This window comes from Mus musculus, chromosome 18 (assembly GCF_000001635.26).
Source record: "Mus musculus strain C57BL/6J chromosome 18, GRCm38.p6 C57BL/6J".
In the NCBI taxonomy this organism is placed as follows: Eukaryota; Metazoa; Chordata; class Mammalia; order Rodentia; family Muridae; genus Mus; species Mus musculus.
The window spans coordinates 32565001-32623606 of record NC_000084.6 but is presented as its reverse complement, the minus strand read 5'-3'; the positions used below and the strand labels follow the sequence as shown (position 1 = coordinate 32623606).

General features: G+C 41.9%; 1 long non-coding RNA gene and 1 other non-coding gene across 2 annotated transcripts; one reads left to right on the top strand and one right to left on the bottom strand.

The window, feature by feature from the left end:
* The first annotated feature begins 1550 nt into the window (after window positions 1-1550).
* Gm25826 lies at window positions 1551-1687 on the top strand. The gene has a single exon (XR_003952692.1). It is a non-coding gene; the product is annotated as a small nucleolar RNA SNORA17 (small nucleolar RNA).
* A 30217-nt stretch (window positions 1688-31904) lies between these two features.
* Window positions 31905-38250, bottom strand: Gm35480. Its single transcript, XR_877283.1, has 3 exons — window positions 37192-38250; window positions 36975-37044; window positions 31905-33205 (listed from the first exon to the last, which is right to left on the bottom strand). It is a non-coding gene; the product is annotated as a predicted gene, 35480 (long non-coding RNA).
* Window positions 38251-58606: the final 20356 nt, after the last annotated feature.

The following is a 58606-nucleotide window of genomic DNA, read 5'->3' as shown; positions in this document are numbered from 1 at the left end:
GCTGGAATCTACTTCTACAGAAGGCCAGCTGAAGCAACGAGCCATGTGGGACTGAGCAACTACCAGATTCTTGGACTTCCAATTCACAGCTGACCATTGTTGAGGAGTTATACTATGGACTGTAAGTCATCATAATAAATTCCCTCAATATAGAAAGACATTCTATACATTTTGTGACTCTAGAGAACCCCGACTAATACAGCCCTAGACTCTTGTTTTCTTGAAGTTTTCTCAAAAGCACTCAGAATTCTCCTCACATGACTCCATTCTTGGACCATGTTCCAACAACACCCAAATATCCACTTCTGGCTGCCATACACATGTGCACACACATGCACATGAAAGTGCACCCATACACGCATGAATATATATACATCACAAACACATAGAAATATTCCGTCAGAATGGGCCATCTATCTTGACTGCAGATGGTTATATGCAGTCACTTGATGGGGCTACACATTTCATGCCTACCCTTGTTGCTTCTCATTCCTTCTACTTCCTGAATTGCCTTTGACTATGAGGCACACTCAAACAAAACCTTCAGAGAGTACACTCATGTACTCTCATTTAATACTCCATGTACAGTTTATTAAGCTGTCTGCAGCCAATAGAGTTCAAGCATTAAATCATGTAATTAATTTCTCTGATTACCTCTTTTATGTGTGTGGTGTATTTCATGCACACATGTGTGCAGGTGCAACCATCTGTGTGTGGGCTGTGGAGGTCAGAGGTTGACTTCATGTATCTTTCTTTGCCTTATTTTTTTTTGCCTTATTTTAAGCAGGGTCTCTTACTGAACCCAGAATGTCACATTTTGGTTACACTGGCTGGACAGTAAGCCTTGAGGGTTTGTCTGCCTCTGTCTCCTACCTCTGCATCCTATGGTTACATTCTGATGACATGCTGTGCTTTTTACATGGCTTATGAGGCTATAAACATTCTCATACTTACACAGTAAGCGCTGTTATCTCCTGAGCCCTAATTGCCACTTTTCATCACCACCTCCAAGTCTGCTTGCTCTTCAGTGAAATTTTATGAAGAGTCATTTGGGGTTATTGAAAGTTAGCACAAGCCAAAGCATTCTTCTTAGACAGAATGCCTTGTGTTCCCTTCCCATCCTGAGGCAGGCACATTGACTTCAGGAATGCAGATAGGAGGCAATAGTGCTGGCTCCATTATCCTTACTCTCTTCCTTCACTAGAGGCTGAGTATCCTGAACCATTGCTGGAATTAGATCTCTTTCTAGTTCACTCTGCTCCATGCTTTGAAGGGCTATGTCCTTTCATGGCTCAAGACGCTATAAACAACTCCTTGGGTCTCCAATTCTCTATGCAGCGGCCAGGCTTCCTACAGCCTATGCATCTGAGATTTCCACTGTTGAGTATTGCCCAGGTAGTTCCATGAATCATGGCCTCCCTGTCTAGGATCCATCACACGAAGCCCATGCTGTTAGGGCTACTGCATCCCAAGCCTGTTCACCCATGTCATATGTATGCATCAGTTCCATTTGTTTCAAAGGCTGATCCCATATTAGAATACCTTGAGTCCCTACCCCTAGAAGCCTTGCAAGTGTGGCTTATGTGCAGTAAGTGCCACATGTGCAGTAAGTGGCATAGAGGAGAGGGTTATGTCTGTGCTCAGTGTGCTGACCTATGAACATCTGAATGATTAGTAGTCTAACTTTGCCTGGAAAAAGCAAGCCTGAGATGACCATAAGTCATAACAAGACCCCTACACCTTCCAGGACTGGGAACAAAACAAAGATCAGAAGAACCTCACCTGGGGCTGAGGGATCCAGGCAGGAGTAAGCCTGAGACAGAAGACCTTTGCAAGGGGTCACTTGGGCTAGCCTGAGGAGGAGCCAACCCGAGATGACCACCAGACCCATACCATGGGGCCAGAACAGGAGGCTAGCCTGAGATGACTTCAAGCCAAGTACTAAACAGGCTTGGGGGTGCAGACCATACCCAAGATGACCCTTCTTAGCACCATAATGTACAGGCAGGACTTACCACTCCTGAGACAACCAGACACTCAGAGATCCCAAGTGCCAGTGACAGCAACAAGTAAATGTTAGAGAAATAGAAAAGAAAATAAATTAGAAGGATGTGGACACAATGAAGAGAAGTAGAACTGGAGACTAGTGATACCACTTGGCACCATGGTGGGGGCCTGGCCTGTGCTTCCATGCCGGCTGTGTCTGAGTCTGTGGCCAGGCAGCAGCGGAGAACTGTCACCAAAGGGTAGGTGGATATTCCTGGATTGGGCTGCCACCTAGGGTCATGTTGATGTCTGAGAGCTATGCAGAACTGACCCCACCTCTTACCTGGGCATTGTGGGATAGCTGGCCCTGGAGGCATGAGAGCAGGAGAGCTGTCCCTTTCCCTCACCAGCTGAAGTACTTGGGAGAGCAGAACAGTGGGAAGCACAGTAAAGCTGACCCTGGTGGTGGGGCCATAGGTAAGCTGGTCCCAAGAGCATGCGCATGGGAAAGCTGGTCCCACCACTTGTCTGCTGTGTGGTGACAATGGCAAGGGGGAGATGACCCCCTACCTCTTGCCCCTTGCCACCAGTGACAGGTAGGAGAGCTGGTCCTGAGATCATCAGAATGGGAGACTGTGGAAGTCATGTGGCCACCCAGCTTACACTCCTGCTGCATGGCTTCCTACCACGATGAACTGTAACCTCAAACTGGGAGTCGGAATAAGACTTCCCTTTCTTAAATTTTGTTTTTTAATCAGGCATTCAGTCACCGCAATGAGAAAAGTGATTCATATTCTACTCTACTCAAAATCTAGCCGTACTATACCATGCATCTGAGACAGTCCTGTACAACAGATGTTCACTGTCCATGTGTTAAACAAATGAACAGAGAGACCACTTATAGCCAAGACTAATGAAGAAAGTTGCCTGGACTCAGGTGGAAATGATGGGAATGGTGTTGAGACAGGCAGAATAGAGGCTGGTGGTCAGTGTGGTGAGCGAGATGAGTTGAGCATGAGCAATGAGGAGATGTGGACATCCATGACTTTAGGCAGAACCAATGCCTGGCACTGGCTGAATTAGGAAATTTGGCACCAGAATTATCATGTTTGATTTCAAGACATGATTTAAGTTTTTTGGGTTTTCGTTTCGTTTTGTTTTGTTTTTGTTTGTTTGTTTGTTTTTGTTGTCTTGGTTTGTTTTTGGAGACAGGGCTTCTCTGTGTAGCACTGGCTGTCCTGGAACTCACTCTGTAGACCAGGCTGGCCTTGAACTCAGAAATCCACCTGCCTCTGCCTCCCGAGTGCTGGGATTAAAGGTGTGTGCCACCACTGCCAGGCTATGATTTAAGTGTTAAGAATATATCACAACTTAAAGCTAAATATGACCTGTGTACACTAACAGTGCTACTGAGATGTAAGCACTTAGAATGTGTACCATTGTGCAGAGAAAAAAATTCCTACCTATAACAAAACCAGTCTCATGGGGTGTGAAGCCAACTGACTTCTCCACAAGTGTAATGTAATGGTTTCTAAGAGGCACCTCACCCATGCGTCATGGCGTCTAAAGTTAAAAAATCTAGGTTATAGAGTCTAGATCTGTTAACAGCACTTCCTATTCATAATGTCCTCTATCTTCTGCATCACGTTTGCCTTCATTTCCTATTAGATTCTGGGTGTCACACAGAACAGGGTTTTCATTATAGCCTTAGGGGTACTAAGTGTCAGCCCTCCTAAGGAATGTTTCCTTGAGGAGACCTTTCGTGAATAAACAGGCATTGCCTTTCTTCCTGTCTATGACTCATTGGACCAGAATAGGAAATAACCTGAGGCACAAAAGAACAACCTATTAGAAGAGGATGATATGAGACAAACTCAGTTTGTTCCTCAGTTTAGGATGAATAACACAGTTTGGTCCTCCGGCTAGGCAGTGTGGGTAAGGATGGTTCTTAGTAACGCTGGAGTCAATCTCTAAAATTGCTGAGAGGATTTCATCAACACCACTCTAGATATTCATGTGCTGTACTTGAACATGGGTCTAATTTGCTGAAGCTAATGTTAAAATTTACTCCCTGCTGTAAAACATCATGGTGTAGCACCTGTGGAACATTTAAGATGTGGTTAGGCTCTGCCATCGTGAGCCGATTAATTTATGGTTTGATGGATTAATGGGTTAATGGGCTATCTCAGGAGTAGGTCTACTGTCAGCCACACCCAGCTAGACTGTCTTCTCATGTGCTTCATTCTATATCATGGGGTTCTATAAGTCACCTTGGGCCTTCATCAGAAGAAAGTCACCAGACATGGCCTCTTGACAAGAGGCTCAAACAAGGTTTTTGTCTCTGTAACTTACTCAATTTGTAGTTATGTGTAATTAACAATTAATAATTAACTATTAATAGATTAAGATATCAGGCTACTTTAGGATCCCATAGGCTTGGAAACACAGAGGGACAGAACCCATGAGAACTGAAGGATTTTCATTTTGTAGCAATTTCATCCAAGTTGAAACATTCCTTCCTGTGAGATGGATGACATCTTGTGAGACTAAGGAATTAAATTGATATCACAATTTCAGGACGGCTGAAAGTACTAACAAGAGTCTTAATGTCCCCCAACCTACCCCATGGTTATAAAGCAGTATGATATTCCTGGGGATGGGAGACTCATCTCTGGCAAGTTGCCTGGAGGAGACTCTGACCTGATGTGCTCCTTCCAATTTGTGCAGTTAGAGTCTGGTGTCAGGCAGTGTGTCTGCCTCACTGCTGGGGTGTCTGAGATCAGGAAAGATAGAATGCAATCTGAGGGCTTCAATTGCAGTGTGTCTGACTGCAGTGAAAGGTTCCGAGGGGTTCTGGTCTGGCTGGAAAAGCCAAAGTGTTACTACAGCTTTCAGAAGGGAAGCCTGTGCAGGGCAGGTAGCCAGGGTTTCTCCCACTACCATTGCACTGTGAGTGCTAGCCACAGCAGGGGAGCCACTAAGCAAGAGTAGTTACAACTGGAGTAACCACTGGCTAGGAGTAGTTACAACTGACAGCAAATGGCAGCTTGTAGCTGCTAGCAGCTGATAGCCACAGCAGCAGATGGAAAGGGGTGGGGCAGATCCAAGGTCCAGCAATGAATGCTTTGGGAAAGAAAACTCTTCCCCGGAGTGTTACAGTCCAATAAAACTGTCACCTTTAGATGATTCTTGGTGAAATAACTTGTGCACTTTTTATTCTATGTGGATCAGGACCTCATAAACATTTTGGGAGTAGGGTGGAATCCATGGCTTCCCATTGGTTTAGTCTGAGATGCTAGTGATGCTCGATTTGCAATGGAGAAGGTGATGTCCCTATGTGACTGATTGTCATGGCCCTCTCAATGGAGTGCCGTGAGTATGTGTTCCAGGACAGGTATATCATGGCAGGGAGCTGGTTCCATGACTGCTGTTCTCAATTCTGAGATTCTCTGGGGTTTTGAACCTGCTCAATGTTACCAGCTCTTCTGTCTAGAAGCATGGTCCACTTGCCCCACCATCTGGTAAAATTGTAACTTTGGTGTGTCTTCCATTCCCTGCTGGGGATTAGCAAACAAATGTTATGTCACCCCAGGAAAAGCCTCACATGTCACAGATTCTCTTCAAATAGAGCTAACAGATAAGACCTATACCATCTAGTTTACATTTGAATTTCAGAAAATCAACCAATAGTCTACAAGTGTATCTGTGGTCCATTCTGTTGTTAATAAAGTTCAACCCTTTAAACAATTCCAAAATTTTTCTCAACCTTTTCACCATCCCAAAGTAATGTTGCCCATGTGTGGAGAGGAGTAGAGATTCATGGCTGACAAGTACAGAAAAGTCATACGGCTTGGAGTAGCCCTCACATTCAGACTCTCTCACAAAACACACAGTAGGAAATAACAAAGGGACACTAAGGAGAAGGTCTCAGGTGTAGCCCATCTGGCTCATTCATTTCCTGTTGTGTTAAATGCTTAAGTTGGCCTTTTAGGTCTCACACAAAGTTCAGTGGAACAGACGGAAAAAACATTACAAGCTTCCTCTCTGGGCTGGGTGAGACTGTTTGCCTCTGGGCTCATGGAGTCCATGCAGCTTCAATATTCCATGGAGACTTTTCATCCTCCCCAGTGGAGACTATTCATCCTCCCCAGTGGAGACTCTACATCCTCCCCAGTAGAGACTCTTTATCCTCCCCAGTGGAGACTCTACATCCTCCCCAGTGGAGACTCTTCATCCACCCCAGTGGAGACTCTATCCTCTCCAATGGAGCCTCTACATCCTCCTCAATGGAGATTCTTCAACATCCCCAGTGGAGACTCTACATTCTCCCCAGTGGAGACTCTTCATCCTCCCCAGTGGAGACTCTACATCCTCCCCAGTAGAGACTCTTTATCCTCCCCAGTGGAGACTCTACATCCTCCCCAGTGGAGACTCTTCATCCACCCCAGCGGAGACTCTATCCTCCCCAATGGAGCCTCTACATCCTCCTCAATGGAGACTCTTCAACATCCCCAGTGGAGACTCTACATTCTCCCCAGTGGAGACTCTTCATCCTCCCCAGTGGAGACTCTTCATCCTCCCCAGTGGAAACTACATCCTCCACAATGGAGACTTTACATCCTCCCCAAGACTTCTCTCAAGAAAAGCATAACTACTTGCTGTGTGGAGATGCTGAAAGAGGACACAAACTCCTTTTTCTGTGATAACTCCGGCTTGTGTCAAGTTGACACATAAAACCAGTCAGTAGAGTCATCTTCAACTAGAGCTATGTTTCTAATACAACACTGTGTGTTGGCAGTTGGTACCCACGGGGCTCAGGAAGAGCCAATCAGTCTCTCTCTAAAGGTGAGAGGGTTTCCCTTTTGTAATGTTTTGTCTCTCATTTAATAATATGGTAAATAAAGAATTTATCTAAACTTTCTCCCCAGTTTCCAAAACAGAGATTCAAACAAAACAAAAACAACAAAAAAAGAAAAATGAAAAACAAGAAACAAAAATAAAAAAAAAAAACAAAATGTTTGAAATATCCTGAGCCTTTGGAATGTTTGTTTTGTGTCAGATGATGCATAGTCAGTCCTTAGAATAAAGAGAGAGCTGGTCAGTGGAAAACACATCCATGTGAGTGGAGCATTAGGATTTTTAGAATTCCAGTGGAGTGCAGGGACTAGGAAATAGGTTTCATCACATAGCCAGTTCTCAACTTGATCATGCCTGTACAGTTATACCCCTGCTAAAGTCCTGGACACTGAGGCTCAGTGAGACTTTCCAGTTGATGACTGTATTTGTGTGTCAGAAGTGTGTCATACCTAATTCTGTGAGGAGAAGATCTAAATGCCCTCCCCACACTCAACTCCCAGCTCACACTCTTTACTATCCAGATCCAGATCCATTATAATAAAATGCTAATAGGAAGCTGGGGAGCTTCCATGAGTTTTGCAAGCCACCGGAATGAATTTGAAGACTTAGAGGAGTAGAAACCTGGAACTTGTAGATGGCCAATCAGAAGTACAAGGGGGCTTGGAGGTTTGCCAGTTGCAAGGATGCTACTGTTGTGAAAGGCTGTGTCTGGGTGGTTAGTCCAAGACTTGACACAAGCTGGAGTTATCACAGAAAAAGGAGTCTTCTTTGAGAAAATGTCTCCATGAGATTTTCTCAGTTAGTGATCAAGGGGGGAGGGCCCAGCCTATTGTGAGTGGTACTTCCCTGGTATAGTCCTGGGTTCTATAAGCAAGCAAGCTGAGCAAGCAGGAGAAGCAATCCAGTAAGCAGCACCCCTCTATGGTCTCTATATCAGCTCCTGCCTCTAAGTTCCTGCCCTGTGTGAGTTCCTATCCTGACTTCCTTTGGTGATGTGGAATGTGCAATGTGGAAGTGTAAGCTGAATAAACCCTTTCCTCCTCAACTTGCTTTTGGTCATGATGTTTTGTGCAGAAATAGAAACCCTGACTAAGACAAACTGGTACTGGGAGTGGGGTATTCCTATGACAGCCTGACCATGTTTTGGGAGGATTGTGAAAGGACTTTGGAACTTTGAGCTAGAAGATCCATTGGGATGTTCAGAGCTCTGTGGGATGTTCTGTAGGAGCTTGGAAGATAATGTTGAGAACAGTGCAAATGATGGAGGCTGGGCTTGTAAAATTTCAGACGGAAGATTAAAGACTCTTATCAGGGTCATTGCTCTTTTGACTGTGAAGATTCTGTGGTTCTGGTTAGCTGGGCTTGAAGAATCAGCTGTGATTAATAAGATACCAGAACTACGAAAGCAAAACCTTTGAGTTACTGGGACGATTGATGCTGGTTAGCTGGAGCTAAGAGATTAGCAGTGATTAAAAAGAGACCAGCATCACTAGGGTGAAATCTTCTGGGAAATGTTTCCTGAGAGCACAGAGTAGCTGTGTTCCAGAGGCAGCCACAGTTGCACCTCGTATTGGCAGACAGACTTGGTAATGTATAAGAGTCACCCAGGTGGTACTGGTTTTGAAACATGAAGGGGTAGCAGCTGATGCTTGGTACTGAAAGGCCAGGAGAGGCCATTGGTGAAGGTGCATCTTCAGTGGCAGCTGAAGGCCTAGGACTGAAGGAGTCATGCAGAGAAATTGAGGCTTAGCACCAGGAAAAGAGCCTAAGTGAGGCTATTTGTGAAAATGCAGTCCAGTTGCAGAAGAAGACAGCTGTATTTTGGAGATGACTGTACCATGAGATAACCACCAAGAACAGTAGCAGCAGTTAAGTACAGACAGCTGGAGCCTAGAAGACAAGGTGTGAGCTACAAAGGGCAGAGGTGGAGGTGACTGAAGCCATTGGAGGAGCCCAGAAGATCCTAAGTGGATCCCAGACATTGGACAGTTAGTTTGATTTTTATTTTGATTGAAACTGTGCCCTGATATTTTTCCCTCTTGAAATAAGAAAGTATTTTAGTGGAGCCCACAGTTAAGAGACTTTGAATTGTAAAAAGATTTTGAATTTCAAAGGAAATTGGATCTTTTAAAATGATTTAAATTTTAATATGTAAGAATTTGTAAAGAGTGTGGGACTTTTAAAGTTATTTAGATCTTGAGGATGAAAAAGAAAGTAAGGGTTGAGGCTTAATAGTGATGTGTTTGTGTGTCAAGTTGACACAAGCTGGAGTTGTCACAGAGAAAGTAGTAGCCTCCCTTGAGAAAATGCATTTTCTCAATTAGTGATCAAGGGGGAAGGGCCCAGTCCTTTGTGGGTAGTGCCATCCCTGGGCTGCTAGTCCTGGGTTCTATAAGAAAGCAAGCTGAGCAAGCCAGGGGAGGCAAGCCAGTAAGAAGCACCCCACCATGGTCTCTGCATCAGCTCCAATTTTTTGCCCTGTGTGAGTTCCAGTCCTGACCTCCTTTGGTGATGAACAGCAATGTGGAAGTGTAAGCTAAATAAAACCTTTTCTCCCCAACTTGCTTCTTGGTCATGATGTTTTGTGCAGGAATACAAGCCCTGACTAAGACAATGGCCTTGAACTTCTGCTCCTTCCACCTCCAATCCTGAGGTTATGGAGATGTGCCACCACCACACCAGGTTATTCCACAACGGTGGGGAACCCAGGTTTTTGTGAATGCTAGGCAATCACTCTGTCAACTATGTTCCGTCTCTTTTCCCTGAAATGGGTTATAAACTGGTGTATTTAATAAATGCTTTGTAAGCAACTGCAATATGTCAGGCAGCATTTCTAGTACTAAATATACAGAAACAAGCTGAAATCCCTACCCTTTTGAAGGTTTTTTTTATCTAAGATGACCAAAGTATACACATATACAAACACATTTTGAATTTGTAGCAGTCCTCTTGTCTTCAGGTGACAGGTTCCAAGACCTCCCACACTGACCCTCTATGGATGCTTAAAACCATAATCACTGAATTCCACACTTGATGTACTTTCTTGTGTACACACATACTCATACAAATTTAAAGCTTCCCACCCCCCCTTGGCAGGTACTGTATTGCATTAACGTTTGCAGTATAGGATGGAATGGCTAGACTAGTCAAAGCTCAATGTTCCTATTTCTTTCACAAGTTCTTGAGTGGACAATCATCCTAACAGTAAATCTTAGAAACCTCAACATTCCTTTTTTTTTTTTCTGCCTTTCTTAACAAAGTCGATAACCTGTTTCTGAGTAGAAGGCACTTTATATTTTCTCTCTGACACCATACTGTGGCATCATACTGTAACTGACATCACACAATGACAGATAACTTAAACACAAGTATGACACCTCAAACAACCAACTTTGTAATTAAAAGGGTTCTAAATTTTTAAAAATATTTTTATTAGGTATTTTCCTCATTTACATTTCCAATGCTATCCCAAAAGTCCCCCATACCCTTCCCCCCACTCCCCTGCCCACCCACTCCCACTTTTTGGCCCTGGTGTTCCCCTGTACTGAGGCATATAGAGTTTGCATGACCAATGGGGCTCTCTTTGCACTGATGGCCGACTAGGCCATCTTATGATACGTATGCAGCTAGAGACAAGAGCTCTGGGGTACTGGTTAGTTCTTCTTGTTGTTCCACCTATAGGGTTGCAGTTCCCTTTAGCTCCTTGGATAATTTCTCTAGCTCCTCCATTGGGGGCCCTGTGATCCATCCAATAGCTGACTGTGAGCATCCACTTCTGTGTTTGCTAGGCCCTGGCATAGTCTTACAAGAGAAAGCTATATCAGGGTCCTTTCAGCAAAATCTTGCGAGTGTATGCAATGGTGTCAGCGTTTGGAGGCTGATTATGGGATGGATCCCTGGATATGGCAGTCTGTAGATGGTCCATCATTTTGTCTCTGCTCCAAACTTTGTCTCTGTAACTCCTTTCATGGGTGTTTTGTTCCCAATTCTAAGAAGGGGCAAAGTGTCCACACTTTGGTCTTCGTTCTTGAGTTTCATGTGTTTCATAAATTGTATCTTGTATCTTGGGTATTCTAAATTTCTGGGCTAATATCCACTTATCAGTGAGTACATATCATTTTAGTTCTTTTGTGATTGTGTTACCTCACTCAGGATGATGCCCTCCAGGTCCAACCATTTGCCTAGGAATTTACTAAATTCATTATTTTTAATAGCTGAGTAGTATTCCATTGTGTATATGTACCACATTTTTTGTATTGATTCCTCTGTTGATGGGCATCTGGATTCTTTCCAGCTTCTGGCTATTATAAATAAGGCTGCTATGAACATAGTGGAGCATGTGTCTTTCTTACTAGTTGGGACATCTTCTGGATATATGCCCAGGAGAGGTATTACCGGATCCTCCAGTAGTTCTATGTCCAATTTCCTGAGTTGGGTAGAGTACCTTCTACTTCTATTTTGTGGAATAGTTTGTGAAGAACTGGAATTAGATCTTCTTTGAAGGTCTGATAGAACTCTGCACTAAACGCATCTGGTCCTGGGCTTTTTTTGGTTGGGAGACTATTAATGACTGCTTCTATTTCTTTAGGGGATATGGTACTCTTTAGATCGTTAATATGATCCTGATTTAACTTTGGTACCTGGTATCTGTCTAGAAATTTGTCCATTTCATCCAGATTTTACAGTTTTGTTGAGTATAGCCTTTTGTAGAAGGATCTGATGGTGTTTTGGATTTCTTCAGGATCTGTTGTTATGTCTCCCTTTTAATTTCTGATTTTGTTAAATAGGATGCTGTCCCTGTGCCCTCTAGTGAGTCTGGCTAAGGGTTTATCTATCTTGTTGATTTTCTCAAAGAACTAGCTCCTCATTTGGTTGATTCTTTGAATAGTTCTTCTTGTTTCCACTTGGTTGATTTCACCCCTGAGTTTGATTATTTCCTGCCTTCTACTCCTCTTGGGTGAATTTTCTTCCTTTTTTTCTAGAGCTTTTAGGTGTGTTTTCAAGCTGCTAGTGTGTGCTCTCTCTAGTTTCTTTTTGGAGACACTCAGATCTATGAGATTCCCTCTCAGAAATGCTTTCATAGTGTCCCATAAGTTTGGGTATGCTGTGGCTTCATTTTCATTAAACTCTAAAAAGTCTTTAATTTCTTTCTTTATTCCTTCCTTGACCAAGGTATCATTGAGAAGAGTGTTGCTCATTTTCTATGTGAATGTTGGCTTTCCATTATTTATGTTGTTATTGAACATCAGCCTTAGTCCATGGTGGTCTGATAGGATGCATGGGACGATTTCAATATTTTTGTATCTGTTGAGGCCTGTTTTGTGACAAATTATATGCTCAATTTTGGAGACGGTACCATGAGGTGCTGAGAAGAAGGTATATCTTTTTGTTTTAGGATAAAATGTTCTGTAGATATCTGTTAAGTCCACTTGTTTCATAACTTCTGTTAGTTTCACTGTGTCCCTGTTTAGTTTCTCTTTCCACGATCTGTCCATTGATGAAAGTGGTGTGTTAAAGTCTCCCACTATTATTGTGTGAGGTGCAATGTGTGCTTTGAGCTTTACTAAAGTTTCTTTAATGAATGTGGCTTCCCTTGCATTTGGAACATAGATATTCAGAATTGAGAGTTCCTCTTGGAGGATTTTACCTTTGATGATTATGAAGTGTCCCTCCTTGTCTTTTTTGAAAACTTTGGGTTGGAAGTTGATTTTATTTGATATTTTAATGGCTACTCCAGCTTGTTTCTTCAGACCATTTGCTTGGAAAATTGTTTTCCAGCCTTTCACTCTGAGGTAGTGTCTGTCTTTTTCCCTGAGATGGGTTTCATGTAAGCAGCAAAATGTTGTGTCCTGTTTGTGTAGCCAGTCTGTTAGTCTATGTCTTTTTATTGGGGAATTGAGTCCATTGATATTAAGAGATATTAAGGAAAAGTAATTGTTGCTTCCTGTTACTTTTGTTGTTAGAGTTGGCATTCTGTTCTTGTGGCTGTCTTCTTTTTGGTTTGGTGAAGGATTAATTTCTTGCTTTTTCTAGGACGTGGTTTCCGTCCTTATATTGTTTTTTTTTTCTGTTATTATCCTTTGAAGGGCTGGATTTGTGGAAAGATAATGTGTGAATTTGGTTTTGTCATGGAATACTTTGGTTTCTCCAGATATGGTAATTGAGAGTTTGGCTGGGTTTAGTAGCCTGGGCTGGCATTTGTGTTCTCTTAGTGTCTGTATAACATCTGTCCAGGATCTTCTGGCTTTCATAGTCTCTGGTGAAAAGTCTGGTGTAATTCTGATAGGCCTGCCTTTGCATGTTACTTGACCTTTCTCCCTTACTGCTTTTAATATTCTCTCTTTATTTAGTGCATTTGTTTTTCTGATTATTATGTGTCTGGAGGAATTTCTTTTCTGGTCCAGTCTATTTGGAGTTCTGTAGGCTTCTTGTATGTTCATGGGCATCTCTTTCTTTAGATTTGGGAAGTTTTCTTCTATAATTTTGTTGACGATATTTGCTGGCCCTTTAAGTTGAAAAATCTTCATTCTCATCTACTCCTATTATCTGTAGGTTTGGTCTTCTCATTGTGTCCTGGATTTCCTGGATGTTTTGAGTTAGGATCTTTTTGAATTTTTTATTTTCTTTGATTGTTGTGCCAATAATCTCTATGAAATCATCTGCACCTGAGTTTCTCTCTTCCATCTCTAGTACTCTGTTGCTGATGCTCGCATCTATGATTCCAAATTTCTTTCCTAGGGTTTCTATCTCCAGCGTTGCCTCACTTTGGGTTTTCTTTATTGTGTCTACTTCCCTTTTTAGGTCTTGGATGGTTTTATTCAATTCTATCACCTGTTTGGTCATGTTTTCCTGCAATTCTTTAAGGGATTTTTGTGCTTCCTCTTTAAGGTCTTCTACCTGTTTAGCAGTGTTCTCCTGTATTTCTTTAAGTGAGTTATTAAAGTCCTTCTTGATGTCCTCTACCATCATCATGATATATGCATTTAAATCCGGGTCTAGCTTTTTGGGTGTGTTGGGGTGCCCAGGACTGGGTGGGGTGGAAGTGCTGCGTTCTGATGATGGTGAGTGGTCTTGGTTTCTGTTAGTAAGATTCTTACATTTGCTTTTTGCCATCTGGTAAACTCTGGAGTTAGTTGTTATAGTTGTCTCTTGTTAGAGCTTGTTCCTCACGTGATTATGTTAGCCTCTATCAGCAGACCTGGGAGACTAGATCTCTCCTCGGTTTCAGTGGTCAGAGTACTCTCTGCGGGCAAGCTCTTGTCTTGCAGGGAAGGTGCCCAGATATCTGGCGTTTGAACCTGCCTCCTGGCAGAAGTTGTGTTCCACTCACCAGAGGTCCTGAGATCCCATGGAGAGTCCTCTGGGGACCTTGGGGGTGTCCGCAGACTCCATGCCCAAGGTGCCCAGTGCTGGTGCTGACTGAAAGGGGGGCTTCTAAATTTTTAACAGGTAGGTGGTGTATACAGAATAGAAACACTGGACAAAAAAATCATGGATAACTAAGGTAGAAATGAACCATACTTCATATGGTCCAAACCACAGTAGAACCCAGAGGATGGGCTTGGAATAATTACTGTATCTCTATTCCTTTCCCCAAGGTGTTCACATTAAATAAATCTTTCTCTTCTCTTCAATATTAATTTCATCTGTAATTGGCTTTTTGTGGATGAGTGGCGAAGTTTATGTTGCTAATAATGCCAGGATCCTTACCTAACAACTCCTAACAGCCTTGTGTTGATAGATGCATCCAAATTTGTCCCTGTTGTCTGACAGAAGCACAGCTGTTAGAAGGGTTTTGCCTCTTTCAGAGAGTTAAGACTTCTATTAGAGAACCATTGTGTCACTCAGTGACAAGAATTAGCATATCTGAGTCTCCAAGACTTACATATGCACAGGTTTTCACCCACTCAAGATGTCTTCCCATGCAAACAGAGCCCAGGCACACACTCAGTAGAGTGAGGATATTCATAAGAAGCAAGTATGTGATGAATGAAGGGACAAAGTGAAGAGAAGCTCAGGTCAACCTCGCCTTCCCGAGAAGCTCTCTCCAGGATTGACAATGCAAGGGCAGACGGGAAGAGGAACAGTGTTGAGAATGTATGGAGACTTCTCATTTGCTTTGCTGGCATCAGAAAACTGAGAAAGAATCTACCACCTGTGATTCTGGCTCTGATTGCAAAACAGTCTGTTGTTTAGTTCTGGGGCTATGGTTAGCACACGGTCAGCCTGGTCTGCAGTGCAGCCAGCCACAGCTGAAGAGACCAGAGCAGATGCTTGTTAAAAATGAAATGGCCATGGAAAGAGATAGCAAAGACCAAAGTGATGGGAGGGAAGGGCAGTGTAGAGGAATGGAGATGGAACAGAAAGAGGGAAGCTGAAGAATGCCATGGAGGAAATGGACAGGCATGCACAGAGAGATTGCTGGTCAGAGTGCCTTTCCACCACAAAAAGTGTCAAGTAGGTGGTAGGCACAATCATTGCTGAGTTATTTTTCTGACAGGATGTCCATATTCACCGAACACAGTAAACATAGAAAAGTGCCAAGCCCACGCAGCTCCACCACCCAGCACAGATTCCAAAGCTACATCTTGGACTCTTAAGACTTAGAGGAAGGAACTAGTTTCTTGAGTAAGTGGGCACAGTGACGGAGGAGGCCAGAAGAGGGTGTAAGATTCCTAGAAATGGAGTTACAGGTGGTTGTGAGTTCACAAGTATGGATACGGATCCTTTGAAAGAGTAAGTGTTCTTAACTGCTGAGCCATCTTCCCAGCCCTAACTGCACAATTACAGATAACATCTGTCAACGTCAAAAGGTGGCACAGCCCTATTGGGCATTTTTGCTAGGTGTAGAAAAATACACCGGTATCAAGATAATCATGACATTAGCATGATCCATTTTATATTGGAGTGATGATTATAGGAGGAAATTAAAAGGCAGTGTACAAAATTAGCAAGCACACAGGCAGGTGTGGTTCTTGCTTCATATGACTGTACAATGGGTAATTAGATAAACCAGATAATGTAGTAACACTTCAGAGAAACCGTTGGAAATCTCAAACCTGAGGGTAAATTTCACATGTTCTCAATGCAAAAAAGTAATAAGTAATAAATATACAGTGATGGATGTGTTAATTAAATCAAAGTGCAATGTGTACATACAACAAAATATCATATATCTCACATAAATGTAAACAATAATTTGTTAATTATGATTAATTACTTTTAAAACTAACTAATCTCTCTCTTCTTGTTGATTTTCCTTTTGATATTTTGATCATTCTTGGTCACTTTAAATATTTACATATAATTTTGTATGTTTCCCATTTATATTGCTCTTTTATTTTTTTCTTTGACTAACAAGTTCTTTATCTTGCTTCACACTATTCTCTTTTCTCTTTGGAGTCAGGCTTTCACTGTGAGACTGAGTAGGGCAATGAGTTAGAGTTGAGACACAGGGAGACAAAGATACAAAGAGACAAAGAACCTTGGGTCTGGCTTTATTATATTTACCCCCTTCCCCATGGGCTTTTCAAGAGAATCAATGAAAGAAATACCATAAAGGGAGATCTGGTCAACCACGACTGAAGAAGGAAAATGGGTCACTTTATCCTCATGAATATGCTTCCTACATTATAAATATTCATGAAGTCTTAAAAATTCACAATACAGAGCCCAATAGGCTATCACATAGCCTCTTTTGGTCAGCCCACTCTAATCCTCCTATAAATTATGCTTTACCTTGTTACTTGTCTGTTTAAATTGTCTGTGTCAGATCTGGAAAGATAGCTCAGTGATCGAGAGCTCTTGATCTTCTTCCAAAGGACCTGATCATTTCCCATCCCCACAAGTCTGATGTCCACAACCACCTATAATTCTAGCTCCAGGGGATCTGAAACTCTCTTTTTGTCTTTGGTGGTACTTATATACAGGTTATATACAACCAACAGATACATTCAACATACACATAAATTTAAATTGATGTGGGGTGTGTGTGTGTGTGTATGTGTGTGTGATCTGTGTCTTTGACATGAATCCTTTTCTTTGATAAAATAAAACCCTGTAAGGAGCCGCCCTTGCAATCATATCCGGTGTTCTAACTGATAAATAATTAGTCTGCGTATGTGCTGGGGTATTTCTCCATTCCTTGTGCCCTACCTGTCCAGTGGCGCGTCATCTGGGCTGATAGTGAGCAGCCAGTCAGTGTGAGTCACGTCTCCAACCACTCTTGTGGGTTTTAAAAGGACTGAGTTTCCTGTGTTTGGGGTCTTCCTGAGATGTAAGCAATAAAGCTTTGCCGTAGAAGGATCTGGTTGTCCGAGTATGTTTTGCTGGCGAAACATTACAAGGACAAGAAAACCCCAAAATGAAACCTTTAGCCAGTAATAATTGTAGGTCCTAGGTTGGTCTCAAGCTTATGTTTCTCTTGCCTCAAAGCTTCCAAACTAATCTACAAAGTAGAACAGAAAAAACAACTTTCAGAATAATTCTGTAAATTCAAGGCAACCAGATGGTGACCAAGTGTTCAGACACATGAGTCTGTCAGGGAAATTTATATTCAACCATAACTTTTATTCATAAGTCAACACAGTATCAAAATGGAAAATTCAATCAAATATCAAATAGCCTAACAATCTAACAATGCCAACACTATTCAAAAGTCCAAAATCCAAGAAGAGAAAAAAAGGAATCTCTTAGCCATAACTCCAGTAATAGCAAAGGCAAGTTACATATGACCAATCAACAGCAGCAGAGAACAAACATCTCCATTTTAAAAGAGAGGGATAGAGACATAGCAAGGACAGACCAGAATAAAACAAAAGTGGAACCAGACATTGCACACACCAAACCTTTTAACTCCAGGTGAAGCTTTGGGGCTTATGACAACAAAACCAAGGCTCCAGTGGGCTTTGATAGACCTGTACTTCTAGCTATACTGCCTGTAACAGAGTTTAAATGAGCTTACTAGAGAGATCTGCTGTGTTCATGACTTTTCATATCACTGGCACCTGATATCTGGCAGAATCAACAGAGAGAAGAGGGTCTGTCTTAGCCCTCTGTCTCATTGTTTCACAGAGGGAAGATATGATGATGACAGATATGGAAGAGAGGGTAGGTCCTGTCCATGGTAATTCATCTCTCCGTGCCAAGCAGGAAACACATAGTTCAGGTTGGAACTCGGGTTTGCATATTGCACTCTAGCTGATCTTTTGGTTCTGCATCTATTAGCCAGAGTCCATGTCCAAAAGTTTCAGTATGGAAGACATAGGAATGAACATTTCACATCTAGATCATAACATCCTATTATCATTTCCCAGTAGGTTCACAGTCGTCCCATGATGAGGAGTGCATTCTGTCCAAGTTCAGAAGCCTTCATAATCTTACATATCCAACACTGCTCAAAGGCCAACTCTCTTCTGGGACTCAAGGCAATCTTTAACTGAGATCTTACTAAAACACACACACACACACATTACAAACTTTAATATACAATGACACAGACTAAACATTTCCAAATCAAAATGGTTGAGTCTGGTAATTGCAAGGGACCAAAGCAAGACTGAAAGCCCAAAGGGAAAATGTCAAACTCTAGTTCTATGTGATTCGTGGGAGGCTGTGGCGACATCATTTGGGCTCCAACTTGTATGCATTAACTTGTCCCTTCAACTCTCCTTTCCACTATATCCATGGCCTCTCTATTGGGCTGGCTCCAGTGTGTGCCTACAGCTTCCCTAGATAAATATCCCACATCCTGTATCCCTTTGTGGCCTCCTTTGTTATTTGGACTTCACCTTTACAGAACCCACTAAGGAGCTTCATAATAGGAATCTGATCCTGCCATATTTCCTGTCTTTCTAGAACTTCATGACAGTTTTGCCATCAGATGAATGTTACTCATCTGACTGGCCTTCCTTATAATCCTCAAGGACAAGGCATTGTAGAACGTGCCCATCGCACTCTCAAGTCCTATTTAATTAAACAAAAAGGGGGGATAAAGGCTATGACGCCAAAGATGACTCTATCCCTTATAATATTTACTTTTAATTTCTTAAAATTGGATAATGCTGGGAGATCACCAGCTAAAAGGCACAGACAATGGCCTCAATCGCTCAAGGAAATGGTCAAGTGGAAGAATGTCCTTGATAATAAATGATATGGCCCGGATCCTATTTTAATAAGATCCAGGGGAGCTATATGTGTTTTTCCACAGGAGGAAAATAATCCCTTTTGGATTCCGGAGCGCCTCACTCGAAGGATCCAGCTCTTGGACAATGAGTCACAGGAACAAGATCCCAAGACATCAATGGATCATACTCCTCATGCTGGACATTCTGGTTCCTAGTATATCTGGAGAGTTAAGATGGGGAATTATGTCAACTTTCTCTCTTCCTATGCCAGTTATGCATAATGCACAAATATTTCCACGCTTTTTCACTACAGATAAAGAACTGGGACTTGCTTATTTACCCTTAGATGAACAGATTCAGGCTTTACAAGAAAATAGAACCTTCTTCATACAGGGAAGCCTGTGCTTTATGTTAATTTCCTCATTACAAGATAAGAGTCAATGTATATCCTTGCATTATAAATCAGCAGCCTGGTTAAGAAAGAGCTCTTGGGGCATAACGATTGATATAAAGGCTGATACCATAGTTATTAGAAGATGGTGGCCCAGCCGAAAAGGTGGAAGTTCTGGAAATAAGCCGCCTTCACAACCTAGAATGGCACCCTTTTGCAAGGAAGGGACCATAGAAGATGTAACGCTACCTTGGACAGGCTGCCAAGCTAAAAAATATACTTGGGCAGTAGAGAAATATTTTTCCTTTTCACCATATATTAGTAGAGAGTTTAATGATACTTTTGCTGGATATGATTTTAGTGCTGTAGACCCCCTCCGACCTAATAGTAACCCTTTTGATCAGTGGTTGCTTTGTGGGGTTAATGGAAGCTGTACTGATCTCACCCCATGGCTATGATTGGAGGAGGTTCTAGTGAGAAGGGAGAAATGACCTTTGATTGGAGAAGTACCCCGCGCCAGAATGAAAAACAGGGTTCAAATTTTAAACGGATCACCTCCAATGTTAGATATAAAAAAACAGAAAGAGGTAAATTTTACTGCCACCCCGGTATGTGTATGGCCCCCGTTTTTGTGGGTGGTAAGTAAAAAAAGCTTAAATCAGAATCAGATAGAGATAGATTGCTCACCAGAAAAATGTTTTTATGCCTTATGCTGGGATGCTAAAAAATATCCTTTTGCTTTGGTTACCCACATGCCTAGATTTGTTCCTGTTCCTGTAGATGCCCCTAATAGCTTGACTTTGTTTCGAGGGAAAAGAGATTTTGGTATTTCTGCTATCATAGTTGGACTGGTGGCCACAGCGGTGGTTGCAGCCTCTATCATGATCTCGGCACTCGCTCTATCTACTACTGTTCAAACAATACAAACTATTAACGAGCTTTCTATGACAGTCACAACGGCCTTAGATAAACAGTCCAAAGCCAACACTCAGATACAAGGAGGGTTGATGTTGATAAATCAACGCATCGACCTAGTCCAAGAACAAGTGGATATTCTTTGGCAGTTGGCTCAATTGGGCTGTGAATACAAGATGCCTGGTCTTTGTGTTTCTTCTGTTCAGTTTGAAAATTCTACAAGAGCAGCAAATTTGTCTAAAACTTTGTCTCGTTATATGTTACAGAATTAGACCATGGAATTTGAGCAAACGCTTCGAGAGCTGAGAGTTGCTATTCTACAAGTGAATTCTACGCGTCTCGACCCTTCGCTGACGAAGGGCTTCTCCACCTGGATTTCCTCTACATTTCCCTACTTTAAGGAGTGGGTGGGGGTAGGCTTGTTTACCATGATGTGGAGCGTTGCTTTTGCTCTGGCTGGTCTGTAAACTTAAAGCCCAAACAAAAAGGGACAAGATGGTGATAGCCCAAGCACTTGCAGCATTAAAACACGGTGCCTCCCCTGATATATGGTTATCTATACTTAAGCAATAGGTCGCTGGCTGCTCAGCTCTTGCACCCCACGAGGCTAGTCTCATTGCACGGGATAGAGTGAGTGTACTTCAGCAGCCCGAGAGAGTTGCACGGCTAAGCACTGCAGTAGAAAGGCTCTGCGGCATAAAATGAGCCTATTCTAGGGAGACATGTCATCTCGTATGAAGGTTGAGTGTCCAAGTGTCCTTCCCCCCCAAAAAATGACACGGGAGTGACCAAGACCCCTCCGGGTGATGAGTCTGGGAAAAGGTTTTGTGTAATGCCCCTAATTTTGCACACTGGGGATTTGACCTCTATCTCCACTCTCAGTACTGGGTGGCCTGTTGTCTTTTAAATAAAAGGAAAGGGGGAGATGTAAGGAGCCGCCCTTGCAATCATATCCGGTGTTCTAACTGATAAATAATTAGTCTGCGTATGTGCTGGGGTATTTCTCCATTCCTTGTGCCCTGCCTGTCCTGTGGCGCGTCATCTGGGCTGATAGTGAGCAGCCAGTCAGTGTGAGTCACGTCTCCAACCACTCTCATGGGTTTTAAAAGGACTGAGTTTCCTGTGTTCTAGGCCTTCCCCCCCCCACCCCCCAGAAGCTGATGATCTTTCTCTCGAGATGCATTAAAGCTATGCTGCAGAAGAACCTGTGTGTGTCCTGTGTGTGTGTCCTTGCTGGCGAGACTCCATATCATATCACAGGCACAGCCTTTCATGTGAATTCACACTTTAATATTTGTATTTGTATATTCATATCTGTGTGCATGTGAACCACAGGTGTGGATGTATCTATGGAAGCTAAAAAAAAAAAAAAAAAAAAAAAAGAGTGTTGGATCAGAAGAACCAGGAGTGACAGATACTTCCGAACTGGCTACTGGGAATTGACCATGGGGTGCTCTAGAAGATCAGCAAGTACTTTTGGCTGCTGAGCTATATGTCTAGCCCCATGAACTTATGTTTTAATGTGCTAGAGTCTTCAGAGAGTGAGATCTGACCTTCAGCACAACTTTCCATATATCTCCATGAGGAGTTCTTCATTCCACTTTAATCATGTCAATCTCCTCAACCATTGTCTTAGTCAGGGTTTTTATTCCTGCACAAATATCATGACCAAGAAGCAAGTTGCAGAGGAAAGGGTTTATTCGGCTTACACTTCCATACTGCTGTTCATCACCAAGGAAGTCAGGACTGGAACTCAAGCAGGGCAGGAAGCAGGAGCTGATGCAGAGGCTATGGAGGGATGTTCTTTACTGGCTTGCTTCCCCTGGCTTGCTCAGCTTGCTTTCTTATAGAACCCAAGACTACCAGCCCAGAGATTGTACCACCCACAAGGGGCTCTCCCCCCTTGATCACTAATTGAGAAAATGCCCCACAGCTGGATCTCATGGAGGCATTTCCCCAGCTAAAGCTCCTTTCTCAGTGATAACTCCAGCCTGCATCAAGTTGACTCAAAACTAGCCAGTACAACCATCATAGTTTACTTTGGATGCAATTTATAAATTCACTCATATCCTTTTCAGTGCCAAACTGCCTATTCTCACATGTTTCTGCTCTACCTAATGTTCTATTTTCACTATAAATTTCAGGAAAAGTTGTCCAATCACCATGCCATAGCCTGGATGTTAAGCTGTCTTGAAATGTTCTTCACTGTACAAATTAGTACATTACATATAAATTCAACCTCAGTCACCTTTTCAGGAACCAGGCAAAGAAATTCAGAGAAAGCTACATGAGGGTAAATGGGAGGACAGGCACACATGAGGATAACAGGGAGATGAGTACAATCAAAATACCTTGTTTGCATATATAAATAAAACCTATTATTGTATTTAATTAATATATGTTGATAAAAATGAGCATAAATATAGTTGGATATATATGATAAAGAATGTGTTCTGTCTAAGTTCAGAAGCCCTCATGATGTTAAATATAAGACCCTAAAACTTTCAAAAACATATAAACTATTGTGTAAGCAAAAGGTTATTGGATAGCATGTCTAAACATGATTGAGTAAAAAACTGTAAATTAATTTCATTTAAACTGAGAATATTTGACCTTAAAGGGAATACTTTTAAACAAATGAAAATTAAAAAGCACACATTAAAAAGAACATTGCAATGTACACATTTAGTCTTTCTATACATATCACATATTTTTCATTTCCAAAACTCAATTAGAATAAAACATATGAGCCAAGAAAAGTTAATAGACAAAGACATTTCACCAAATGAAACATACAGCTTGTAAGCAGAGTAAGTTACCAATGCAGAGTGTCAACACAATAATTAAGGAAATTCTCATTGAAAGCCCAATAAGACTGTGAAAAAGTTACTTGAAGGCTCCGGAGAGGCAGCTCAAAAGTTAGAGCACTTGCTGTGCAGTCATGAGAACCAGAGTTTAGTTCTCAGCATCCACATAGCCAGCTCCACATCCCATGGATACCCAGAACTCCGGTTCCAAGGGATCTGTAACCTTTTCATGGATTCTGTGAACATGTGTGCACGCGTGTGCATTTGCAGGTGTGTGCACACACAGAGAGTAAAAGAAACGATTTAAAAAAAAGTATTAGAGTGCCATCCCCACAACATGACAGAACTGTGGCAAACAAAGCTTCCTAAACCTATATATATTTTAAACATGTGACTTTGTCCTCCCAGCTCCACACCAGTGTGACTCTGCTCTGTACTTCATGTGTGGCCATGTGACATGCTTCAGACAATGCCAAAGGCTTGAGAACCAACTATGCAGTTACCTTGTTCTCTTGGTTTCTATGGTGACCAACAAAAAAGTTTGCCTTTATGCACTTGATAATTTTCAACAGAGAAAATAAACCAGCAGAACACATTCCAACCCACAAAGTCAAACCCCTGGCAATGCAGACCCAAGTTTGTTTAGAAGAGTTTGGTTGGAATGTAAACTCAGTTAACCAATAATAACATACAAGGCATTCTGGCAAACTGTGATCAGACTGGAACAAAGGAAAATGTGGTTGAATCAAAATACATGTTCAGGAGGCTGCAGAGAGAGGTCAGTGGTTAAAAGCATTTATTGTTCTCATGTTGGGACCCAGGTTTGGTTCCCTACATCCAAGTGGCAGCTCACAACTGATTATAACTCCAGTTCCAAGTGATTTAATGCCTTCTGATGATCTTGTTTGACTCCTGTACATATGTAATATACAAAACCTTATGTAGCTACAAACACATACACATAAATAAATGATAGATAGGCAGATCAAGCTTAACACAAATAAATACAGAAACTGAATAAAACCTCTTAGTTTTTGTTATTGTTACTTTGTCCATCACATCAGATACCCATATCAAGTCATATTGTATAGTTACATGATGCAAGAATCTGGAGAAAATTGAGCTCTCACATATAACGAAAAGGATGAGATCTTACACATAGTGAAGAGTATGAGATCTTACACATAATGAAAAGGATAAGGTCTTACATATAAGGAAATGGATGAGACCTTACATATAAGGTTGTTGACGAGATTAAAGATGAAGGAAAAAGACATTTGGAGGCTATTGGTGGTGGCGCATGCCTTTAATCCCAGCACTCGGGAGGCAGAGGCAGGTGGATTTCTGAGTTCAAGGCCAGCCTGGTCTACAAAGTGAGTTCCAGGACAGCCAGGGCTACACAGAGAAACCCTGTCTCGAAAAAAAAAAAAAAAAAAAAAAAAGATAGCCAGTTGTTTGTTGACTTAACCTGATTGGATTTTTAATTGATTCCTGAGAGGAATGTCAGAACAAGTCACTGCTATGAAGGTCATGTGAAGTAACTTCACACATTAGCCATCTCAAAAAGCCAGAAGTCAAAGATGTTGATCAAACATTGATCAAGAGTGGTGGGACCTCTGCAGAGCTAAACATACTGACAGGAGACAAACACCACCCAATAGTAGCAGAACAACATCCTTTAGTCCGTGTGTGTGTGTGTGTGTGTGTGTGCGCGTGCGTGCGTGCGTGCGTGCGTGTGTGTGTGTGTGCGTGTGTGTGTGTGTGTGTGTGTGCGTGTGTGTGTGCATGCGTGCGTGCGTGCGTGTGTGTGCGTGCGTGCGTGCGTGTGTGTGTGTGTGTGTGTGTGTTATGTGCACACACGTGTATGCATGTGTACACACCAGACCATATGAGGATGTCCACATTATTCCTTTGAGATCAGGTCTCCCAATGGACCTGTAGCTAGGCTGTAGCCAGCAGGCTCCACACCCATCCTTCTATCTCTGCCCCCACAGTGCTGATGTTACAGGCAACTACAAGCATGCCTGAAATTTTAGAATTATTTTCTTTTTTTTTCTTTTTATGCATATGCATTTGAGCATGCAGAGGTCAGAAAAGGGTGTTGGATTCATTGGACCTGGAGTTGCAGACAGGTGTGAACAGCCTAATATGGGTGCTGGAAAACAAGCTCAGGTCTTCCGCAGCTAATGCTTCTAACCACCAAATCATCTCTGCGTCAACCCCATGACTAGCTTTTGATGTGGGTACTTAAGATCTGAGCTCAAGTCATCTCCTCTGCCATCTCACTCTTGTGTTGCTATTCTGCCAACGTCTCATAAAGCCGAATGTGGTGGGAAATATCTGTAAACCTGATACTTGGGAGGTAGAAGCAGAAAAATCAGAAGTTCAAGGGTATTCTGAGGATAGCTTGGGTCTGTCTCAAACAAACAAAAATGCTCAGATTGTTGATTATGATGTTCCAACACACACACACACTCACACACACACTCAAACACACACACACATACACACTCACACACACACACACTCACACACACACATCCACACTCACTCTCTCTCACACACACACTCACACACACACTCAAACACACACACACATACACACACACACACATCCAGGGTTGGGAGCAAGCCAGAGACTAGAAAAGCTGTAATTTTAATTTAAGGATATAAACCTTATATGTTCCTGTTAGCTCCCAAATGTTTTACTTATTAAGACCTATTTAGTTTATTAGTAAGCTGGAGGCCTGGGCTGGGCAGATATTCATCTATCTGAAGCCTCTAAACTATCAATTTCTCAGCCATGTGATCCTTTGTCTTCAAACTGAGTCTCACTCTGGCTTGTTTTGCTTCATGCATGTTCTCATAGTGACCAGCTCATCACAGCTCCTCCTGGTCCCTCTGCCTCACGGCCATCTCTTGGTCTTTCCATGTGGTCTCTCTACTTCTTCTTCTCATGGTTCTTCTTCTTCTCCCCTCTCTCTGGGACCCCTAGCTGTGATCCAGCTGTGATCCAAAATCCAACTCTGCACAGTCATAGGATGAATCAGCTCTTTATTAACCAATCAGAGATAATGGGGGACTTTTTTTTAATTTATTTTTTTATTACATATTTTCCTCAATTACATTTCCAATGCTATCCCAAAAGTCCCCCATACCCTCCCCCCCCCACTTCCCTACCCACTCATTCCCATTTTTTTTGGCCCTGGCGTTCCCCTGTACTGGGGCATATACAGTTTGCGTGTCCAATGGGCCTCTCTTTCCAGTGATGGCCGACTAGGCCATCTTTGGGGGACTTTTTTTTAATACAACATTGATACAGGAGATGGTTCAATATTCATGGCAAAGCTGGTGTCCTTACTATAACCAGATCCCTGGGCACAGAAATCAGCATCTGAATATACAGTGCACAAAATCAACCCCCAACAAAGAACCCTGACTGGGACCCAGGCAGGAGTGAGCCGGACAGAGACCAACAGCCCTTTTGTGGGGCCACTAGGGTGGCCCAGGTGAGATGCAAGCCCTAGATGATCACTAGACTGGTGGTGCCTGGATCCTGACAAGGGATGATCACCAGTTAGGTGCCAGACAGACCTTGGGGCTCAGACCTTGCCTTAAATGACCCATATCTGGTGCCATAATGCACGAGCACATCATAGCACTCCTGAAACCACTCTTTAAAAAAAAAAAAGATTTTTTTTATTCTATGTATATGAGTACATTGTGGTTCTCCTCAGACACACCAGAGGAGGGCATCAGATTCTATTACAGATGATTGTGAGCCATCATGTGGTTGCTGGGAATTGAACTCAGGACCTCTGGAAGAGCAGCCAGTGCTCTTAATTGTTGAGCCATCTTTCTAGCCCCTGAAACCACTTTTGGATGACTCCTGACACTCAGGAGACCTCAGGCACCACTAAAGATTGTAAGTAAGTGACAGAAAAATAGAAGAGAAAGAAAAACAGAAGGATGTAGGCACAATGAAAAGATGCAGAAGTAGAGACTCAAGGGTAGTGAGGAACAGCATGATGTGAGTTAGTGACGCCACCTGGGACCATGGTGGGGTCCTGGCCTGTGCTGTCCCTGGAGGCCACATCTGGGTCTGTGGCCCTCAAGCAGCAGGGGTCTGTTACCACCAAATGCCAGGTAGATGTCCTTGATCTGGGCTGCCAGCCAGGGACATGTTGATGTCTGAGGGCTGTGCAGAACTGGCCCCACCCCTCACCTGGGCATCGTGAGAGAGCTGGCCCTGGTAGCAGGAGAGCAGGAGAGCTGCCCCTGCCCCTAGCCAGCTGCAGTACTCAGGAGGCAGCCCTCACCCCTGCACATTGTGGGAGTTGTGGGTGAGTCTGCCCCAAGGGTATAAGCATGCAGGAGAGCTAGCCCTACCACTTATCTCCTGTGCAGCTGTATTGACAAGGGAGACATACCCTCCTTCCCTTACCCCTCATCTATAGGAGATGGGAGACCTGGCCCTGGATCATGAAAGAAGGAGAGCCGGTCCTGTCCCTCACCTATTGCAGCACTCAGGAGAGTGGTCATTGCACCTGCCTGGCAGTATAGTAGAGCTGCCGCTGGATGTGGGGGTTGCCAGTAAGCTGGCCCCAAGAACATGAGCGTGGAAGAGCTGGCCTTGCCTCTCATCTGCTGGAGCGGGAGTGGCAACAGCAAGAGAAAGATGCCCTTCCCTCCTTTTTGCCAAATTAACAAAATTAGAGATGAAAAGGGAGATATCATAATAGGCACTGAGGAAACCCAAAAAATCATAGGAACAGGCTCTAAAAGTCTGTACCCTAAAAACTGAAAATCCTAAGTGAAATGTGTAGACTTCTTATTATATATGACCTACCAAGGCTAAATCAAGATTAGATACGCAACTTAAACAGACTCATAGCCACTAGTGAATTTGAAGCATAAATTAAAGTCTGCCTTCCTGCACACACACACCCAAAGCCCAAAACCAGATAGATGACTTTAGCACAGAATTCTATCAGAGGTTCAAAGAAGAATTAATGCTAATACTACTCAAATTATGCCACAAAATAGAAACAGAAGGAACATTATCTAATTCTTTTTATGAGGCCACAGAAGTCATGACTGGCCCAAAAGAAGATTACTGTAGTTAATTTCCCTTATGAACATAGATGTAAACATTCTCAATAAAATACTTGCAAACCAAATCCAATAACACATCCAAAAGATTATCAATTTTGATCAAGTAGGCTTCACCCCAGAAATGCAGGGATGGTTCTACACACATACATTGATAAATGTAATTCACTATATAAACAGACTGAAAGACAAAAGCCACAAGGTGATCTCATTAGATGCAGAAAAGGCCTTTGACAAAATCCAACATCACTTCATGATAAAAGTCCTGCAGAGACTGGGAATGCAAGAGGCATACCTCAACATAATGAAGATTATTTACAGCAAGCCTATCCCAACATCAAATTAAGTGGAAAGAAACTCAGAGTATTCTACTAAAGTTAGGAAGAAGAGAAGGAAAACGACTTAAAATAGTACTTTAAGTCTTAGCTAAAATGGTAAGAAAACTGAAAGAAAGGGGATACAAATGGGAAAGAAAGAAGTCAAAATATCTCTATTTACAGATGATAAAATTGTATATATAAATGGCCCTACAAACTCCACCATGACACCTCTACAGTTAATAAACACTTTGAGCAAAGTAAGAAGATACAAATTAACACACAAACCATCAATACCCCTCCTATATGCAAATGACAGATGGACTGAGAAAGAAACCAGGGGAAAAATACTTGTCACAATAGCCAAAAAAAAAAAAAAAAAAAAAAAAAAAAAAATCTGTGAAAACTCTAACCAACCAAGTACAAGACTTACATAATAAAAACTTTTTAGGATTCATATAATGGTCATCCTACCAAAAGCAATCTGCATCATCATCAAAATTCTCACACAACTATTCACAGAACTCGAAAGGACAATTTTTAGCTTCATAAGGAAACAAACAAAAATTACAGGATTGGTAAAACAACCATGAACCCATGCTGGAAGTTATCACCATCCCCGATCTTAAGTTGTATTTCAGAGATATTGTAACAAAAGCAGCATGGTTTTGGCATGAAAGCAGACATGATGATGCAGCAAGAGAAACAGCTCAGAACTACTCTTGGCATCCGAAAGGGCCCACTTATCATGAAGAGATGTCCAATCAGGTAAAGCTGGGTCTTTTACTTCATCATAGAAAAAAAAAATCATCCAAAACCAGTATGAAGCAGAACTGGAACTTATTAAAGGGTCCTAAAAATAGATCTTAAGTACCAATAATAATAGAAAAGTGGTACTTAGGAGAGACAGCAAGCAAGACAGAACTCTCCTTTGGGAACCACAAAAAGACATTATATCCAAGAGTTGTGCTTTGCAGGCAGCCCAAGTGGTGACTGTAGATAGGATATTAGAAGCTCTGGGAATTTCATTGCTCTATGGTTTGTAAAGGACTACACCCCTTCCTCTGTCTCTATTCACTCTTTTGATAAATATGGTGGCTCAAGAGATATGTTGTGTACAATTACAGTTAGATAAAATGAATACTAAACTTTTTATAGGGACCATGGAAACAATGTCTTTTTACTGTAAATGAAGTGCCTGGAGAGATTCTTAGAAAATTACAGGTTCATATTTGGGTAGAAAGAAGAACATTAAGCCAATGTTAATTGTGTTATAGATCTTGATTTTCGCCTACTGAAATGTATGCTTCAGTCAGACTTCAGAGTGAGAACCCCTTCTCTTCCCATACCATAAGCTCGCTTTTTAACCTGCCTCAGAACAATAGATATAGCTTTAAAAAGCTCACAAGAAGAAACTAACATTTCCCTATTCAACTGCTCTATCCATGATGATGGGGTATGATATGATCAACTGACCAAATTCAGAATCCACTCTGAGTAGGAAGAGGCATAAGAAAATTGGAAATACTGAGGCTTACATAGTAGATGGGGGAATCACAGTTTCCTCCCTCACAAACACTTAACAAAACGCAAGCAAACAGATGAGGATGGCAGGCAAGGATGGAGGAGTGGTCTTCCAAAGATTAAGGACATAGGAGCTTAAAAATGGATCTGTCACAGACGCTAATATTTTATAGTTTTAGTCTTAAGTTAAATAAAAAGCAAAACTGTTTGTAGACAGAGGACTGTACAGGCAAGGAGAGGAAGACGAAGGGTAGAGAGGAACAAGGGAAGATCACAGAGGATACAGGAAAAGGAGGGTTCTGTTATTAAAGGACCCTTCATGCTACTGGTTTAGGTCATATGAACGTCTTGTCCTAGCTTCATTTATGTCGCTCTGATAAATAATGGTGAAAGAAACTTTAAGGGCTCTTTCAGCTCAGAATCCCAGATCATTTGGGTAAGTCAAGGCAGCAACCTGAAGCAGCCTGTCACATCATATCCACATTCAAAAGTAGAGAGAGAATGAGTGCAAGCATGCGTGCTTACGTGTGTTCAGCCCCTTCTCTGCATCTATGCAGTCCAGGACACAAACACGGGCAATGGTGCCACTCACAGTGGGTGGGGATTTATTTCAGTGAACACAATCAAGAGAACTCCCCACTGATAAGCCCACAAACCGTTCCTATCTAGACACCTCTTAGTGAGACTTCTTCCCAGGTGATAATAGGTTGGGTCAAGTTGACAATTAAAACTGATCATCAAGGGCTGGAGAGATGACTCAGTGGTTAAAAATACTAGTTGTTCTTCCAGAAGACCCAGGTTTGGTCTCCAGAACCCACAGAGAGTGACTAGCTAGCTCTAATTCCAATTCCAGAGGATCCGATGCCATCTTCTGACCTCCATGGGCACTGCATGCATTTGATATACAGACATGTATGGTGGTAAAACATCCACACACACAAAATAAAAGTAAATAAAATTTTTTTCCATTTTTTATTAGGTATTTCGCTCATTTACATTTCCAATGCTATACCAAAAGTCCCCCATACCCACCCACCCCCACTCCCCTACCCACCCACTCCCCCTTTTTGGCCCTGGTGTTCCCCTGTATTGGGGCATATAAAGTTTGCAAGTCCAATGGGCCTCTCTTTGCAGTGATGGCCGACTAGGCCATCTTTTGATACATATGCAGCTAGAGACAAGAGCTCCGGGGTACTGCTTAGTTCATATTGTTGTTCCACCTATAGGGTTGCAGTTCCCTTTAGTTCCTTGGGTGCTTTCTCTAGTTCCTCCATTGGGGGCCCTGTGGTCCATTCAATAGCTGACTGTGAGCATCCACTTCTGTGTTTGCTAGGCCCTGGCATAGTCTCACAAGAGACAGCTATATCTGGGTCCTTTCAGCAAAATCTTGCGAGTGTATGCAATGGTGTCAGCGTTTGGAAGCTGATCATGGGATGGATCTCTGGATATGGCAATCACTAGATGGTCCATCCTTTCGTCACACTTCCAAATTTTGTGTCTGTAACTCCTTCCATGGGTGTTTTGTTTCCTATTCTAAGAAGGGGCAAAGTGTCCACACTTTGGTCTTCGTTCTCTTGAGTTTAATGTTTTTAGCAAATTATATCTTATATCTTGGGTATCCTAAGTTTCTGGGCTAATATCCACTTATCAGTGAGTACATATTGTGAGAGTTCCTTTGTGATTGGGTTACCTCACTCAGATGATGCCCTCCAGGTCCATCCATTTGGCTAGGAATTTCATAAATTCATTCTTTTTAATAGCTGAGTAGTACTTCATTGTGTAAATGTACCACATTTTCTGTATCCATTCCTCTGTTGAGGGGCATCTGGGTTCTTTCCAGCTTCTGGCTATTATAAATAAGGCTGCTATGAACATAGTGGAGCATAAAATCTTAATTAAAAAAAAACAACAACAACTAACCACCACACATTATCCAGATAGAGATTTTAAAATCAACATTACTTTGTTGTATTAATGGTCCAGATGTTTGAGTTACGTTTTTGTGGGTGGACCGTAGGAATTTTTTTTTTTCAAAGACATCCTTGGTGGTTCAAATGGCAGCCATTGTAGGTCTGTCAGGGAGGACCCTGAGCTGAGAGAATTCTCTCATCTTGGTGTGCATGGATGTCAGGTGACATCATTGACAGCCTTCTTCCTCCTCAGCAGTGGTTTCTTGATAAACAACTCCTCAGAAGTCCCTCTGTCTAGCAGTATGGGGACTTTCCTCTCCTCACAATGCTTTGGACTAAGCATAGTTGTAACTTCAAAACATTGAACACTGTATTCTTCTTATACCTTACATGCCAACTGCAGTTTCCTCTCTTTCCACTCCTTCCCTTTACCTGTACACCAAACTTCCCCTTCCGATCCACTCCCTTTCCATTTCCCTTCAGCAAAGAGCAGGTCTTCCTGGAATATTACAAGGTATTCCAAGCTACAATAAGGCTGGAACAAACCTTCATATCAAGACTGGATGAGGCAAGCAACCCAGTAGGAGGAAAAGGGTCCCAAAAGCAGGCAAAAGAGTCAGGGATGTCACCACTTCCACTATTAGGAGTCTCACAAGAACACCATACATGACCATAATGTATATAGAGAGGACCTATCTCAGATCAATATAGACACTGTTACTGTTGCTTCAATCTCTATGGGGTCTTATGGGCCTTGATTAGTTGATTCTGTGGGCCATGTTCTCATGGTGTCCTCAACCCAGGTTAGGAAGCAGTACTGCTCTTGCAGAGGACCTGCATGGGATTCCCAGCACTGGCATTGGGCATCTCCCAACTGCCCATATCCCAAGCTCCCGAACATCCAATATCCTCTTCTGGTCTCTGTGGCTACCTGAGTCCTTGTACACACACCCCCATACAGACATACCAGCATTCATAAAATTCAAAATAAATCTTAAGAAAACCATCAAGCTGTTAAATTCCTACTCTAATAATTAGTAGTGATTAGCGAATCATCAGACTTCAATATAACTTCTCTAGAAGCTACAGCTTTTTACAGAGCATATTTTACTAGATCTGCCAAGAACATACCTGTATCTGCTCAAGACAGCCAATTGCAAGGTCTATGGGATCCATCTCAAAACACTCTTCAAAGCAACTGTGTATGCTCTCTGGATTTAAGTCCATTCTTCTGAAGCTATTTCCATTGAAACGCTCCTTCCTTGAGGAGGAAGACATTCAGGAGACTCAGGAAGTAAACAAAACTCATAAGGTCAGAAAGCTCCTGAAACTTACAAGTCCCTATGGAAATAGTAAACAATTGCTTGGCATAGGACATCTCCTGACAGGCCCAGCTGCCTGCAGGTTGTGTAGGGGGCTCTAGGGATACAGCTTTTATAATCATCACTCATGCTAGGGTAGGATGCTTAGTGACATCAACCGTGCTAGGGTAGGATCCTTAGTGGAATCACCCATGCTAGGGTAGGATGCTTAGTGACATCACCCATGCTGGGGTAGGGATGCTTAGTGATATCACCCATGTTGGGATGGGACGCTTAGTGACACAGCTATCTGTGTCATCATGCTAAGTTATCCTTCACCTAGCTTTTAGATCACAGCAATAAACTCATTGGTTCCTCAAGCTAGATTTAAGTGGAATCTTCTCTTTGATTTGTCATCTGGACTAAATAGACACTTGTTCACATCTCCCCAGGAAAATCATACAATATCCACCTAATACATTTTTATATAATTAAGGTGCATTAAAAAAATTCCTCGATACGTTATACAACAAAAATTTGTCGAGGAAAGTCTACAAAATCCCCACATGGCTATACAAAGTAATATTGGATTAAAGTTCTTCTTTTACAACTAAACATCCTGGAATTACTTGTTATTTTATTTCATGTTTTATAATTTTACCAGCCATCAAGAAGGGTCACTGATAAAGTATAGTGATGTTCAGTGGAAGTCGAGTCTCATAACTGTTTATATAACCTATACAGGTACAGTGCCCTCACAGATCCATACCGTGAACATTGAAATGCTGCCTGTGGTCAGCCATGGCATGGCTAGCATGCCCAAAGTGGCAGTAGCAAGTGGCAATGCTGCAGTGACAGATACCATGCAGGAGGAGCATGGGCAAATGAGCTTCCTGGTGACTGCCCACCATTTTGCACAACTGTAATGCGTATACCCTGGAGAGGCACAGCCCCAGGGGCTTCATCCCAGAATGGCTTCTGGGTACTGCTGTGCCTTCTCATGTTTCTCATTGCTGTATTCCTCATATATCTGGCATGGTGTGATTGGTCATAAGGAGACCATCACTGCCCATAGCCTAATGTGATTCTTTTCTGGGTGATAGCCCACTCTGTTGGGCAAGTTTCCTGCAGATCAACATGAAGATAAGATCTCAAGTTGCTTTTCAAATGAATTAATGATTTCATGAAATTCCTGATTGATCTAAACAGTTTTAAGAAGTCAGAGTAGTTGATAGAAAGTTTAAGGAGATAGGTTAACTAGTTTTTTCAGAAAGTTATAAAAAAGTTAGAATTAAGAACAGAGTGTGCTCCTTCCTTATAGAGTAGTCGGCTCCAGCTGCATATGTAGCAGAGGATGACCTTATCTGGCATCAATGGGAGGGGAGGCCCTTGGTTCTGTGGAGACTCAATGCCTCAATGTACGGCAATGCTAGGGTGGTGAGGTGGGAGTGGGTGGGTGGGTAGAGGAGCTCCATCATAGAAGCAGGGGGATGGGGGTGGGATAAGGGCTTGTGGAGGGGAAACCAGGAAGGAGGATAACATTTGAAATATAAATAAAATAACCAAGAAAAGAGAAGAGAAGAGAAGAGAAGAGAAGAGAAGAGAAGAGAAGAGAAGAGAAGAGAAGAGAAGAGAAGAGAAGGAGTGCAGTGAGCTTTCTCGTGTTACAAGCATGGAATTGTACTTGAAAGAGACAAATATGCTTGGGACAAGTTAATGATCAAAGAGAACATCATTGTAGATTGGGTCTGAGTTCCTGGATCTTGTGATCTAGGAATATGTCCACAGGTCTCAGTGTATACCATGAAAAGACAGGGTTATGAGTAAAGTGTTAACAATCCTATTGAGAATATAAGAAGAGAGGATAGATGATCCACCAGTTTAGCTGAACAAGACTTTAAAAATATGATGTAAGATAGAGGATGATCTGTTTCTTGGTAAATACAAATTGTCGTCAGCTACAAATAGGAAAAAATTTGCTACTATAGACTGCCAAATATCTGGCAAGAATCCCCTTTACGGAATAAGAGCCTCTTCTGACTCACAAGCATGGTGTCAGGAGTGGAGGCATCTGGCCACATAAAGGAAAAAGCAAAGTGCAATCCTGACAAGGTTGGCCTCTGACATTCATACATGTATTACAACATGTATGTTCATGAGCACACACCATGCTTAAACTTTGTTAATCAATAGCAGGAACTATTGCTTAGGGGTTATATTAAGCTTGTGAGGAGAAAGATGGCAAATATTTAGTTTGGAATAAGCTTCAAAGGACAAATACATACTCAATCACCGTGTTGCAACTTTCTTTTGTGTAATGATTTTAATCTGTTTTTTAGGAATATGTTTTTGTAGAGATTGTTTTTAGGGAATATGTAAGTTGTGGTTTTTCTTACATAGAGAACTTTTTCTTCGAAGGTATAAAAAGGCTAAGAAAAAAATAAAGTTGGAATCAACTGGTTTGAGTTTGCTCCATCCATCCAATATCTCTGTCTGTCTGCCTGTCTACACATATGTATGTGTATGAAGTTGTTGGAGCTTGCCTTACTTCATCCGCTAAGTGTGTGTGTGTGTGTGTGTGTGTGTGTGTGTGTGTGCGCGCGCGCACCTTTCCTCCTCTTTCTCTTCTTGCTGGCTCCCAAAGAATTTAAAGAGTTCAGAGAGTTTCTCGCTGATCACAGGGAGTGTCGGCCCCAGTGAGTGGATCAAGCTTTATTCCCTCGGAGAAAAGTCTGTTGCGTGATCAATCACCAACTCAACTCTCTTCAGCTTACCCTATGGTGTCGAGGCTGTCCGTCAATGCTGAGCTAGAACTTCACACTGACACATAGAAATAATAATACTGGCAGGTAAGGCAATGAAGGAATTGAAACTTAAGGTCTCCAATCCACAAGGAACACAGGGCAAAAGAGCTGAGCATTTTCATGTGTTAGGTCCCATGCAGGAGCATAGAGATAATGAAGAGATTGCTGTGGCCAAATATCTGGCAAGAATCCCCTTTAGGGAATAAGAGCCTCTTCTGACTCACAAGCATGGTGTCAGGAGTGGAGGCATCTGGCCACATAAAGGAAAAAGCAAAGTACAATCCTGACAAGGTTGGCCTCTGACATTCATACATGTATTACAACATGTATGTTCATGAGCACACACCGTGCAGACATATGTGAAGTCTATTCTAAAGGGACTCTAACAGCCCCAAGCATGCAAACATGGCTTAGGAAGGTCTTGCCCTTCTCCCATTCCCTATTACTTGCTAGAAAGCCATTAGATTGCATTCCTAAAGCTAGCCATCAAGGTCCATTCTCTTATTTGATCACTTCCTCCTCCTGAGAGTGACCACCAAGGTCTAGCTATCAATTATTGGAGTCCAGCCATCAAAAGCCCAATTGAAACACACAGCTGCATCCTACTCATTCTAACACAGACACCAGGCACCCACCTTTTCCCCCTTGAAAATCATGCCTGCAAGGCTGTTTGCTGCTTGTTTTCTTCCTGAATCAGAGATCAGCCACTTAAAGAAGGATCTCTCTGTGAAAATAGGTGCCTAATTTGGGTCACAGAGAAAGCACCCCACTGCAGGTGGGTCCCTTCATATTCTCCAGTTATGCAGTTCTTAAACAAAGGACCATAGGACTCTACAACCTTCCAGAACAATACCACAAGCTATGGATTCACTGTTCAAAAACTCAGCCCATGGAAGCCAGTTCACATTTCAATCTCAGCACTGACCTTTTATTTAACTGAAGCGTTGAGTTCTACATTTCCGGTGAGGTAAGGAAGACTTAGGTTGACTGAGAAACTGTTACAGGCAGTGACATGGATAAAAGAAATGTTGTAAGGTCAACTTTGAAGCAACTTCTGCTCTAGCTCCCAATCTTCACAGTCAACCTAAACAAGCTTATACTTTAAAAGTAAGTTATTTTTAAAACCTCAGTAAAATGCTTACCTTGTATGCATGAGGACCTGAGTTCAATCCTCAGAAGCAGTGTTAAAATACAAATCCAGGCATCCTGCAGGTGGGAGGCTAAGCCCTGCTGCTCGATGGCCAGCCAGCCTAGACTACTCGGTGCATTCCAGGTTAGTGGGAGACTGTCTCAAAGCATAAAGTGGGTGGCATGTTAGCACCTGCAAAGCAAGTACTCTGCCAACTGAGCTATCACCTTAGTTCCCAAGGTACATCTGCAGTGCCCCGCACCAAGGCACACTGTTCTTCAATTTCCTTCTCAGCACACTCCTATGGAAAGTTTTCCACATCCTTCATCCCTGCAGTGTAAGTTCAAGTTGTCTGCATGGGGCTCAACAACCACATCCAAATTCCTTCTCCACATAAGCATCTGGCTTGTTTCGGTATGCCTTGTTCACACACCTCTTAAACAAAGAAATAAGTGACAAGACTCATTTTACCATCTTATCACAATTATTGTTAGCTACTCACTGTCAAGCATGGATGATTAATGGACCACGAATAAATCCTACTGATACCAAACAGGAGTATTGTGAGGACCAGGGAACAGCTTCTTTATTATTAGGGAGAAAATTGTCCTCTGATCCTTGCTAAGAAATTACAGGCTATTCAAGATGGATTTGATTATCACAAAAATTACAACTCCACGTTTTAAAAAAGTAAATGAACAATATATAATTTCAGCGATACTTGTGGTGGCAGGGGAGAAATGTCATCTATTCATCTGTTATGTAAGTCATTTCTCAGCACCAGTCCCTTGGACACATGATAGGCAAGCAGCAGAGTTAACAGAATATACAGGCTTCTTTCATTCCAAAAGGAATAAAAAAAAATTTACATGACTCCACAGCATTAAAGGAATCTCTGGTTGAATGGAGTTTTGCTAGATTCTCTCAAACATTTTAGAAATATGTATTAAGTTTCAAATATCCTTGTGATGACAATTCCCAGTTGTAATTTGACTTACCTGGAGAGAATTATAATCCAGAAATAGAGGGTACACCTGTGATCCAGATCTTGAGGCTGGAAGACACAGGCTTTTGATTTGGCTCTTGAGGCACAGTGGCAGTGAAAAGCTTAAGCCCAGGCAAGGTAGTACATGATTTTTAATTCCAGGAGACAGAGGCAAGCAGATCTCTGAGTTCAAGGCCAGCCTGAGACAGAGCAAATTCCAAATAAAGAACATCTTAGGTCCAAGCATAAACCTAATGTACATACCTTTAAGCTGGGCCATACCTAAGGGCATTGGAAGAAGGAAGGCTTTTTCTTCTCTGCCTGCTTGTTCTTACTTGCCAGCACATCTGTTGGAACCTACTTCCTTCAGGATTCCAGTTTATACAGAAGAGCTGAAACACCCAGCCTCATGGGATGGAACAACTACTTGACTATTGCTGCCCATTGTTGGATTAGTTGGACTATAGGCAGTAAGTCATTCCCATAGTGCCCCTCATTATATAGATATATTTCATAAGTCTTGTGACTCTAGAGAACCCTGACTAATATAATTCTTTAACCCCTGACAACCTTGAAATAAAGATTCCTGAGGAATCTTCCTGTTTTCTCCTTTTCTGTGGTCACACCAGAATTACCTCCCTAGCTGGTAAGTGAGCACAGTGAAAAGTGAAGTGTGATGGTTAAGATTGTCAACTGGACACCAAGAAGATAAACCTCTGTGTGCCCTTCCCCCAGCCTTCAGTGGGCTAAACAAACCCACAATGGTTTTACAACCTAGCTGGAATCATCTGGCACTTGCGATTTCCTACAGGAGCTTGAGGAATTGACTGACTGCTGAGCTTGCTTTGCAATTCAATCCAACTGAAACAAAGGATGGGTCTGTGAGCTTTCCCTATATAAACATAGTGCTGAAAATTAAACTTTGAGCCTTGATCAGAAACTTTGTCTTGGCTTCATCTTTCTCTCACACCTGTCCTTTTATTTCCAGCCCCCCTTTCAGGTATCATCCAAGACTGCTGGATAGAGACAGGTGGTACCCAAATCAGGTGACTGAAAATGGTGGGACCCACTGAGAAATGCTGTTTTGGGTGGAGCTCCACAGAAAACAGAAGAGAAGTAACAGTCTCCTACATGGTGATAAGCAATGAACAGCATTCACACTACCACTAGATACAAATTTTATTTTTCAGAGGCTGTTGTTGCAGGAGGTGCATTAGGATACAGCTAGGCTGAACAACTGTTGACCAGATCCCAGTTTCACCTAGGGGTGACAGCACAATTGGGACAGGAGAATTCTATATAGACATTTGTCTGTAGCCAAGAGCTACGGACAGGTGAGAGGAGCAGGGTTTAAAAAACAGTTGCTAGAAAAATTCTTAGGTCAAGTAGCTTTATGCTGTGCATGGTTCCCCGAAGTAGGAACAGTAAAAATACAAATGACATGAGAAAGAGAGAGAGAATAGGTCTCAGAAAACCAGTTGTACCCTGTCCAGGACACATTAGTAAAAGAGAAGCCAGGTTCAAGTTCTCTTCCCTCTTTGTCTATTGTCTGTCCTTGGTGCACCAATCTGTCCATTTATGTCTGTTTTTGTTACATTGTTTGAATGATTGTTGGTCTGTGTTTCATGCTAAAACAGAAAAAAAGAATGGTTAAAACTTTATCTGCTGGTTATCCATCCCTTGATTTAGTTTAACTTACTCAGAAGACAGTCTCAATTTACCCAGCAGAAACTGATGTTACCCTGCACTGTAGCTGAGAGTCAAGCACAGCTGGAGAAAAGCTGTTTTAAAGGGGCCAGCAGCCTCTCAATTTCTATGGCAAGTAAGCTGATGGCTGTTTTTTCCTAGAAAAACCTCTCCAATTGTGATGTTTGGGTTCAACAAGTGACAAAGTGCTTTTTCTCTTGAAATTATAACTAGAAAGTATAAGAAAATTTTGTTTGGTCTAAATATATAAGATGTGTGTAGCTACTTCATTTTTTGTTTCTGACTGGTTTTAAAGGTATAAATATGTTCTGCACGTCTTGGCTATAGAGTACTGGCTTATAAGTTATTGGGTATGATTAAAAATTTGTAATATTGGTAACAATGTTAGCTTAAAACTGGTAACTCAGGGTTGGAGACATTTTAACCAACAACACGTGGCATGAGCCAACCCAGGAAAACAGGTCTCTAAAGATACTTCTGAATTGGAATAATATTTTCTGTAATTCTTATTCTAGAAACTAGACTTATAAAGGATAGGATTTAAAAGAATGTCTCTTTAATGAGGTATTAAAAGCTGCACTGTCATACATTCATATATAAGAACTGGCAGTCAAAGTTTGATTTGATTTTAAAGAGAATGGATTATTTGTTGGATGTTGAGTTTTGCTTTTCAAATTTTTGGTTATGCTCTAATACTGCAAATGAAACTTTTTTTTTTTTTTTTTTTTTTTTTTTTTTTTTTTTTTTTTTTTTAGCGGCTGACCTGAATTTTTATTTTTTTTTCCATTTTTTATTAGGTATTTCGCTCATTTACATTTGCAATGCTATACCAAAAGTCCCCCATAGCCACCCACCCCCTCTCCCCTACCCACCCACTCCCCTTTTATGGCCCTGGCGTTCCCCTGTACTGGGGCATATAAAGTTTGCGTGTCCAATGGGCCTCTCTTTCCAGTGATGGCCGACTAGGCCATCTTTTGATGCATATGCAGCTAGAGTCAAGAGCTCCGGGGTACTGGTTAGTTCATAATGTTGTTCCACCTATAGGGTTGCAGATCCCTTTAGCTTCTTTGGTACTTTCTCTAGCTCCTTCATTGGGGGCCATGTGATCCATCCAATAGCCGACTGTGAGCATCCACTTCTATGTTTGCTAGGCCCAGGCATACTCTGACAAGAGACAGCTATATCAGGGTCCTTTCAGCATAATCTTGCTAGTGTATGCAATGGTGTCAGCATTTGGAAGCTGATTATGGGATGGATCCCCGGATATGCTAGTGTCTACATGGTCCATCCTTTTATCTCAGCTCCAAACTTTGTCTCTGTAACTCCTTCCAAGGGTGTTTTGTTCCCACTTCTAAGGAGGGGCATAGTGTTCACACTTCAGTCTTCATTTTTCTTGAGTTTCATGTGTTTAGGAAATTGTATCTTATATCTTGGGTATCTTAGGTCCTTTCTCTACACAAAGAATAAACAGGCTGAGAAAGAAATTAGGGAAACAACACCCTTCTCAATAGTCACAAATAATATAAAATATCTCGGCGTGACTCTAACTAAGGAAGTAAAAGATCTGTATGATAAAAACTTCAAGTCTCTGAAGAAAGAAATTAAAGAAGATCTCAGAAGATGGAAAGATCTCCCATGCTCATGGATTGGCAGGATCAACATTGTAAAAATGGCTATCTTGCCAAAAGCAATCTACAGATTCAATGCAATCCCCATCAAAATTCCAACTCAATTCTTCAACGAATTAGAAGGAGCAATTTGCAAATTCGTCTGGAATAACAAAAAACCTAGGATAGCAAAAACTCTTCTCAAGGATAAAAGAACCTCTGGTGGAATCACCATGCCTGACCTAAAGCTTTACTACAGGGCAATTGTGATAAAAACTGCATGGTACTGGTATAGAGACAGACAAGTAGACCAATGGAATAGAATTGAAGACCCAGAAATGAACCCACACACCTATGGTCACTTGATCTTCGACAAGGGAGCTAAAACCATCCAGTGGAAGAAAGACAGCATTTTCAACAATTGGTGCTGGCACAACTGGTTGTTATCATGTAGAAGAATGCGAATCGATCCATACTTATCTCCTTGTACTAAGGTCAAATCTAAGTGGATCAAGGAACTTCACATAAAACCAGAGACACTGAAACTTATAGAGGAGAAAGTGGGGAAAAGCCTTGAAGATATGGGTACAGGGGAAAAATTCCTGAACAGAACAGCAATGGCTTGCTCTGTAAGATCGAGAATTGACAAATGGGACCTAATGAAACTCCAAAGTTTCTGCAAGGCAAAAGACACCGTCAATAAGACAAAAAGACCACCAACAGATTGGGAAAGGATCTTTACCTATCCTAAATCAGATAGGGGACTAATATCCAACATATATAAAGAACTCAAGAAGGTGGACTTCAGAAAATCAAATAACCCCATTAAAAAATGGGGCTCAGAACTGAACAAAGAATTCTCACCTGAGGAATACCGAATGGCAGAGAAGCACCTGAAAAAATGCTCAACATCCTTAATCATCAGGGAAATGCAAATCAAAACAACCCTGAGATTCCACCTCACACCAGTCAGAATGGCTAAGATCAAAAATTCAGGTGACAGCAGATGCTGGCGTGGTTGTGGAGAAAGAGGAACACTCCTCCATTGTTGGTGGGATTGCAGGCTTGTACAACCACTATGGAAATCAGTCTGGCGGTTCCTCAGAAAACTGGATATAGTACTACCGGAGGATCCAGCAATACCTCTCCTGGGCATATATCCAGAAGATGCCCCAACTGGTAAGAAGGGCAAATGAAACTTTAAAATTACAGTTAAACTGCCAGGGTTCCATTGGCTGCAGTTTGCAGTTCCATCACAGGCTCAGTATTTTTAACTCACCCATATGTGTAATTAAGAAAAAAAATTAAGCAAGTGGAGATGATTGCAAGAGTAATAAAATTTAAAAAGAGCTGTAGCACAGTACCGACCTGCTGCCCCTTTTACACAAGCTTTACTGGATACAATGGTAGAAGCAAATTTAACCCCCCAAGATTAGAAACGAGAGCTCAGTGGGAGTTTATCTATCAGGGTTTCAATGAAAAGCAGCTGGTAGAATTTTTGGAGACAGAAATCGGATCCTCATACAATCAGGGTCTGACTATGGCTGCTGCCTTCCAGGAGACTACAGTAAATATCTACATTTGAATTATTGCAAAGTTCAGAGCAGCCTCAGCAGAGGCTAGTATAGTACTCCTTTTGTCTTGCAAACACTGCCTATAGGAGTTTTGGTGCCCTTGCCTCCAGGGACCTGGGAATTACTTTTAGGCCAAGCAGCATTATTATAAAAGGAATACAGATATACTCAGGTATTGTAGATAGTGATTATGTGGAAGAAATAAAAATCATGGCTGCTTCCCCCCATGGCATTATAACTGTACCTGCTAACCTTAAAATACTAATTGAAGAAAAAGGGTTTTGAAGGATTAATAGACACTGGAGCTGATGTACTCACTCACCTCCAAGGGATTGGTTATTCCATTAATCCAAAACAAAGTTCAAACTTAAGATTTATGAAAGGTTAATGAAACTAGGAACATGTGGGGGCATTACAGCCTGGCTTGCCTACTCTAACTGCCATTCTAGGAAGTGCATATAGAATTATTATGGATTGGATCACATGTTTATTCTCTTGAGTTTTCCCCTGCTTCAACACAAGGTATTGAATTACGTGCTGTAGCCATTGTTTATGAAATGTTGAAAAATCAAGCTTTTAATTAGTATACTGATGACCAATATGTAGCTCATGGCTTACAATTGCTTGAAGTTGTTCCTTTTTTAGATACTGCTAATTTTCAAAATTTGCAATTATTTATGCAAATACAACTCAATTTAAGAGAACATAGTATTCCTTAACTTAGCTCATACTGGCTGGATGGACCCCTTAGAGAAATGCCACAGCAGATCTGTATACCAGGCAGATTATAAGCCTTACTCAGGAACAACTGGCCATAAAATCTCATTCTTTACATCATCAAAATAGTAATAGTTTGAAACAACAATTTGGTATTTCCAGAAAATATGCACTTCAGATTGTAAAGACTTGTTCTCAGTGTTCTCAATTTCTACCTAATGGTGTTAATCTTCCAGGACTTATACCTTCTCAATTGTAGCAAATGGATGGTACTCCATATTTCTGATTTTGGAAAATTAAAATATGTACATGTGACTTGACACCTTTTCAGGCTTTCTAATTGCAACTGCTTTAATAGGAGAAGCAACTAAAAATGTAATTAATCATTGCCTGCATTGTTTTTATATGCCTGGTGTTCCAAATCAGATTAAAACAGATAACTGAGCTGACTATTAAAGTCAAGCATTTGAGATGTTTTGTAGACAATTTAACATTACCCATATTACTGGTATTCTTTATTATCCTAAAAGACAAGGTATTGTGTAACGGGCCCATGGAACTTTCAAACAATGTCTTCATTAAAGAAAAAAGGGGAGAATTATATCCCCCATATACTACATTATTTAAATCATGCTTTTTATTTTAAAAATTTTAAAATTTGGGTGCCAAGAACTCTCTGATGAGTGTCTATGGCACCAAAAAATTAGACATACTTATGCCTAGGTGAAATGGAAGGATCCTGATCAGGTATTTATTATGGGGAAGAGGGCATGTTTGTGCTTTTTCCATAGGATACTGCAGGAACATGCTAGCTGCCAGAGTGATTGGTGTGACATGCTGATGCTGGGACAAAGAATGATGCTGACTTGTGAACTTGCTGAGTGCCCTGACAGGCTGACAGGAAAGCTGTATTGGACCATATGTTCTTGACCCACCTTTGCTTGCTTATACTCCAGACTGAACAAGCTGTCTTGCTTCAAGCTTTTAGACCTTGTGGGACAGAGAACATGGATACTGTGGAAACAGACTTAGAACAATTAATCAAAAGGAGGAGTTATATTGACTCTTCTCTTTCCTTTAATGTGACCAGCTATTCTGACTCAATCATAGACTGGTCTAGAAATCAAACCAATATTGAAAAAAAAAGACAGTCTTCATTTGGAAGGCTGATTCTAGACATTTTTAGAGCCATATTTGGAAGTTAGTAAAATTGGACAGGATCTGGATTTTGAACAAGTGTTAGCGCACATGTTTAAGCTCCTGATCTTTTATTTCTTCAACAGGGAGGACTATGTACAGCCCTCCATGAAGAATGATACTTTTACATCGATCATTCAGGAATAGCAAAGGATTCTATGGCTAAAGTTTGAGAAGGAGTAGCCAAAAAGAAAAGAGTAAAAGGACAGAATCAAGGATGGTTTGGATCCTCATTCTCCACTTCCCCATGGCTTACAACTTTAATTTTTATACTGCTTGGACCATTAATTATAATCTTGTTGCTTTTAACATTTAAACCTTGTATATTAAACAGATTGGTTGCCTTCACACAGGATCACTTTCAGCAAGCTCAGCTATTCACCATGGCAGTTATTCATTGCTATGAAGAAATGCATTGAGTGTATATTCATATGTCCTTCATGGCTCTGGTCCAAATGGGAAAGAGTGTGCTATAGAAGGCCAGTAGCCAGAAATGGGTAAGAGTGTTCTTGAGCGCTTATTGATCTAAGACAGAGACATACAGCAAAAAGCTATGTTTTTCATCCATGACAGGTAAGAAGGAACAATATAGACACTGACCTAAGACAGACACAATCACCTAAGCCACTTTATTCCCTAGCCAGGATTATGGAAAACAAGTAAATCTTGTGCCCCCATCCAGCTACTGATAACTGATCATCTATAATAAACAAAAACATGAAAAATTGTGCCCTTCCCCAACCCTGAGTAGGCTAAACAAACCCACAATGGTTTTACAACCTAGCTGGAGTTAACTGGCCTTGACACAGTTGCAATTTCCTACAGGAGCTTTGAGGAATTGACTGCCCGCTGAGCCTGCTTTGCAACTCACTCCATCTGAAACAAAGGATGGATCTGCGGGCTTTCCCTATATAAACACAGTGCTGAAAATTAAACTTTTGAGCCTTGATCAGAAACTTTGTCTTGGCGTCCTCTTTCTCTCAGCCTTCTCCGTTTTCATTTCCATCCCTCCTTTCACTTATATCCAGTTCATACATGGCTGCTGGATAGCTACACCTCTGGAAATGTCTGTGAGCATCTCTGGGTTAGGCTAAGTGGGGTAAAAGACTAGCCTTAAATGTCTGTGATACTTGGGCTGGAGAGCTGGCTCAGTGGTTAAAAGCACTGACTGCTCTTCTGTAGGTCCTGAGTCAGCAACCACATGGTGGCTCACAACCATCTGTAACAATATCTGATGCCCTCTTCTGGAGTATCTGAAGACAACTACAGTGCACTTACAGATAATAAATGAATCTTTTAAAAAAAAATGTCTGTGGCACACCATGCTATGAACTGGGGTCCTGGGCTTCATGAAAAGGAGAATGTGAGATGGCCTCCTACAGTCCTCTCTCTGCTTATTAAATGCTGATATAACGTGGCCTACTGCCTCTTGCTCCAGTCACTTTGCCTTTTCCATGATGAGGTGTATGCTCAAACTTAGAGGCAAAATGAACCTTCTTTCTTAAGTTGAGATCACCTGGTATTGGGTCATAACAGTGAGAAAAGTAAGTAATGGGTTTAAGGTCACTAAGGGGTCCTACTCGTGCTCAAAGATGACACATAATGTGTGTGCTAAGTGTGAGCCAGGAATAGGTGACTACCCACCCTGAGCATCCTACAATGAAAAGTTCCATGAACCAGCTGAGCAAACAGCAAGTAATCCAGGCATGGTGGTGAGAACTGTAATCTTAGCTTCTGAGAAGCTAAATCAGGAGGAATACCATGAGTTTGAGACCAGTGTGGGCCACAATGTGAAGAAACATTGAGCTCACTCCACACATAGGTCTTACACCAGGGGAGTTGGGTGGGGGTGGGGTGGCAAAATTTTATCAATAATCCAAAGGAATAAAGTTGGAGTTTGGAAACTTCCATCAAAACAGACATTCACGTGGATTGCTGCTTCTTTTACATTAGCAAGGAACTGTAATCAACTGAGATTAATTTTTAATTAAAAAATGTTCATTTTCTCTCTACCAGGCCAAGGACACTAATGGGAAAGGGGTAAGTTGTGAATAAAGAGATATTTGCTCTGTTCACCTGGACGGTGGCACAAATGACTAGCAACCTTGCTGAACACCTACGACACTTGTGTCTTTTTATGTGTAGGCAGACATGTGCCCCATAGTAGGTTTTTAATACAAAGTATATTGAATAATTTCCACCTACCCCCCTTTTGAAAGTAGTTCATGTACCAGAGACCCTTTGTTGCTGCTTTTTCTCGTGCAATGTCACCATACCTCAAGCTTGATGAGACTACCCTGTAACAGAGGTAAAACTGAGACTGGAAGATTTATGTGTTACACACATTTAGTGGCATCTATTCACTAACAAAATCAAAACTTTCAAACGATATCTGTGAGGCTACAAATGTGCTATGCATACTTGATTGGATCCCTTGTAGGAAGCCACATGGTAGGAAGAAAAAAGGGTAAAGAAAGGGAAGAGTGGAATGAGGGTTCTCTGGGAAAGGTAGAAAAGGGACACCATGGTAGTGACTGGAGGTAACTTAGAAAAGGAAAATTCCAGAAGGCACAAGTGGGGACATTTCAGAGGATATGGCTGCCAAAGGAGGCCTGATCTTGCTGCCTGCTCAGCAGGTGGATAATGTAGGCATAGGGGAGACAATAAAATCCTTTTCATCTAGGCAAGCCCTGCTCCCTGCATTATAGAATGACAAAGCTGTGTCAGCATATCAGTTTCTGTCTATCCCCTAACTATCTCTGTCCTGATCTATCTATCTGTCTAATCCTATGGACAGCATGAAGATTAGAAAGGCATATAGGGAACAGGGGACACGTTTCTCTAGAAGGAATGTCTTATGCTTCCCCACACTAGTTGTAATGTGTAGGTAGATTAAACTGTATGTCTTTTCCTGGCCTTGGGCTCTCACAAAGGTTAGATTTAAGCAAGGGAGTAATTGGAACACATTTATCTGCAGTCTCACAAACACTAGCAGACACCCTAACTACAGCTGATGAGTTTTTTGTTAACTTGACACAAGTTAGAATTATCTGGAATTATCAGGGAACATCAATTGAGTAGGTGCCTTGAGAAGATTGGCCTGAAGGCAAATTTGTGAGGGCATTTTTCTTGATTACTGACTGATGTGAGAGGGCCCATCCCACTGTAGGTGGTGCTAAACCTAGGCAGGTGGTCCTGAGCTATAAAAGCTATAAAAAAGGTCTGATCATGCCCTGAGGAGCAAGCAAGCAAGCAACATAGAAATCTTTGTGGTTTCTGCTTCAGTTCCTGCCTTGGGGCTCCTGCTCTGACCTTGCATCATGATGAACTGTGATCATGACAAGTATATAGTGGTATATCTAAGTCTGTAGTGGGCCCCCTGGGTACCAAGACTCCAGGAAAGAAATGTTATAGTTCTAACAATATATAAAGCAGCCCTCTCTATTTCTGTTGGCCCAGTCCTCTGGGATTCCTCAGCTACAGTGGGAGATGATCAGCCCTCTACATTTGTAAAGCAAACTTACTAGGTATCCAGACTTGAGGAGCAGGTGCCAAGTAACGAGTGGACCTCAGAAAGAGTTAGGGGGCATCCTCTTCAATGTTGCCCCCAATCCCAATGAGTATATATGTATGTGCTTCTCCTCCACATCTCCTCACATTCTCTAAGTCAAACACTAACCAGACTCCTTTCTTACTTCCCATAGGAAAGATGTTTTCTCTCCTCCCTTCCTTCAGCCCCAAAGGACTTAAATAGAAGGTTTTGTTGTCGGGTGGTCAGAAATCTTTTCCTTTCCCACTGTTTGCTGTTTGAAAGCATTCCAGACAAACAGAAAACATCTGAACTGGTCTTTTTATGAATGGCAAATACTAATACCTAACGTCTTTTATGATATTGTTTCATCATCTATATTATAAAGTAGGAATAGTTTATTTTAGTCAATCTATTTTATTTACTAAGTTCTATTCCCCCAGAGGTGTACCCTGTATGACCCCTGTCTTAGTCAGGGTTTCTATTCCTGAACAAAACATCATGACCAATAAGCAAATTGAGAAGGAAAGGGTTTATTCGGCTTACATTTCCATAATGCTGTTTGTTCATCACCAAAAGAAGTCAGGACTGGAACTCAAGCAAGTCAGAAAATAGGAGTTGATGCAGAGGCCATGGGGGGATGTTCTTTACTGGCTTGCTTCCCCTGGCTTGCTCAGCCTGCTCTCTTATAGAATCCAAGACTACCAATCCAGAGATGGCACCACCCACAAGGGGCCCTCCCCCCTTGATCACTAATTTAGAAAATGCCCCACAACTGGATCTCATGGATGCACTTTCCCAACTGAAGCTCCTTTCTCTGTGATAACTCCAACCTGTGTCAAGTTGACACAAAACTAGCTAGTATAACCCCTATCTTTAAACTATGTTTTCAGAGAGCTCTAAGCATATTGTAAAGGGAGGCCTTCAATCTGAAACCTATTCTCCTGACCAGTTAGACTTTGTCAGTTGTCTCTATTTACCTGCACTAATTACACTGCTTGACTTTTCTCAGGGACAGACAACCAAAAAAGATTCCTGGAGTAATGACCTCATCTACCTAATGTGCTTATCTATACTTAATGATTTTCAGGGCATATGAAGGTTTCCAAATAAGGCCAGATAAAGTTAATGTTAGGATTTTCCTAGAAAGACTCAGAGATAATTTTCTCAGGAAAATACATAAAATGGATCATGATGCATAGAGCCCTCAAGAATGAAATACACAGAGAACAAAAACCTAAAAGTGAAGGACAGAGTGACAGTAATTGCAACATTCAGCTCAGCTTTGCAGCCACTGTGTCAAACAGCCATGCTGGCTTCATGACTCTCACTGTTCCCAGTGGACAAGGCTGTGCCAGTATAGTAACTTGGGATCCTGACCTGCCCTTCCAATTATAGATGTGAAATATTAGTACCTATGTCAATTTCAGGGCAAAACATTCTGAGGAAGCTTCTGTGTAGTCAACCGCATTCCCACTCACAGCTGCGCTGAAATGGAAGCTCTGATCCAGCACCATCTCCAAGCTGTGAACACTGGCCACAGTGAGGAAAGGCTCCTGCTGCTGTCGTCTAGGTGTGTAATAGAAGTAATGACCAATCCTAAGCTAGATTAACAAAAGGGACAAGTGTTAGACACTGTTGACACACATGTGTAATCTAAGACTCAAGAGGCTGAAGCAGGGGGATTGATGCTGCCCAGGACACATCACATGGTGATAGCCAGTCTAAAAGGGGGGGGGGGAGAGGGGGAGGGAGAGGAGCAGAAAGCAGAGAAGGTGAAGGAGAAAAAGTATAGAAGAGGAAAAGGAAAAGGAGATGAAGGAGGAGAAGGAGGGGGAGGGGGAGGAGGAAAGAGAATGCAGAAATAAAAGGAGGAACTGCCCAATATTCTCTTGGCTTAGTAAGCAGGTACTATAGCTGTGATGAGAAAACATGACCAAAAACAACTTGGGGAGGAAAGGGTTTATACAGTTTACACTTCCTTTATCATTGAAGGAAGCCAAGGCAGGAACTCAAGAAGGGCAGTAACTTGGAACGGGAGTTGAGACAGGGGTCATGGAAGGGTGCTGCTTACTGGTTTGCTCTCATGGCTTTCTCATTCTTTCTCTTTTTCCATTAATTAGTTTGTTTATTCACTGTACATTCCAATTGCTATCCCACTTCTCTCGCCCCCCCCCCTTACACAGTCTCTCTCTCTCTCTCTCTCTCTCTCTCTCTCTCTCTCTCTCTCTCTCTCTCCATCACCCTTCCCTTTTCCTCTGAGAGGGTGGAGGCCCCCACTGGGTATTCCCTAACCCTGGTATATGAAGTCTCTGCAGGGCCTGGCGCATCCTCTCCCACTGAGGTCAGACAAAGCAGCTCAATTAGAACAGGATCCACAGACAGGCAACAGCTTTAGAAAGATCCCCCACTCCAGTTGTTAGGGGACCCATATGAAGACTGAGTTTCACATCTGCTACGTATGTGTAAGGAGGCATAGGTCTAGCCCATGAATGCTCTTTGATTGATGATTCAGTCTTTGATAGTTGATTCTCTTGGTCTTCCTGTAGAGTCCCTATCCCTTCCAGGGCCCTCAATCCTTCCCCAACTCTTCCATAAGACTGTCTGTGCTCCCTCCAATGTTTGGTTATGGGTCTCTGCATCTGTTTTGGTCAGCTGCTGGGTAGAGCCTCTCAGAGAACAATTGTGCTAGGCTCCTGTCTACAAGCGTAACAGAGTATCATTAATAGTGTCAGGGATTGATGCTTACCCATGGGATGGGTCTCAAGTTAGGCTGGTTATTGGTTGGCCATTCCCTCAGTCTCTGCTCCATTTTTGCCCCTGCATTCTTGTAGATAGGACCAAAATTCTTGTAAATTTTAGACCAAAATCAAGTAGTGCCCTTATTCCTCCACTGGGGGTCCAGCCTGGCTACAGAAGGTGGTCTGTTCATTTTCTATATCCCCACTTCTAGGAGTCTCAACTAAAGTCATCCCTATAGACTCCTGGGAGCCTCCTCCACCCCAGGTCTCTGAGAAGTCCTAGAGATGTCCCCCACTTGATGGAGAGGAGTATGGGAGAGGCTCAGGATCAGGTGTGGGGGGAAGAGAAAGAGTCAATCTGCTTTCTAATAGTTAGGACAGAGGTTCTCAACCTGTGGGTCATAAACTTTTAGGGGTTGCATAGTAACAGTAGCAAAATTACAGTTATATCAACAAAATAATTTTATGGTTGAGGGTCACCACACATGAGGATCTGTATTAAAGGGTTGCATCATTAAGAAAGTTGAGAATCACTGATCTAAGACCATCAGCCCAGGGATGGCACCACCACAATGGCCTGGACCTTCCCTCATCAGTCACCAATTAAAAAAAGAAATAATGCCCTACAAGCCTGCCTACAGCTTGATCTTAATAAGGCATTTTCAAATTGAGGTTCCCATCTCTCCAGTGACTCTAAGATGTGTCAAGTTGGCATTAAACTAGCCAGCACCCCCTTTTTCCCAGCACACTTCTTCTCTTTTTTTTTTTTTTTTTTTTTGCTAGCACACCTCTTAATGAATGTTTCTTCCATTTTTATGTCTTTATATATCCTCTTCTTTGTCATAGACATTTTCTTCACTGTTCTTGGTCTTTTTCCAGTATTTACTTTACTTAGCTTTGTGTTATGCTCTTTTAGGACATCTTCCTTGTTTCTCAGGACAGATCATCTATACTTTCCTAATATTTCCACTGCACTGTTAAAGTACTGACACAATTACAGTCTAATTATTCCTTAAAACAGTAGAGAATGTGATAAGAGAAAAAAATAGTGGGAGGGAGGAGAAAATTCCATCCACGGGGACAGATCCAGAGACAATGTAATTAGTAGATAAAAATAGTGTCATTTATTATATTGGGTTCCATATGTTTAAGAAGGAAAGGAAAGTGAGTGTGTTTAACAGAGGTGTTGAAACCTGCAAAGCCCAAATTGATATAAAATGTAAGTTAGGATTATATCATATGATAGTATTAAAAGTAGACTATATAATACAAACTATTTTAAAACCAGAAACTATATTCAATGGAAAAATAAAAATAACTGGTTAAAATAAAACAAGCTCAGGCAAATTATTATGTAATTAGAACACCAGAGGGAAAGAAAAGAGTGAAAACAGAAAATAAACATTTGAAAATAATGAGTAAAATACACAAATTGAATGTGAACAATAAATGCACGAATCCTCTAGGATCCTTGTAAGTTCAAAGAATAGGCCAAGAAAAGGGACAGCAATGTGTGTGCACTATAGTTGAAGATCACAAAGCTAGTGATAAAGGAGAAGTCTCATTTCACACAAAGAAAAGAATTGCAGGTGTCTCCTGCTGTGATAACTGCAAGACTGCTTGCTATGTGGTAGCCAGTCACTTTCTGATTAGAGGTGAGGCTTGTTCCACTAGAAAGGATGCATGCCTTGTACAGTGAACTCATCAAAAGATCATGGCTGGGCAGATCATAGGACCTAGGGAGGAGCCTCCTGCTATTGGTTGCTAAGCAGATGTCAAACTCGCTGGAAAGCATTAGTGTTTATATACAAAGATACATTTTATATAAAAGATACAATATTTTCTATATACAAAGCTGCTATCAGTCAGAGAAGTGTCTTTTTGCAGTGGTCAGTGCTGAGAATAAGAGACTGTCGAGTGTTCATTCCCCACACAAGGCGTGCCTATCACACACTCCAAGACTCAGGAAATACAGGGGAAGTGGGAGCAGGAGAAACACAGAAGCCGGAAGATGGAAGGAGTGTTGTAAAATGCTAAAAAAAATATATATATATGAAACAAATAAGGGTAGATGTTCCCTTGTTGGTAAAATCAGACATCTATTGAGAGTAAATCAAGGTCTTTCAGTGCTAAAAGAAAAAGAATGCTAATGTACTGCAGAAACTGTAGTAAGTATACATACATATATTTCAAAAAGTGAAATATAGATTCTAAAAGACACACAAAAACAGAAGGAAGTCACCATCAATTTGCTATACTATCAAAAATAAACAGTATAGTCTGCTTGGGGGCTGAAGGGAAATTGTCCCAGAGGAAAACCTTGACCTGTGAGAAAGAACTTCAGAAATTATGAATGTGAAGGGCTTCCCTGGTGGCTGTTGCTTATTTGTTTTTATGAAACTTGGGCTGATGGGATGGGTCAGGGTAAAGGCATGTGCCACCAAGACCGATGACCTAACCTGAAGTCATCCCCAGGACAACCCACATGATGGAAGGAGAGACAGCAACTCCCACAGGTTATCTTCTGACCTTCACCCAACACTGTGGCATGTTCATGCATACATCAGACCACATTAGCAATGAAATAAAAACAATGAAAATCAAATAAAAATGAAACCTGATTCATTACTAAAATACCCAGTCACTTAAACCAAAACTACTCAAATGTATTGGAGCAGGGGCTTTCCCAAAGCTGTGGCTTGCATGCGGGATATGTTCTTCTAGCTGGGCTGCCTTGTCAGGCCTCAGTGAGAGAGGAAGTGCCTAGACTTGAAGTGCCAGTGTGGGGGAACACCCAGGGGGACCCCCACATGCTCAAAGTAGAAGTAGAGGGGGTGACCGGGAGGAGGGCAGTGAGCAGGATGTAAAGCAAATAAGTAAAAAACTTTATTAAAAAAAAAAAACAAACAAACTTCTTTTCAGAAAGGAACAGAGGAGTCATGTGAAGTAATAGTGCCTGAGACATTTTCGAAATCATGGACTGGCACCATGAGTGTAGTAGAGTGAGAGAAACCAAGAGAAACAGATACAGGTTTACAGTACTATAACTATATAACGTAAGGCCAAGATAAACTACTGGGCGCTGAATCCAGGACCTCAGATGGGCTAGGCAGCATCACCAAGCTACATGCCCTGTCCTCTTTTTATTTTTTTATGAGACAAATTTTGCTAAATGGCTTGGACTGTCCTTAAACTCTCCTCTTGGAACCTATAAAGATCTTGACCTTGGCTCTTCCTATCTCAGGCTCCAGAGTGAGTGGGTTGCTGGCCAGGTTAGAAATACTTGAAAGAAGACACAGGAAAAACACCTTGTCAGTACAGGAACAAAGATTAACATCATGTTTCTCCCTTGGAGTGAAACAATCAAAAAAAACATCAAAAGTAAAAGTTAAGACTCCAAACAAAGCAGTAGCCATTGATGAGACTATCTTACAAGCATAGAGGGACAAAGGGTATTTCTTGAATAAACAAAGGCAGTAAAACAAGAGAGGGTTTTTAAGAGCTATTCAGACTAAGGAAAATTAGAGAGATCAGAAACTTGATTGAGCAAGGGATGAAAAGATGGCCGAGAGGTTAAGAGCACTGGCTGCTCTTGCAGAGAACTGAAATGCAGTTCCCAGCAACCACAGGGTGGGTACCAATCTCCTCTAACTCCAGCTCCTGTAGATGCGGTGCTACACATAAATGAATTGAAAAACAATAATACTATTTTTGGAAGACTATTAGAGAAGGAAATTGAGAGCCAAAAGGGTGTTTTCTATATATTTGCATTCAACACAGAAATATTCAGTGACCAAAGATACAGATATTAATCACACCCCAAGTGCTTCTCCAAGTTCCTGCAAACTACAGCTAGTTGTCCCAAATTCAGCTTGATTCTGCTCCTTCCTGGTTAGTACAGAGCCCCTAGCACCATCCCACAGGATGTGTCACACTTCAGATACATATCTTAGGAGGTCTAAAGATTACACTGTTTTTATCCAAATTACCTACGAGAGTTCAGACACCGTCATAGTAGCCACCAGCCAGCCTGGCATGTTAGTTAAATGCTGTAACTCAGCATGAGAAGGTTGAAAAGGAAGATGTAGAGTTTGAAGACAGTCTAGGCTATGTGGAAAGTTCTACGTTATCCTTGGCCTTACACTGAGACTCTATCTCAGTCACAGAAAGCTAAAAGACAAAATAGCTTTTGCCTTTTACACAGGTAAAATGGAGATAGCTGCTAACAGTTCAAGGGAGAGGACAGGTGAAAATGAGCAGGCTTGTGGCAAATGCTGATTATTGTTTAAGACACTTTCATCCAGGGATCCATCCCATAATCAGCTTCCAAACACTGACACCATTGCATACACTAGCAAGATTTTGCTGAAAGGACCCAGATATAGCTGTCTCTTGTGAGACTATGCCGGGGAACACAGAAGTAGATGCTCACAGTCATCTATAAGATGGAACACAGGGCCCCCAATGGAGGAGCTAGAGAAAGTACCCAAGGAGCTAAAGGGATCTGCATCCCTATAGGTGGAACAACATTATGAACTAACCAGTACCCCGGAGCTCTTGACTCTAGCTGCATATGTATCAAAAGATGGCCTAGTCGGCCATCACTGGAAAGAGAGGCCCATTGGACTTGCAAACTTTATATGCCCCAGTACAGGGGAACGCCAGGGCCAAAAAGGGGAAGTGGGTGGGTAGGGGAGTGGGGGGGGGTATGGGGGACTTTTGGGATAGCATTGGAAATGTAATTGAGGAAAATACCTAATAAAAAAATTTTTAAAAAAAGACACTTTCATAGGAGACACATGATGCTGTATTTATCAGAACCTGTGGAACTTCATTACCCAAGTCGATACTTTTCTTTCCCTTAGCATTTAGCTGCAAGTAAATTAGACTGTCCTTAATAATAACACATCTGTAGCTGGGGTGTGGCTTAGTCAGTAAAGTGTTTGCCTTGCAAGCACAAGAAACTCAGTTTGACCCCCAGAACGCACAGTTTGAAAGGTCAGATGTGCCAGTGCACATCCGTAACACCAGCTCTGGAGAAGTGGAACAGGCAGAGCTCCAGGGCTTGCTAGTCAGGCAGTCTAGCCGACTTAGTGAGTTCCAGGTCAGCGAAGGACCTTGTCTCAAAGAACAGATGGACAGAACCTGAAGAACGACAGCTGAAGGTGTCCTCTGACTTCCACACACATGAACACATATATGTGCACACCAACAAACATACACAGACACACAGAGAGGAAAAATAATCCATCGTATAAATTCACCAGTCATTGTACATGCAGCATACAAATGCACACTAACAAGCCACAGAGCCCACACAGCACATTCATGCCCACTAACAAGCCACAGAACCCACACAGCACATTCATGCCCACTAACAGATCTGAAAGCCCACGCAGAAACTGGAGTTTGACCAGAGCCCCTCTTCCCGGGGGGCCCTGAATTCCATTTTCTCTTCAGCCTCAAAAGAAAACTGTTAACTCTTCCCAGGCTTCTCAGCCACAAGCAAAAGAAACTGACGCCAACCAGCAAGCCTTTCCTTCCCTTCTGCCTTCAGAATTTTGGATCCCTCAAAATTGCCAGCTTTAATAATTCTCCATAACCTCAGCCCAATTTTCTTAATGCGGTGTCTGAGTTTCATCATTTTTTACACTCTATGCTTGTGTGTGTGTGTGTGTGTGTGTGTGTGTGTGTGTGTGTGTGTGTGTGTGTGATGTACACATATGCTGTGCATTCTTGTGTGTGTGTGTGATGTACACATATGCTGTGCATTCTTGTGTGTGTGTGATGTACACATATGCTGTGCATTCTTGTGTGTGTATGTGTGTGTATGCGTGTGCCCGTAGGCACATGCATACCATGGCACAAGAACAGAGGTCAGAGGGCAACTTCAGGCATTGGTCTTCCCCTCCTACCTCCTTTGAGACAAGTTCCAACACACCAGGTTAGCTGGCCCACAGCTTCTGAGCTCTTTCCTGTCTCTGCCTTCCGTCTTACCACACAAGCATGGGGATTACAGGTGCCCTTGCAGCTGCATCTGGCTCTATGGGGATTCTGAGAATGTGCACACAAGTCCTCATACTATGTGATAAGTGTTTTACCCTCTGACTCATCTCCCCGGCTCCTCAAATTGGGACTTCTATATTCTAGAAAAGTCCAATTGAAAATTTCCAGTTGTCTCCTAGCTCTCAGTTATTTAAAAATCATCTACCTTTCACCCAGCAATTCCATGTCTAACTGCCTTTCTGAAGTCTTCACAGAAATACATGAAGGCAGACGTCTCAACATTTGTTGAGATTCCATTATTCGCCAGACATCGTTCCTAGTATTTTGTATGAGTTATTTTGTTAATTCTTACAATGACATAGGGACAGTAGACATATTTCCAGTATGACTTGAAATAAAGTAGGAGGTTAAAGTCAGAAGAGAACTAGGCTATGGGACAATCTGGTACTGTCTCAAGAGTTAGTAGAGATGCTTATTTTTTAAGGTAACATTTGGATGTAGACCAGACATTGTTTCAGAGGAGGGGTGTCATAGTTAATTCTGTTGTTCCTGCAACAAAATACCTATTAGAAACAAGATAAAGGAAAGGTTTATTTTGGCTTACATTCCAGGTATACAATCCATGGCAGGAAAGATAAGGCACGGTGGCTGGTCACATTGCATCCACAGCCAGAAACAGAGAGATGACAGTTGGTGATCAGCTAGCAACCTTGTCCCTTTTATGCTATTTACAACCACAATCCACGGAATTATATAGCCCACACTAGGGTGGATATCTCCACTTTCACTATAATTGAGAATAATCTCTACTCTGAGACTTGGTATCTCTAGTTCTGACTCTGCTTATGTTCCCGGCAACTCTTTATCAATCACCCTTTGTTCCCAAAGTGACTTCCCTGGGTCATCCATGGACAACTATTGAATAAATGACAGGTTGGATAAGTGTATGGAGAAATGAATGAAGAAGAGAGTGGGAGGGTGGAGAGATGGAAGGATGGGGGAGGGGAGAGAGGCAAGGAACTAAATACTTTATAGCTAATAAAAATCTTTTCCTTATATGTACGAAGAATGCTGTCTATAGTTTACTGGTTTGTAAATATTTCTATATTCAGACTCGGTCTGCTCCCATCCCCCGAAATTCCAGTCCAGTTTTCACATTTCAAGTGTACTGGTAGTGAGAAAACTATGGCGTTTAAGTTTCCCATAAGTACCATTTTCTCCGCTCTCCTATGTATTAATTATTTCATGCTTCAGAGAAAACAGGCACTGAGCAGCTTCAAGGACAAGAGTCTGTCTACTGTCATATTCTTACTGGAAGAGAATATCCTCTTCCTGTTTGCTGGCTTTCACTGTCGTGTAGGCAAT